We start from the raw sequence: 72,089 nt of genomic DNA, 5'->3' as shown, positions 1-72,089 counted from the left end.
TTTCCCTCATTTTACAGAGGAGGAAAACTGAGGCTCAGAAATGCTAAATAATTTGAGCAAAGTCAAGTATGTAGGTTGGTGTCATGACTTTAGATCCCAACATAAGTTCTCATCTGCTCCACACCCCTACCCCCTGACTATCTTCAGGGAAGTTCAAGAAAACAGAGGAAAAGTCTATTGTGTTACCTACTGGCATCAAAGTGATTTCCAAAGTGAACTTGACTCTTAAAAAAATAGCACACTTTCTAATTATAATAATAAGACATATGGTTGTAGAACACACATAGAAATCCCAAAATAAAGTAGAGAGGGTTTTCGTTCACTAAACCCCTCATAGCTGTTTGGGGCAGGATCTCTGTGCATTTGCTGGCCCAGGATAAAGTCTTGTCCGGCTCGAGCTTGGCAGGGCCTGGGATGGGAGAGTGGACCCAGTACTCATGGTCCCGTTGGTTCTACAGGAGCTCCTGGACTGCTCCATGGCCCATCAGTGGTGCCAAGGGGCAGTTTGGGGCAGATCTGGTCACCCCCATAAGCTCCATCACCAGCCCCTCACCTCCTCACACAAAACCAACCCAAATAAGCATGTTGTCTATGTTAAACCATGTGGCTAGGACTTCCTTGGTGGCTCAGTGGCAGAGAATCCATCTGCCAGTGCAGGAGACACTGGTTTGACCCCCGATCCAGGAAGATCCCACATGCTGCAGACCAGCTAAGCCCGTGCGCCACAACTCTTGAGCCTGTTCTCTAGCGCCCAGGAGCCACGACTACTGACGCCCGCGCACTCTAGAGCTTGGGCTCTGCAACAAAAGAAGTCAGTGCAATAAGAAGCCCGCGCACAACTAGAGAGAAAGAGTAGCTCCTCTCACTGCAACTAGAGAAAAACCCGAGCAAAGCAACAAAGACCCAGCACAGCCAAAAGAATAAATAAAAATTATATAGAAAAACCCATCTGGCCTTGAGACAGCTGCTTCCCACCCCAGCTCCCCCATGTTGTCACCTCAAGCCATTTCGGAGCTGTTGCTACCACTCCAGCGAGTCGATGGGACAGCGAGTCGATGGGACAGCGAGTCGATGGGAGGGTGAGGAGTCAGATCACTGTCAGAGATCCTAAAGTACCCCCTCTCCAGCACCCTACCCCCATTCTAGGGGGGAAGACAAGGAGGCCAGTCAGTCCATCAGGGGATACTCACAAGGCTCAATCTAGTAGTATGTGTGACATGACACCCCGGGGGGTGAGGGGCAGTCATGATAAGTTGAAAAGACCCAGCTCCTCTGTGTGCTGTGAGGGGAAGCCTGTTGGCCTGGCAAGGGGGCTGAGCAGAGCCAAACAACAGTTCCTGACTGTGTGACCTTGGGCAAGTCATGGAACCTCTCTGTGCTTTGGTTCCCCCTCGGCAGAATGGGGTTTATCATGCCCCCTCCCAGGACTGCTGTGGACCCAGCTGTGTGCTGTGTGTGAAGCACTGGGCTGGGGGCCTGGCAAAAAGCAGGTGCTGAGTAAAGCCTGGCTCTTCATTTCTTTGACACTGAACAGAGGATACAGGACACTAGTAAGACAGGGCATCAGGGAGCTGCACAGGATGGGAACATAGCATATCCCCAAGGGGGCCACACAGAGATAAAGAACCCTGGGCAAGGAAGGTCGGGGCAAGAGGAGACCCCGCACCTAAGCTGCAAAGAATCAATGTATCCCTTTATCTCCAAGCTGGGAATCAATGACTCAGCTTTCTTCTTTAAACATTTCCCAGGCTTCAGTTCTAAAAAGATACGAAATCATTGTCATTAAAAGCTCAAATTGCGTCCACTTTCTCCATCCACATGAAACCTGCAAAATCTAATACAGTCAATTCCAAGTTCGAAGCCACTTTGGTCTTGCTATTGGGCAAGACCCAGTTCTGAGCTGACGTCCAGCTTGAGCCTTGGCGGTCAGGTGAACAGGAAGGCAGAGTGCCATCTTAGAAAGTGGGCAGCTGAAACCCCCTGCCAGATGGTAGAGACCGCCCCCCCGCCCCAGCCGGCCCTTCTCCTTGGTGACAACAGGGTCCTTACTTTTCCTCCTTCTTCAGTGCTTCTCAGAGGAGGGCCCCCCTCTCTTACTCTCAACCCTGCGCATGGAGTGTCCCAGGATGCCATCAGGGTCCTGCTCTCAGTCTCCACTCATTTCCTCCATGATCTCATCCAGCGTCTTGACTTTGAAGCCATCAATATGCCAACCGCTCTCCAGTTTTTCTTTCCAGCCCAGACGGCTCTCCTGAGCCTGACTCGCAGATCGGACGGCCTGCTGCCCTTCCCACTTGCAAGTCTAATAGGTACCCACACTTACAGTTACCTGAGCTCAACTTGCACTCTTAAAAATTTTTTTTAATTATGATCGTGGTAAAATACATAACCTGTAATTTACCATCTCATCTATTTGTAAGAGTGCGTTCTCTGGCATTAAGGACTTCCACATCATTGCGCAAGTATCACCATCATCGATCCCCAGAACTTTCACATCTTCCCAAACTGAAGCCCTGAACCCACTAACCACCTCCCGCGCCCCACCCCCAGTCCCCAGCATCCGCCATTCCACTTTTTGTCCCTCTGGTTTTAATCACTCTGTGTGGGCTTCCCTGGGGGTCCAGAGGGTAAAGAATCTGCCTGCAATGTGGGAGACCCAGGTTCGATCCCTGGGTTGGGAAGATCCCCTGGAGAAGGAAATGGCAACCCACTCCATTATCCTTGCCTGAGAAATCCCATGGACAGAGGAGCCTGGTGGGCCACAGTCCATGGGGTCCCAAAGAGTCTGACACGACTGAGCGACTAACAACAATATCCTCAAGGTTCATCATGCCCATGTGTCAGAATTTCCTTCCTTTTTTAAAAAACATTTATTTCCCTTTTTTTTCAACTTTTTTTTGTTTTTGTGTTTTGGCTGAGCCACACAGCTTGTGGGATATTAGTTCCCTGACCAGGGACTGAACTCTTTGCATTGTGAGCACAATCTTGACCACTGGACCACCAGAGAAGTCCCTTCCTTATTCAGGCTGCCTAATAGTCCACTGTATGTATAGACCAATTGTTAATGGTCTATACATTTGTTAATGGACGCTTGGGTCATTTCCACCTTTTGCCTATTGTGAACACTATAGCTGGGTGTGCAAATGGGTGTGTAAATGTCTACTTGAGTCCCTGCTTTCTGTTCTTGTGGGTGCATACCCAGAAGAGGAGTTACTGAATCATACGGTATTTTCTATTTTTAATTTTTGGAGGAACTGCTATACTGTTTTCCACAGCGGCCGCCCCCTTTCACACCCCGACCAACACGGCACAAGTTCAGGCTTGCTCCGCAGTCTTCCCCATCCCGGTTCACAGCAACGCCATCCTCTCAGTAACCCTGCCCGAACCTCGGAGCAATCTCGACTCCAGTCTCACCCCTGCCTCCAACCCACCTAGAAATCACAAGTCTACCTTCAAAACACAGAGACCAATGAGACTACTTCTCACCACCTCCACCCACACCGTTCGTCTCTCTGGGGTCCCCTGAAGCCAGAGTCTGAGACAAAGACATGGGTGCAGGTGGTTTATTTGAGAGAGCCCAGGAGGGAGCAGGGACCATGAGGGCAGGAAGGAGGAAAAGCCTACAGGAGGGTTCATGCCTTTTCAAGCTCACTGCTCCAGGCAATGGGGTCTCAGTTCCCGTCTCCAAAAGTCAGGGAGGCGAGTCATTAGCACCCACCCTGCACAGGTTGAGGGGGCCCTGGAGGCATTAGCCCCCATACTTCCTGGCTGGGTGAATCCCCCAAGGGCACAGGCCTGGTCAGGTCTGTGTGACTCAGAGCTTCCAGAGCAGCTGTGGCTGAAATCACCAGGGAACAGAAGGCCTGGCCACAGGGCACCACTGTCATCTCCCGCCTGCAATAACCCGGCCCATCCCCTGTCCCTCCCCTTGGCCCTGCTGCCACCGGGGATCCTTTAGAACCTAAGCTGGCACCACCCTCCTCCACTCTGTGGCTCCCAGAGCAGCCCAGCTATTTACAGCGGCCCTCAAGTCCCTCCCGCATCTGACCCTGTGACCTCTGCCCTCCATCCACTCCTCTCCTCCTCTTCCACTCCAGGCCAGTCGTCTGCCTGCTGTCTTGTCTTAAGCCTGCCAGGCCTCTACTCCCCCCGACGGCCACTCTCACACCCAGGGACGCTCTTCCTGCAGCCAGCCCAGGCCTCGCTCCTGCATCCGCTTCAAGGATGCACCCTCTCCAGGAGGTCTTCCTGGACCCTCTTGCTTAAGACAGCAGCCCACCCCCCAGTCCCACCCCCTGGCCCATTGATCCCCATTCTCCTGATCCTGGTCCACATCCCCCTGCAGTGTCTCAACTTTCAACACACTATGTATGTACTGTATTCTTTTCCTATGCTGAAGCCTTCATGGAGTATATATTCTAATGGAGACCATAAAGCATACAGCACAGTCTGGTTCAGCCATGGGTCTCAAGAGCCTTAAATAGTGCCTGGCACATAGTAGGTACTCAATACACACTTGTTGTATGAAATGGACTCTGTACGACCAGACACAGCCTTTTTGCAGCTTCTAATGTAGCAGGTAAAAGGAGACCAAACCAGTCAATCCTAAAGGAAATCAGTCCTGAATACTCATTGGAAAGACTGTTGCTGAAGCTGAAGCTCCAATACTTCGGCTACATGATGCAAAGAGCTGACTCATTAGAAAAGACCCTGATGTGAGAAAGATTGAAGGCAGGAGGAGAAGGGGACAACAGAGGATGAGATGGTTGGATGGAATCACTGACTTAATGGACATGAGTTTGAGCAAACTCTGGGAGATGGTGAAGGACAGGGAAGCCTGGTGTGCCACAGTCCATGTGGTTGCAAAGAGTCGGATATGACTGAGCGACTGAACAAAAACAACAACAATGAATGTAGCAGGTGCTTCAGGATGTGCCTAACAGGTGGGAGTCCTTTTTAGAGGCTAAGTCTGAAGGATGCGTTTTGAATGGACACAGAGAGACAGGCAGTGGGAAGCAGGTTGAAGTCACCAGGCCCCCAGCTGCTGCCCAAGTGTCACTGCAGAACAAAGAGTGATGAGGGGCAGCTGTCCACCCTGCAGCCAAGGTGGTCCCAGCACACAGACGCCAGCATTCCAGCCTCACATGGGCGGTACTCTCGGCCCAGATGCCCACCTGGGTGCTCCAGGAACCTGGGCAGCTTGGGGCAACCCACCTATTTGGGCCTTGTGGCCCTGGCTGTCTCAGCCTTTCGACTCCTCTATTCTTGACTACTCTACCACCTAACTTGAGGGCCTAGAGTTGTCCCGGGTTGCTGAGTGTCCTCTGCAGGTCACCCCTGCCTCTCATAGGGCGGCACATGCACAAGTGGGATCACAGAGCCTGGTGGACCCGGGTTCAAATTCCAGCTCATCATCCCCACCTGGGTAAATCACCTGGACCTCTCAGAGTCTCAGTCTCTTCATCTGTAAAATGGGGATGAAAGTGAAGTGAAAGTCGCTTCACTCGTGTCTGACTCTCAATGACCTCATGGACTGTAGCCCGCCAGGCTCCTCTGTCCATGGGATTCTCCAGGCAAAAACACTGCAGTAGGTTGCCATGCCCTCCTCCAGGGGCTCTTCCCGACCCAGGGATCGAACCCGGGTCTCTTATGTCTCCTGCATTGGCAGGCGGGTTCTTTACCAGTAGTGCCACGTGGGAAGCCCCAAATGGGATAATACAGCTTATATCAAACAGGTGTTCTGAGTGTTAAGGAAAACACTCCATGTCAAGTGCATAGCACTGTGCCTGGTGCCGGGCGGAAGTTCCACAAACGCTGATTCCCTCCACCTCCACCCACAAAGGCTTGTCTGTGTAGAGGGACCCCGTTCTTTCACTTCACCTGCTCGGTAGCCTCATCAACAAGCTTCCTGTGCACACTCGTCTCTCTGGTCGACAACCACGGAGGCCCCTTTCTCCAAAGCCTGTAGGAAGGCGGCCAGGGCCACGGCTCCTGGCAAGCGGTCTGGAGCCTGGTAGTTGAAATACATGGGGAAGCCGGTGGTGAGGAGCATAGAGCGGGCATGGGACCATGCCAGGGAGGCCTGCAGCAGCTCACTGAGACAGCTCACCCATCTCCCCGCTGCCTGAAATTACACAAAAACGAAATACAGTATGTCCCCTACAATTGAACATTATAGTTGCAAACTTTCAAAGACACAGATGCATATTCCATCTATGTTAGGCGTGAGTGACATTGCAGCTTGCCCTCCGTCTCCTACTGTTGACGATCCTTCAGCTCTACCATCTCCCGCCTCCTCTTCCTCCTCAGTCAGTACCTCTTCTTGCCTGTTCACTCGATGCCAATCCCTGTATGCCAGCTGTTGTACAGGACTAGTGTACAGTAAGATTAAAAATGTTTATTTTTATTTTTTTAATGTATTACTTGTGTGAAAAGTATTAGAAACCTATTACAGTACAGTACTGAGTAGCTGGTCATGTTAACTGGGTACCTAGGCTAACACTGTTGGACTTACAAATTGGACTTGTGAACACACTCTTGGAACAGAACTTGTTCGTATGTAGGAGACTTCCTGTAAAATCACTAAGTCACGCAACTGTGTTTCAAGTAGAATTTTATGTGAACACTCATTCGGGTTTTTTCTTTGTTTGTGAAGTGGATTTGGGGGTGTGGCATACCCCTCCTGGTCCAGTCGAGATTGATTACTGGGTAAGGGGCCCACCGGCCTCTCTTTTAGTTAAGTGTGGCCTCGAGACTGGGATTCCCAGGTAGCGCTGGTGGTAAAGACCCTGCCTGCCTAATGCAGGAGACCTAAGAGAGGTGGTTTTGCTCCCTGGGTTGGGAAGATGCCCTGGAGGAGGGCATGGCAATCCACTCCATTATTCTTGCCTGGAGAATCCCCATGGACAGAGGAGCCTGGTGGGCTACAGTGCACAGGGTGGAAAAAAGTCAGACACCACTGAAGAGACTTAGCATGTATGCACAGCTTCAAGACCAGGTTCTCTCCTGGAGACACTCAAGAGAGCTGTGGGAAGAGGGCATGGATAGAGTCATGTGGCCTCCTCCCTGCCTGGCCACGCACACAGTTCCAGGCACTCCTCCAAGCTCCCGCCACTTCCAGCGGCTGGGATGTTGACAACTAGCGCCCCCTGGGGGTTTCAGGACGAGATGCAGAGCTGCTGGGTCCCCGCGTGACCGGGAATCAGATCCCCTTTCTGCCGAGCTAGAACACTCACCCTGGAGGACTCACCCCGGAGGACCCGCCCTGGACTCTTGTGTGAGAGGCACACATTTCTGCTGTGTTTTCACAAAGCCTCTTGGGATCATTTGTTAGAGCAGTTTAGCAAACTGTGACCCATACCGGTGGCTTCCCAGGTGGCTCAGTGGAAAAGCATCCGCCCGCAATGGACGAGATGCAGGTTCACTCCTTGGGTCAGGAAGATCCTCTGGGGGAGGAAACGGCAACCCACTCCAGTATTCTTGCCTGGGAAAGTCCATGGACAGAGGAGCCTGGTGTGCTACAGTCCACGGGGTTACAAAGACGTCGGACACGACTGAATGACTAACCAACAACAACACAGAAGAAGGAAGGGAACCAGGGCTGTCTCAGCTGGGGAGTCCCCCAAAGCAGACCCTAAGACAAGGGCTTGAGGGCATGAATTTTGGTGGAGAGTGAGCCCAGGAAAGAAGTCAGAAGGTGGAAGAAGGTGAAAAGCCACCGAAGGATGTGTGAGTGAGTTAACTCTGAAGGCAACTGGGGCTTGATCCTGCTTGGGATCTTCTAAGAAACTGTGAGGTGCCTTAGCCGGTCCTTGGGGATGGTCCTGCCGGCCAACAGGGAGACTGGGCTGTATGCACGGCCTCCATCGCTGCTGGGTGAAGGCTGCCTGTCGGGGTGTGGATGCCCGGCTCTTTCGGCTGCGCCTGCCCTGCTGGAGGAGCAGAGAGACCTGAGGCCCAGGTGGGAAGCCCACATGCTGGGAGCGCCCGCTGCAGTGCAGTGAACCTGGGGGTTCGGGCGGGGCACCAGCTGCATCTTACAGATGTCACCGCAGCTCCCAAGCCAGTCCCAGAAGGCAGCACAGCCTCCAGAGGCTCATCACACACCACGGAGCCTTTGTCTATGCTCAGGGCACCTCGGGGCATATCTGTGCCGTGGAAGGGGCAATGTGATTTAGAACTCCCACCCACCCCAGCAGCGGCTGATAGAAAGGCCCCTGCCTGAGGAACCCAGTGGGCTTGCATTCGAGGTGCCTGGACAATGTGGAGGCGCACAGGGTGTGGATCCTGGCTATAGAGCCGCAGCTCCAAGTTCAGCATCTGGAAACTCACACATTCAAGTCCAGGCGCTGACGCATCGCAGCTCTGTGACCCTGGCCTCCTCCCTGGGCAGCTGTGGGACCCTGGCCTCCTCCCTTGACTGCTCTGAACGTTAGTTTTCCTACATGGAGCTAGAGAGTGCTCCAGGTGAAGGAAGGCTGAGAGGCCAGGGTCCCTCACATACTGCCCGAGGGAGTGGAAACAGGAACATTTTCCTGGAGGGTGATTTGTACCTTAGAGTGTACATTCCACTGGAGCCAGCAATTCACTTCCAGGAATTTATCCTACTAAAGTGCTCATGGGTATTTATTCTAATAAAGTGCTCATGGGTCTGCAAATGTGGTCATAAAGTTGTTCTCGGCAGCACTGTTTGTGGTGTCAAACAATCTGCTATTAATCAAATGGTAGAACATTCATGAAATAGATTTCTATGCCAACATTATGAACGATGTTGTGGAGACTACTTAATGATACAGAAGGATGTTTGAAATATATTTAAAAGGGATAGAAGCAAGTTCTAAAATAGGATCACAGTATGATTCCACTATGGGAGAAGGAAATGGCAGCTCACTCCAGTGTTCTTGCCTGGGAAATCCCATGGACAGAGGAGCCTAGTGGGCTGCAGTCCATGGGGTCCCAAAGAGTTAGACACGACCTAGTGACTAAACAATAACAACAATGATTCATACATATATACACAGACACACAAACATATACTGCTTCCCTGGTGGCTCAGACAGTAAAGAATTTGCCTGCAATACAGGAGACCTGGGTTCAATTCCTGGGTCAGGAAGATCCCCTGGGGAAGGAAATGGCTATCCACTCCAGTATTCTTGCCTGGGAAATCCCCTGGACAGAGGAGCCTGGCAGGCTGCATTCCATGGGGTCGCAAAGACTCAGACATGACTGAGTGCCTAACACACAACACATATACATACTCAGTCTTGTAGGATCAAGACTGAAGATAAGATTTTAAGGACAAACATGAAATAATGGTTATTTAATGGTTACTATTAACAAATAATAATGCTAATAATGATTAATTGTGATGGGATCCTAGTAATCTTTGTTGCCTCGTTTCTTTCATGGTTCTGATATTTCTACAATAAACATGGATTAAAGTTTCTCTCCACTGTTGATAAGTGGGGAGAAGAATATAACATTTTAAGGGGAAAAAATGGGAACATAACCCATTTCATAGGATGTGGTGAGCGCCAACAGAGAGAATAGGGAACTTGAAACTTGTCAGCTTGAAAGCAGTCCCTCCACCTATGATGATGTTATTATTAATAAAAACATCACGATGATCAACCCGGCACTTCATCTTCTCCAGACACCTCAAATGCCAGCCAATGTCCTCTCAAAAATGACTGAGTGGCTCTATTATTATGCCGAGTGACTAGTGTTCAGTACACGGCCATCAATCTTATGTCTGCGTATTTAATACAGTGCGAATCAGGAGGCTCTGTTGTTCTTGAGGATTAAAGATGTTCCTTAAAAGTCAATATTGGCATATCCGGACAGTCATTAATCTGCCTCTCCCCCGAGCCTCCCTCAGGCCTTGACACACCGTCTGCACAAGCACTGAGGGCTTGCTGTGGACGACCTCCTGGATCATTCGTATTAAGCAGCCGGAGCACTGGGTCTGCAGTGAATTTACTTCCCAGTTACTTTTCTTTCTTTCTTTTTTTTTTTTTAATAATCTGAGCCAATGGCAGAATTTGGAATACATCTTCCCTCATGACACTTGTACTAGCGGGAGGGCTGTCAGCTTGGATGAGAATGCTGGCGAGAGAGCAAGTGTTGCAGGTTTTCTACATGTATTCACCCAGAAGGCCAACTATGTCAGATATTCTGTGTCTGCGCAGACAGGAGCAGTCACCTCTCTGTATGCGTGAGTCCTGAAAGGTGTGTTTTTGTTGGGCACGTATCCCAAATTTACTGTGCTTTTGCATGTAAAGGAAACTGTGTTCTCTGCGGAATGAATGAATGAACCACCTAACCAATGGACAAGAAAAAAAGCTATGCCCTGTGACTTCACAGGAAGCTTTGTTACTGCAGACCCCTTGTAACTGGGAGGTGGGGGGCAACCTTCGCTTCCAGGCCCAGAGAAGAGAGCAGACATCTTATTTTTTTGGTCTTACTTTTTAAAATTTAAATTTTATTTATTTTTAATTGGAGGGTAATTGCTTTACAATATTGGGTTGCTTTCTGCCATATATCGACATGAATCAGCCGGAGGTATACACGTGTCCCCTCGCTCTTGAGCCTCCCTCCCACCTCCCACCCCATCCCACACCTCTAGGTTGTCATACAGCCCAGGACTTGAGCTCCTGCGTCATACAGCAAATTTCCCCTGGCTGGCTAATTTCACATACGGTAACGAACATGTTTCAGTGCTATTCTCTCAATCTATCCTACCGTCTCTTTCCCCCACTGTGTCCACAAGGCACAGACATTTTTAAGGCTGACCTGCACCGTTGGATTCTGGGCAAGTGCTGGCCAACAGCAAAGGGCACCCAGGCTGACGGCTCCACAAGCCGGCATAGTCATGGTCTCTCCAAGTGGCTGCCACCCTAACATCACCATGGTTGGCTCTGCCTGGGTCCTGGGAGCCTGGCCCGGATGATCAAATTCCCCAGCTGGCTTCACCTCTCTGCTCTCCACAGGGCCCTCGCCACCATCAAGCATGTATCTGCTTGGGAAACAGGTGTCAGGTGGGCCAGCAGGGAGGTCCCCAGTGCTTTCTCCAAACATTCAAAGTGCAAAGACCTCGCAGTTCTGGAACCACAGCCCACAAGAAGGTGCAGAAGAGGAAATGAGGTGTGAGCCAAGAGGATTCTTTTCACTGTCCAGGCGAGACTGTGACACAGTGTTTAGACTTGGATTCCAATGTTGCTGTTCTTCAGTCACTAAGTTGGGTCCAACTCTTTGAGACCCCATGGACTGCAGCATGCCAGGCTTCCCTGTCCTTCACCATCTCCCAGAGTTTGCTCAAACTCATGCCCATTGAGTCGGTGATGCTGTTGAAGCATCTCATCCTCTGCCGCCCTTTTTCCCTTTTGCTTTCAATCTTTCCCAGCATCAGGGTCTTTTCCAATGTGTCAGCTCTTTGTATCAGGTGGCCAAAGTACTGGAGCTTCAGCTTCAGGATCAGTCCTTCCAACGAACGTTCAGGACTGATTTCCTTTAGGATTGACTGGTTTGATCTCCTTGCTGTCCAAGAAAGGGACTCTCAAGAGTCTTCTCCAACACCACAATTCAAAAGCATCAATTCTTTGGTGCTCAGCTTTACGGTTCAACTCTCACATTTGTACATGACTACTGGAAAAACCATAGCTTTGACTAGATGGGCCTTTGTCGGCAAAGGGATGTCTTTGCTTTTTAATATGCAATATCCGATACCTACTGATCATGGGCCTTGGAGTCAGAGGGCGTGGGTTCAAGTTCTGCCTCAACCATCTAGGTATGTGGACTTGGGTAAATTTCTTAGCCTTATATGCCTTAGTTTCCTCATCTGTTAAAGGAGGTTAATAATAGCTGCCTCATCAAGTCACTGAGACAGTCTAATAAGTTGAAACATGTAAATATTTTAAGCATATGCCTGGCCTAGAGTGAAACTGATTAGATGATACCTATTATTCCTATTGCCTATTACAACCTCAAGAAGGAGGAACAATTTTCATTACCCTTGTTACACTGATGAGGAAACAGGTGGGGAGTGGCCCTGAGATCCACACCTTCCTTCTTTTCTGAGCCTTTGCCAGCAGGCAGATTGAATTTTTCTATGCACAATGGCGCCCTCTGCTGGCCATCTGGGATTAGCAATTCAGCTCTTAAATGATGCTGCTGGGAGTTCAAAGCCCCTCAACCAGCTCTAAGCAAACCTCCTCCTAACTGGAACCAGCAGACCCCTACTGGACTCCACCAATGCTATATCATGTCTAGAAAGTCAGAAGTTTTCAACGGACTGTCCTCCGAGGCACCACAAACAGTATACATGTTGGCTGCAAACTGTTGTGATGCTGTCTCTGCAGGGTCCCGCCCCACCAGGATCCCCCAAGGAGAAGAAACTCAACCCTCCAGTCCTGTCTCAGCTGCTTGGTACACAAAATCTGGTCTACACCAACCCTGGACAAAGACAAAATAGAAAAACTAGGGACAATATTATATAACTGATGCCACTGGGTAAACGGTGGCAGTTGACTATGTAGGAAACATTTCTCCCCTTTTCCTCCCTATTCAACCCCAGTTTAGTTCTGGATGGGAATGTGCCCATCTCTCAAACTCTATGTTTGGTGTTGAAAATTTGGGAGAAAAACATTAGAAGAAAACAAAAATCATCCACAATCACAATCACCATCATTAGTATTTTGGTGCATTTAACCTCTTTTCAGGATCCATACATAATATTAGCATTAAACAATCATACTGTAGATAGAGTTTGCATGCTGCTTTTCCCCCTGAACATTACATCATTGATGAATTTCTCTAGGTCTCTAAGGTATGACTGCTTGGTTTCTGTTGTTTTTTTTTTTTAATTTATTTACTTTTAATTGGAGGATAATTGCTTTAAAATATTATGCTGGTTTCTGCCATACAACATGAATCAGCCATAGGAATACATATGTCCCCTACCTCTTGAGCCTCCCTCCCACCTTTCACCCCATCCCACCCCTCTAGGTTGTCACAGAGCACCGGATTTGAGCTCCCTGTGTCCTACAGCAAAGTTCCCCTGGCTGTCTAATTTTACATATGGTCATATATGTGTTTCAATGCTACTCTCTCAATTTCGTCCCATCCTCTCCTTCCCTGTCTGTGTCTACAAGTCTGTTCTCTGTGTCTGCTGTTCTCTGTTCTGTGACTGGCTTGTTACCTGGGTCGATGGCAAGTATCATCTTCCGTTCGCTGATTCTCTGAATGGCTGCAGCTGATGCCATGCTGTAGTGCAAAGGATCCCGGGAAATGTGATGGATCTCTGGAACTCCCTCAGGGGTGAGATGTCTGGTTGGGGTTGCTGTATCCTTCAGGTTGGTCGTAACTGTGCAACCTTGGTGTGCTGGTGAAAGCCAGCGGGGTCTCTAAGGCACACAACAGGAGTGACTGAGCCCAGAACATTTCATCAAACCTGTCCGTTCCATCAAGGTGATGGGAAAAGATGGCGCCCATGCCTGGACTCACCCATTAGCACTCCTTACACCGTTACTGGCACCAGGGCAGAACAAGTTGGCTTATGGCTGAATCAAGTTCCATTTTAACAGGGGACCCCAAGTTTCAGGAAAGTGATGACATGTTAAATGTGCGGAAAGAAATGAGGTACCCACCGCCACAGCTGGGGCTCTAGTTTCTTTCAATGCAATCCCATGAAAGAAAGGACCTGCTGAACCTTTAGTTACCCTTACCCTTACAATTGCTGAACCCTTCAAGCAATCTAACTTTACTTTGCAGCAGATGTTAGATTTGCTAACAAGGAGCTTTCTCTGTGGAGAAGGCAATGGCACCCCACTCCAGTACTCTTGCCTGGAAAATCCCATGGACGGAGAAGCCTGGAAGGCTGCAGTCCATGGGGTTGCTGAGGGTCGGTCACGACTGAGCAACTTCACTTTCACTTTTCACTTTCATTCATTGGAGAAGGAGACGGCAACCCACTCCAGTGTTCTTGCCTGGAGAATCCCAGGGACGGGGGTGGGGGGGCCCTGGTGGGCTGCCATCTATGCGGTCGCACAGAGTCGGACATGACTGAAGTGACTTAGCAGCAGCAGCAGCAGCTTTCCCTGAGGGGCTTCCCCTCAAAGTAGTAAAGAATCCACCTGTAACGCAGGAGCCACAGGAAATGTGGGTTCGATCCTTGGGTCGGGAAGATCCCCTGGAAAAGGGAATGGTCACCCACTCCAGTATTCTTGCCTGGAGAATTCCATGGACAGAGAAGCCTGGTGGGCTACAGTCCACAGGGTCACAAAGAGTTGGACATGACTGAAATGACTTAGCACACACACACGCAACTCTCTTTGAACACAGCTTCTATTTTTCTCATATCCCATATATTTTGCTTTGGTTTATGCTAATTTTGTCCTTTTGAAAACTCTGCCCTACTAGATCCCAGGCAGTGTGATACACTGTAGTGTAGTTATTAAGAACATGGCTTTAGCGTGGCGAACACACTTGAGCTTGAGATGTGACTTTGTCCTCTCTAAACCTGCCTCCTTAACTATAAAATGATAATCCCTCATATGGTTGTTGTAAGAACTGAGCTGGAGAAGGCACGTGAAATGTTTAACAAAGTGCCTGGTCCAGTGTAAGCCCTCGGGAAGTGATGGTTTGTATCACTGAACCACGAGCTGTATCTTATTCATTCTCATGTCCTTGACCCTGGCCTGTTAGGTGCTTAATCCTCACTATGCTTCATTTAGACCTTCTGCTTTCTTCAGTATCATTATTATCCTTGAGTACTCCATCTCCACTGCTCTGTATGTTTCCAGGGAAGAGGGACCATTGCCTTTTCGTCTCACAAGTGTACACCACAACTGCTCAGTGAATGCAGATATGAACTGAGCAAGTAACAGCATCTTGGATCTCACAGAAAACAGTAAAATTTCTCAGACCTAACAGAAAGCCAAAGTCAGGCAACTTCAGAAGGAAAACCTATTGACAGATCCATCAAGCGTTCTAACTTAATTTTTAGCCTTGATGTAAAGGATAAGGACTAAGGATTTTGATGAATCCAATTATTGGTTTTATGTGTTTTGGACAGAACCTAAAATTGGTCACTCTAAAGCCATCACACATTAGAACAATCAGTTCAGAGTATGACACTGGGTTTTGATCCATCAGTTGTGAGATGTGTAGCACTTAATCTATTGCTGATAAAAGTTTAAATACTGAAGTCTGAGCAGGATTTTTCTTGAAAGTCCCTTGGACAGCAAGGATATCAAACTAGCCAGTTCTAAAGGAAATCGACCCTGAATATTCATTGGAAGGACTGATGATGAAACTCCAATACTTTGACCACTTGATGTGAAGAACTGACTCCTTGGAAAAGACCCTGATGCTGGGAAAGGTTGAAGACAGAAGGAGAAGGGGGCGATAGAGGACGAGATGGATGGCATCACTGACTCAGCAGACATGAGTCTGAGCAAATTCCGGGAGATAGTGGAGGACAGGGAAGCCTGGCATGCTGCAGTCCAGGGGGTCACAAAGAGTTGCACACGACTTAGCGCCTGAACAACAACAGCAGGAAGATTCAAGGTGACCCCTGACCAGTGATGTCATATGTGCTCATTTACAATCAAATATGCTATTCAAAGCCGGAACTGAAGGGTTACCATGTGCTGGGATAGTGGCTGCAGTGAGAGCCCTTCTGCAGGGCGTTGCCCTGGCAGGGGAAAGGAGAGGGCTGAGACCAACATGTGGGAGGATATTTACTGCCACTGGGTGGATGTGTGTATACATGTGAGTACACACTCGGAAACGACCACAAGCTCCCTGAGGACTACATCGTGTCTCCAGCATCTCATTCCCAAGATCCGGGCACACAGTAGGTTTCCAATATGTTTACATGAAATAAACAAATGAATAGAATCCTGTGGATCTTGGTGTTTATGCCTCGTCACCATTTTAGAGATAATCTTCCCCTCCCATGAGGCCATTCCGATAGCCAAGCTTCCATGAACGCTTGAAAAATAAATTGAAAGTAGCACAAAGTTCTGTTATTTGTAATGCAAGCCAGGCTGACCTGGCTAGAATTTTCGTCTGTCTACGACAATGGGCTGCAACAGTTATTTTTAATGTTTCTGTCACTTCCCTACCTGTGGGCTAGCTAGGGCGCCCTCGTGTGTCACTTTATTGTAATATCACCCTCAGCCTTCGAACAAACGGACTGACCAGTATCTGACAAACACCATGTGAAATGCTTCATTTAGTTGCTTGTCTTCACTTTGGCTTTCAAAGCTCCACCAACATCCAAAAATGTCTCCAAAGGTCAAGCAACACTTTGCTCCTTCTGTTAGAATGGGCTGTTAGCCTTTGCTGATAGAAATATACCAGAAACTAACACGATATTGTATGGGGCTGGCCAAGAACTTTGCATTCGGTTCTGAAAGATGGTATGAAAAACCCAAACAAACTTTTTGGCCAACCCAATAAATCAACTATATTTCAGTTTAAAAAAAAAGAAAAAGGAAAAAAACAACCCCATATTTGAGCTGAAAGTCAAGCTTCTACGGTGGGGCCCAGCACTGGGATGAAAAGAATGAAAACAGATCTTCACTGTGGGCTGCACTCCTGTGTTTTATGACTTTATTTCTTAAGTCATTGCTGTGCTTAGCCACTCCATCATGTCCAACCCTTTGTGACCCCATGGACTGCAGCCCACCAAGTTCCTCTGTCCATAGGATTCTCCAGGCAAGAATACTGGAGTGGGTTGCCATTCCCCTCTCCAGGGGATCATCCCTACCCAGGGATCGAACTTGTCTCCTGCATTTCAGGCAGATTCTGTACCATCTGAGCCACCAGGGAAGCCCCTTAAGTCATTGCACCATAAGCCTTATTCACTCAGGAACTGGGGACCCACCCAATTCTCTCCTAGGTCAGAGTAACAGCCCGCTTAAGCCCAGACATAATGCAGCTGCCGACAGCTTTGAGACTGGTCCAGTGTTCTGGAACATGCCCAGGCTGACACACCACAACCTCCCTGTAGTCAGGCTTGGAAAGATCTCTGATGCCCAACAGGTCTTCTGATGGAAAAAGAAAGTGAATCCCACAGGGTTTGGTATTGGCTGGTACAATTTGGACCCATTGAGTAGTTTATGGTTCTCCAGGCAAGAATACTCGAGTGGGTTACCATTCCCTTCTCCAGGGGATCTTCCTGACCCAGGGATTGAACCCCGGTGTCCTGCAATGCAGGCAGATTCTTTACTGTCCGAGCCACCAGGGAAGCCCCAGTTTCAGAGCATGGAATCTTAAATGCCTAGTATGATTTCTGGGGCAGACGTGGGGGCAATTTTTGCTCAGCATTGCTATCATACAGATTGCTAACAAAGCCAGAGATTTTGAGTTTATCTTGCTACAGACTGTCACATGACCCAGACAGAAACTCTGTGGCTTGACCACCAACAATGTCCCTACCAATGGCTGGCCATCAGTACTCAAAACGGACAGCAAAGATGGGTGTGTTGGGTACCATCCATCCACCAATGATAAAACAACTCAGCAGACCCTTTGCTTTGGGTGGTCCTGAAACCATCTTTCTGTGAGCAAGTTGGCAAATGCCAACTGCATTTTTATAGAATGCAGGCTTTGTCTGATTTTGTTTGTTATGCAACTGAGCAAGTTCAATTATGCTGAATTCTGACTCTCACCCAAGGCCCAAATCCAGAGCTCTCATCAGGCCTCTGAGAGCCTCCAAGAGGCCTGGGAAGATTCCACACTTGGATCTGTTGTTCACTTGCTGTCAGATTGAGTTAATACACTGGGGATCAATGGCTTTCACTTCAAGTTAACATTTGGAAGGAGCCGTCCTCTGCTCAAATACGCCACCAAACAATAGCCTAGATTAGTGGTTACTATGATTTCAAATCTCAAGACAAACAACTCAGCTGACATTCCCTACCACCTGCTTCCCCTACCCCAGCTTCATTTGACATTCACAGGGACTAATGGATGAGGCTGGCTCTACAACCAAGGGCATCGCCTTCAAACCTGAAGGGCATCTGTAAGCCCAGCCCTAGTACCGCTGCCGGAATCTGGGTCTTGTCCATGACCTTAGCTCCTGGGACCTCTGGGAAAGATGAGGACAAATCAGGGGAATTCAGGAACACAGAAAATTCCTGTATTCTTGGGCTAAAGTCCAAGTGCAGCTGTCAGAACCATGAACGAGAGTGGACACTGACCTGGGTCACCACTGTGAACTGGGTTTGTTCTTGCTCACCCTGGCATGGACCAAGTGGCCTGCACCAGTCTTCCCAGCTTGTCTTTAGGACCAGGCATCATTGTGACCACAAGAGGGCACCAAAAGCCAGCGATGCTGGGGCAAGACACAGCTGTCTGCCAAGAAATCAAGTGAAATAAATTCAGCACAGAACAAAGCCCTGAGCACTGAGTTCAAGGCAGCAGGATGAAGGAAGAAGACCAAGAAGTTATCAATGAGAACACAGTTTCTACTTTATGTGATGTCGAGATGAGGAAGATTGCTGGTAATTATCTGTCTAAAACAGAATCTTAACATTGTATGTGCCCTGGACCCCTTTGGTAGTCTAATGCAGCTATGGAAGTCATATTTTTAACTGCATAAAAGGAAATGCATAGGATTACAAAGGAAATCAACTATGTTGCAAATGCAGTTATCAGTTCAGTTCAGTTCAGTCGCTCAGTCGTGTCCAACTCTTTGCAACCTCATGAATCGCAGCATGCCAGGCCTCCCTGTCCATCACCAACTCCCGGAGTTCACTCAGACTCACGTCCATTGAGTCAGTGATGCCATCCAACCATCTCATCCTCTGTCGTTCCCTTCTCCTCCTGCCCCCAGTCCCTCCTAGCATCAGAGTCTTTTCCAATGAGTCAACTCTTCGCATGAGGTGGCCAAAGTACTGGAGCTTCAGCTTTAGCATCAGTCCTTCCAAAGAAATCCCAGGGCTGATCTCCTTCAGAATGGACTGGTTGGATCTCCTTGCAGTCCAAGGGACTCTCAAGAGTCTTCTCCAACACCACAGTTCAAAAGCATCAATTCTTCGGCGCTCAGCCTTCTTCACAGTCCAACTCTCACATCCATACATGACTACTGGAAAAACTATAGCCTTGACTAGATAGACCTTTGTTGGCAAAGTAATGTCTCTGCTTTTGAATATACTATCTAGGTTGGTCATAACTTTCCTTCCAAGGAGTAAGCGTCTTTTAATTTCATGGCTGCAATCACCATCTGCAGTGATTTTGAAGCCCCCCAAAATTAAGTCTGACACTGTTTCTACTGTTTCCCCATCTATTTCCCATGAAGTGATGGGACCAGATGCCATGATCTTTGTTTTCTGAATGTTGAGCTTTAAGCCAACTTTTTCACTTTCCTCTTTCACTTTCATCAAGAGGCTTTTAGTTCCTCTTCACTTTCTGCCATAAGGGTGGTGTCATCTGCATATCTGAGGTGATTGATATTTCTGCCGGCAATCTTGATTCCAGCTTGTGCTTCTTCCAGCCCAGCGTTTCTCATGATGTACTCTGCATATAAGTTAAATAAGCAGGGTGATAATGCAGTTATCAAATTATGAAAAAAGTGTGATATGGCAATTCATATGTGTCTTCATTAGCAACTCAAGGAACAAAATGGCAGACCTCTGCCTGGGATTTTGAAGTAGTGATCTGTGTATAAGATATTTCTGAGATATCAGAAAGGAACTTCAGTGTGACATGAAAATGCCTGATTTCTCTGGACGGCCAAAAAATCACCGGGTTTGCTGACATGGTGCAGCATTTTCACTGCATTCATAATGAAAGGGAAAGTTCAATTTTAGTTTGAAGCTATGAAAATTAAAAAGCAAAATTTTTTCCCACTCAGTTTCATGGATCCTCTGAATTTTCTCCATAGACCTCAAGGGTCCCATGAAGGCCTCTGGAGAATCAGAGGCAGAGAGTCCACAGGGAGTGGGAACCTCCAAAGGGGACCCAGGGTCTCCTCTGCCCTCCTGCGTCCACAGACCCCTGCTCACTCCTCTTGCCTCAGCAGAAGCTGCCCAGGGTGACCTGTGTGACTTTCACTGATGAGGTTGTTTTTTCTCCCTGAATGGTTTCTGGTCCCTGTAGTGGGGCTTATGAAAGATTTAGTACATGGCCAGGAGGCTAAACCACTGGGACAGTCCTGGCAGGACTGAAGGGCTTGCTGTGAGCACCCTGTCAGCAGCAGGATGAAACCTTGGTGTGCTTTCCAGGCTCGGGTCTGACTAACAGCTTTTGGGAAGGGCACATGCCAGGGAAGCTCGCAGGAGACAGGCAGCGCTCCCTGAGGCCAAGGAACATCCTTGCGGGGGGGTGCTCACTGCATCCCCTCAAGGCCATCAACTGAATCCACATGGCAGCCTGGCCATTCCTCCCAGCAGAGGAGTCAGTGTTAAACAGAAAGCTACCTGGTAAGTGCTGAACTGAGCCATGCTCTACGAAGCACTTCCTGTGGGTAGCGACGGACACCTCCGTGCAAAGCATCTTGGTAATCATCACACCTCCACTCTGGGCATTCTGCAGATGGGAGCCAGGAGTCCTGGGTTCCAGCCTGACTTTGGGATTTGGGCAGGTTCCTTTCTCTCTCGAGCCTCCGTTTCTGCATCTAAAATGAAAGGCCAGTGTGAGTTTGATGTGTGAAGCAGGGCACCCAAAGCCGATGCTCTGTGACACCTGGAGGGATAGGGTGGGGAGGGACGTGGGAGGGGGTTCAGGATGGGGCGGGACACATGTACCCCTACAGCTGGTTCATATTGATGTACGGCAAAAAATCTCAATATTGTAAAGTTATCCTCCAATTAAAATAAAATATAAATTTATTTATTTATTAAATAAATAAATAAATAATAAAATGAAAGGCCACCCACAATGCACCTTGAGCCCCTTTCAGCTCCTACCTGCTACAAACAGTGGTATGTTCCCGGGCCCAGCCAGCAGCTGCGGTTCTGCCCCCATCCTTCCCAACCTTCAAGAAAACCGCTCAGACACAGTTTCCACACGTGAAAAGCAGCGCACACAGTGGGCAGACTTGTTCTTCATTAAAGGCAGCTGGGGCCCTTCCGGCAGGAGCCCAAACCCGGCGAGTTTCATTTTCATTTCTTTATTTTTGATCTCAATAGGTTTTGTTTTTGTTTCATTTTGTTTATTTGTTGGCCACGGTACGCAGCTTGTGGGATCCTAGTCAGGGAATTCTCCAGGCAAGTTTTAATAAATGTCTTGGACCCAAGATGAAATCTCCAATCTGAGACCTCCATGAAGAAACCTGGGTGCCTCCTGGTTGCCCCCGTGGTTAAGACTCTGCTCTTCCAATGCAAGGAGTGTCGGTTTGATTCCCTGGTCAGTGAAATAAGATCCCACGCGCCACGAGGTGTGGCCAAGATGTCAAAAAAGGAAGAAAGAAACCTGGGGCCGGCTGTTGACCCTGGCTGCCTATCCATTCAGAAGCAGAGTGAATTCCCAGACTTCACACGAGTGTCCGGAAGGGGTTAGCGGAGTGAGGGACCTGGTTCTCTCCCCACCATGACAGGCAGTGGCTGGGAATGAAACCTCAGGGACACAGCAGGGAGGTGGCCCCACGACAGGCAAGGCCTGGAGACATGGCCACACTGTGCTTGTGACCACCAGCAGCTGCCTCCGCCAACGACATGCCCAGCTTCCTTGACAAACATCACCCAGCAGTGAGCAGCCTGCCCAAGGCTCCACCACAAATCCCTGGGCTTTTACCCAGCCAGGCACATCTTCCTGACGCCAGGGAGCTTTTTCAGAAATCTCACTGCGATGCCCGAAGTCAGAGGAGCCGGACAAATTCCCAGCAGGCTTGGTTTACACAGCACAGTGATCTGTCCAGAAGGGCTGGACCCCCACGCTTAGGGGCAGGCTGGGTGCTCATAACAGACCCAGCGGTGGGCAGGGGAGAGGCTGGTGGTCCCATTTTGCAGAGGAGGAAACAAGCTCAGAGAGGCTCACTGCTTGTCCTGGGTTGCACAGCTGGGAAGGGGCCAGAGCTCAGGTCTCCTTGCTCCTGTGACAGTGTTCTCCCCGCCGCAGGAAAATATAAGATAATCCACATTTTCAAGTCAGTTTGCTCCCATGGACCAGTCCCTACCTTGTATGCGGGGAGGCCCGCATCCTCCCAGACCCCTCCCAGGGAGAAGCTGCCCCCCAGGAGGAAGGTCACCGTGTCCTTCAGCTGCTCCGAGGACTCCTCCAGCGAGGGCAGGCTACCCCTGTACACGCTGAACTCACACTCCCCGAACTGGGGACAGCCCGTCCTGGGGACACAAAGGAAAGCTCGTAGGTCCCCAGACTCTGAAAATGAATTTTTTTAAATTTATCAGATGAAAGCTTTTTAAAAAAAAAATTGTGGCAATATGTGTATATATATATATATATATCATGAAATTCACCATTTTAACCATTTTATACAATTCTGTAGCATTAATTACATTCACAAAATTGTGCAACTGTCATCACCATTCATTTCCAAAACTGTTTCATCATCCCAGACAGAAACTCTGTGCTTAAACAAGAACTCTCCAATTGCGCCACCCTCCCTGGCTCCTGGTAACCTCAGTTCTACTTCCTGTCTATGAATTTGCCTCTTCCTGGAACCTCATGGAAGCGGAATCACACAATACTGGATAATGCGTTTTTAAAAAGAGCTGGGCAAAGAGAAGAGGACGTCCAGGTCTGAAATTTCAGGTACCAGCATCAAGGCGGGGAGCAGAGGGTTGAGCAGAGGGCCTTGTTAGTATCTTTCAAATCTTGCCAGATTGGAAACTATTAAATGAGCGTGAAAATAACGTTGCTCCTGTCTCCACTGTATTATATTTCCTGGAACCTGGACCAGAAATCAGCCAAACCAGCAAGAAAAAAACCATGGTGCCCTCTCTGCCATGGAGGCAGGACCCACAGACCAAAGGGATGAGGAAGCTCTCAGTGTCAGCAGTGGAAAGACCTTCTCTTTCTCAGAAAAAACTCTGCAGGGTTGAAAGTCTTTGGTTACAAGCCTATTCTTCATTCACTCCAAAACCATTTTGCTGAGTCATCCCACCTTGCCCGACACAGGTCAGATGACGACTATAGGGACGGACAGGACACTGGCCAGCCTTTCAGAAGCTTGAAATCCTACATCGACAGTTGAGACACCATTGAAATCAGATGCTTGCAATATAGAGCAGTGAGTGCCAACTGCCTAGATAGAGGAATGACTCAAAGAAGGGAGAAATCCATTCTCTCCCACAAATGGATGGGGTTCTGAAGGATGAATAGGAGTTCACCAGTTGGAGGAGAAAGAAAGCACATCCTAGGCAAAGGAAGCAGTGTGTAAACAGCATGGAGGCATTGAGACCCGAGGAGGCCCTGAGATGGCAGTGTGGGAGGGACGAGTCAAGGAGCTGACGTTGGGCTTATGTGGGGGCTCTGACGGACCCTCCGACTCCTGGAATCCACAAATGATAACAGAAGAATGCTCCTGGGGCTTCTCTATGGGGAGAGTGTTAGGTGTGACTGGAGTGTCTGGGTAGGGTAAGCATTGGGCCAGGGCGTGGTCACTACTGGCCTGATACCGGGTAAAGGATGAGAAGGCGCCGAAGAACTTTAAATGAGGAAGTCACGTGATCAGATGTGGACAAAGTCACTCCAGTGGGAGAGAAGCAGATGGGAATGGGGGGTGCGGGGGGAGAGGAGGAGGGAGTAAGTGTCTCCAGGAGAACAGTTAAGATGTCCTAGGAGTTTAGGGAGAGGGATGTGAGCCAGGAGGCCTGGAGAAATGGCTCCCCGGAGCACTACCGTGGAAGCAGGGTCAGTGGGGCCGTTTATTCCAGAGGCTGTATTTTAAAAGGCTGGGAGAGGACTTTCCTGGTGGCTCTGAGGTAAAGAATCTGCCTGCCAATGCAGGAGACAGGGGTTCCATCCCTGGTCTGGGAAGATCCTACGTACCACGGAGCACTAAGCCCCTGTATCACAACTGTTCAGCCTGTGCCCTAGAGCCTGGGAGCCACACACCCTGGAGCCAGTGCTCCACAAACAAGAAAAGCCACTGCGATGAGAAGCCCTCCCCATGCTCCACAACTGGAGGAAATGCCCCCGCAGCACAGCCAAAAATAAACAAACATAGCTATTTTGTTAAAAAAGGCTTGGAGAGCATTCATGACAATATCAACAATGCTTATCTCTGGGTGTTGACAGTATGCTTAGTCTCTCAGTCCTGGAAACACCAATAAAGCCTTGCCTGAATTTCTTGACCTGGCAGAGGACAGGGGTCGGAGTGGGAACATGGGGAGGGCAGCTCCTTCCTGCACAAGTCATGAGTGAGGCTCCGTGCCGGGCACCACGCGGTCCCCAAGGCAGGACAGAGCGATCCCTCGTGACAGACGCACCTGGCTGCAGCATCTGGCCACTCCCAAGCTTTAACCCCAAAACTCAGGTGTTTTATCTGGTGCCTGGAACAGTGGCCAGGGTGGGCGATGTCCATTTGTCTCGCTCACTTTGGCCCAGCAGCGGCAGAGGGCCGCTGTTGGCCTGGCATGCGTGCCAAGTCATGTCTGACTCTTTGCGATCCCATGGACTGTAGCTGGCCAGGCTCCTGTGTCCATGGGATTCTCCAGGCAAGAATACTGAAGTGGGTTGCCATGCCCTCCTCCAGGGAACCTTCCCAACCCAGGGATCGAACCTGCATCTCTTATGTCTCCTGCATTGGCAGGTGGGTTCTTTACCACTAGTACCACCTGGAAAGCCTAGCAGAACTTTTCAGAGGCCAGAGCAAGGGGCCTGGGCGGGACCACCAAACTGGGTGGCTAGAGTCCTGGGTTTGCTGAGAAAAGGGAAGAATGTGGTCTATTCCTTCTTGTAGAGCCTTTATAATTCAACTTTTTATTGAAGCATAACACAGAGAAAAATGCACCTACATGTACAGCTTAATGAACTTTCATGAGATGAACAGACCTGTGGAACCAGCATCCTGGTCAAAACACAGAGTGTTACCAGCATCCCAGGATTCTGCCCCCCATGCCCCTTCGTCAGCCCCCTGCACACCCCTCATAAGGGTGACCACTACCCTGACTTCTAACACTACAGATCACGTTTGCCTGTTCTTCATATGTGTTCTTCCTGTGAATCATACAGTATGTGTCTTTTGAGGCTATCTTTCTTTGCTCACCAATACTGGGTTCATTCTTGCTGATGTGTGGTACCTCCTTGTTGTTCAGTTGCTCAGTCGTGTCCAACTCTTTGTGACCCCACGGACCGCAGCACACCAGGCTTCCCTGTCCTTCACTGTCTCCCGGAGTTTGCTCAAACTCATGTCCATGGAGTCAATGATGTCATCCAACCATCTCATCCTCTGTGGTCCCCTTCTCTTGTTACCTTCAATCTTTCCCATCATGACGGTCTTTTCCAATGAGTCAGCTCTTTGCATCAGGTGGCCAAAGTATTGAAGCTTCAGCTTCAGCATCAGCATCAGTTCTTCCAGTGAGTATTCAGGGTTGATTTTCTTTAGGTACACTCATTACCATACTGCTTTTATCCCAAACTATTGCTGATGGACATTGGAATCCTTCCCAACGTAGGGCTGTTACCAGTGGTGCCACCAGGAACACTTTAGTACATTCGTTTTGGGCACACACATGCCCAGTGCTGTTTGGCACACAGCTACAATTGTAAGAAATACACTTGCTCAGCTTTAGTGAAAGTGAAGTCACTCATTCATGTCCGACTCTTTGCGACCCCGTGAACTGTAGCATTCCAGGCTCCTTTGTCCATGGGATTTTCCAGGCAAGAGTACTGGAGTGGGTTGCCATTTCCTTCTCCAGGGGATCTTCCTGACCCAGAGATCAAACCCAGGTCTCCTGCATTGCAGGCAGACACTTTACCGTCTGAGCCAATACTGCTAAGCAGGTTCCAAAGTGGTTGTGATATTGACCAGTGTTCTTGGCCTTCCCCAGTCAACAGAAATTAATAAGAGGCCAGGCCAAGACACTCAGGCAAGGCTTCATTGGTGTTCTGTGGTTGCAGGAGGGAGCAAAACCAAGTAACAGGTCCCTTGGCTCACTCCCTGAGGCTGGGTGAGCTGGTTCCTTATATGGGGTGAGAGTAGAGGTGTGTTCAGGGGTCGGGCAGGACAGTGGCTTCAGTGTTTTGCCCACCTCTTTATGGTGTTGAGTGCAGGGGGTGTGTGCAGTACCCTGCTTTTGATCTCAACACACAATTTTTGCTCCCAGCTCTTTAGAAGTGGCAGTTGGGTGTTTTGGTCTTTTTTGTATTTTTTGCCCAGAGTTTACCCCAGTTGCGCATGCACGCAGCTGTTTTTAGTCCCATGTAGTTTCTTTGCGTATTGTTGCTTGAGGAGATGTTTGTCCAGGTGCAAGCAGTCCAGCGCTACAGCACAGGGGCCCAGGCCCCACTCTGTCTGTTTCACGGATTGACATACCCAACAGGGGCGTGTGAGCTCTTGGTTGCTCCATATCCTCTTCAACACTTGGTATTGCCTGCCTTTTTCATTCCAGCCTTTCCAGTGGCATCAAATGGGGATTTTAATTTGCATTGCCCCAATGAGTAATGCAAATGAGTGCCTTTTTGTATGTTTTATTGCCCATTTGGGTATCCTTTTTGGGAAAGAGACGGTTCACATTTTTTGTATGAGCAGGTTCTTAACTGAGCAGGCTCAAGGAATCCTTGACTCCCTCCAAAGAGATAGTTTTAGAGGAAGATCACCCTGCCATGCCTACAACTTGCAGGCCACATTCTCCTCTGGGGGCAACCAGCCCGTCTCTGGAATGGGAAGTCCTTTGGTTCTAGAGGCAAACAAACCAGGTTGGAATGCCAGTTCTGCCTCTGACCAGTGCTATGACCCCGGGCTTGCTTTTGCCATGGATTAGATGATAGAAATCATACATACCTCAAAGAGAACTCTGTGAGTCCTTTCCTATATGTGAATTACCCAACACATGGGTGCTCAGGAAGTAGGGGTTGGAGTTACATTCATCCAGTGAATCTTGTGAGGACATTTAAAATTATTGTACAAGGATTTCCCTGGGGATCCAGTGGTTCCAATAAAAGGGGTGCAGGTTTGATCCCCACTCAGGGAACTAAGATCCCACATGCCACAGGACATGGCCAACAAGATAAAATAAGATTATGGTAAAGAAGAAATATTTAATGATATTAAAAGATGTTTGGGATGTATCATTAAAGGAACATTACTAGGTAAGAAAACAGTATTCTCAGCATATTCTCCTTTTTAAAGAAGATAAGAGAAAGAACTGGAAGGATATGCATTTTACTGCCATATAGTTGTTCACAATAGTCTCTTATAACCTTTGTATTTCTGTATTGTCTGTTGTAACCTCTCCTTTTTCATTTCTAATTTTGTTGATTTGATTCTTCTTTTTTTCTTGATGAGTCTGGCTAAAGGTTTGTCAATTTTGCTTATCTTCTCAAAGAACCAGCACTTAGTTTTATTAATCTTACTATTGTTTCTTTCATTTCTTTTTCATCTATTTCAGCTCAGATCTTTATGATTTCTTTCCTTCTACTAATTTTGGTTGTTTTTTTTTTTGTTCTTCTTCTTCTTTTTCCAGCTGTTTTAAGTGTAAAATTAGGTTGTCTATTGAATGCTTTTCTTGTTTCTTGAGACAGGATTGTACTGCTATAAACTTCCCTCTTAGAACCGCTTTTGCTGAATCCCATAGGTTTTGAGTTGTCATGTTTTCGTTGTCATTTGCTTCTAGAAACTTTTTCATTTCCCTTTTGATTTCTTCAGTGACCTGTCAGTTACTTAGAAACATACTGCTTAATCTCCATGTGCTTCTGTTTCTCACACTTTCTTTTTTCCCTTGTAATTGATATCTAGTCTCAAAGCATTGTGGTTGGAGAAGATGCTTGATATGATTCCAATTTTCTTAAATTTACTGAGGTTTGATTTGTGACCCAAGATGTGATTTATCCTGGAGAATGTTCCATGTGCACTTGAGAAGAAGGTGTATTTTTCTGCATTTGGATGGAATGTCCTGAAGATATCAATGAGATCTGTCTTGTCTAATGTATCATTTAAGACATTCCTTATTAATTTTCTGTTTTGATGATCTGTCCATTGGGGTGAGTGGGGCGTTAAAGACTCCTACTATTATTGTGTTACTGTCAATTTCTGCTTTTATGTCTGTTAGTGTTTGTCTTATGTATTGAGGTGCTCCTATGTTGGGTGCATAGATATATACAATTGTTATATCTTCCTCTTGGATTGATCCCTTGATCATTATGTAATGTCCTTCCTGATCTCTTGTCATCTTCTTTATTTTAAGGTCTATTTTGTCTGATATGAGGATTGCTACTCCAGCTTTCTTTTGCTTCCCATTTGAATGGAATATATTTTTCCATCCTCTCACTTTCAGTCTATTTGTGTCTTTAGGTCTGAAGTGGGTTTCTTGTAGACAGCATATATATGGGTCTTGTTTTTGTATCCATTCAGCTAGCCTGTGTCTTTTGGTTGGAGCATTTAATCCATTTACATTTAAAGTAATTATTGATATATATGTTCCTATTGCCATTTTCTTAATTGTTTGGGGTTGGTTTTATAGATCTTTCTTCTTCTCTTATATTTCTTGACTATCTCTTAAATGTTTCATTTAACATTTGTTGTAAAGCTGGTTTGGTGGTACTGAATTCCCTTAACTTTTACATGTCTGAAAAGCTTTTTTTTCTCCATCAATTTTGCATGAGATCCTTACTGGGTACAGTAATCTTGGTTGTCAATGTTTCCCTTTCAGTACTTTAAATATATCTACCATTCCCTTCTGGCCAAAGTTTCTACTGAAAAATCAGCTGTTAAACTGGAAATAAAATGGATAAGCTGGAAAAATAGACAGATTCTTAGAAAAGTTCAATCTTCCAAGACTGAACCAGGAAGAAATAGAAATTATGAATAAACCAATTAAAAGCACTGAATTTAAGCAGTGATCAAAAATCTCCCAAAAGACAAAAGCCCAGGACCAGATGGCTTCACAGGAGAAATCTATCAAACATTTAGAGAAGAGCTAATGTCTATCCTTCTAAAACTCTTTCAGACAATTGCAGAGGAAGGAACACTTCCAAACTCATTCTACAAGGCCACCATCACCCCGATAACAAAACCAGACAAAGACAACACAAAAAAAGGAAACTAAGGCCAATATCACTGATGAAATAGATGCAAAAATCCTCAACTAAATTTTAGCAAACAGAATTTAGCAACACATCAAAAAGCTCATACACCATGATTAAGTTGGGTTTACTCCAGGGATGCAAGGATTCTCCAGTATAGACAAATCCATCAATGTGATACACTATATTAACAAATTGAAAGATAAAAACCATATGAAATCTCAACACATGCAGAAAAAGCCTTTGACAAAATTCAACACCCATTTATGATTAAAAAATGGGCATAGAAGGAACCTACCTCAACATAGTAAAGGCCATATATGATAAACCGACAGCAAACATTTTTCTCAATGGTGAAAAAACTGAAAGCATTCCCCCTAAGATCAGGAACAAGACAAGCGTGTCCACTTTCACCACTATTATTCAACATAGTTCTGGAAGTCCTAGCTATAGCAACCAGAGAAGAAAATGAAATAAAAGGAATCCAGATTGGAAAAGAAGAAGCAAAGATCTCACTGTCTGCAGATGACATACTGTACATAGAAAACCCTAAAGATAGTGTCAGAAAATCACTAGAGCTAGTCAGTGAGTTTAGCAAAGTTGCAGGATACAAAATCAATACACAGAAATCACTTGCATTTCTATATACTAACAATGAAAAATCAGAAAAAGAAATTAAGGAATCAATCCCATTCACCATTGCAACAAAAAGAATTAAATATCTAGGAATAAACTTACCTAAGGAGACAAAAGAACTGTACACAGAAAATTATAAGATACTAATGAAAGAAATCAAAGATGACATAAACAGATGGGAAGATACTCCATGCTCATGGGTAGGAAGAATCAATATTGTGAAAATGACTATACTACCAAACACAATCTACAGATTCAATGTGATCCCTATCAAATTAGCAGACATTTTTCACAGAACTAGAACAAAAAACTTCACAATTCATATGGAAACACAAAAGACTCTGAACAGCCAAAGCAGTCTTGAGAAAGAAAGGAGGAATCAACCTTCCTGACTTTAGATTATACTACAAAGCTACAGTCATCAAGACAGTAGGTACTGGCACAAAAACAGAAATATAGACCAATGGAACAATAGAAAGCGCAGAAATGAACCCATGCACCTATGGGTACCTTATTTTTGACAAAGGAGGCAAGAATATACAATGGGGCAAAGACAGACTCTTCAATAATGGCACTGGGAAAACTGGACAGCTACATGTAAAAGAATGAAATGAGAACACTTCTTAACACCATACCCAAAGATAAACTCAAAATGGATTAAAGACCTAAATGTAAGACCAGAAACTATAGAACTCTTAGAGGAAAACATAGGCAGAACACTTGATGACATAAATCAAGGCAAGATCCTCTATGGCCCACCTCCTAGAGTAATGGAAATACAAACAAAAGTAAACAAGTGGGACCTGATTAAACTTAAAAGCTTTTGCAAAGCAAAGGAAACTATAAGCAAGGTGAAAAGACAACCCTCAGAATGGGAGAAAATAATAGCAAATGAAACTGACAAAGGACTAATTTCTAAAATATACAAGCAGCTCATACAACTCAATACCAGAAAAACAAACAACCCAATCAAAACGTGGGGAAAAGACCTAAACAGATATTTCTCCAAAGAAGACATACAGATGGCTAACAAACACATGAAAAGATGCTCAACATCACTCATTATTAGTGAAATGCAAATCAAAACTACAATGAGATTATCACCTCACACCGGTCAGAATGGCCATCATCAAAAAGTCTACAAACAATAAATGCTGGAGAGGGTGTGGAGAAAAGGGACCCTCTTGCACTGTTGGTGGGAATGGAAACTGGTAAAGCCACTATGAAAGATGGTATGGAGATTCCTTAAAAACTAGGAATAAAACCACCATATGACCCAGCAATCCCACTCCTAGGCATATACCCTGAGGAAACCAAAATTGAAAAAGACACATGTATCCCTTGTTCATTGCAGCACTATTTACAATAGTTAGAACATGGAAGCAACCTAGATGTCCATCGACAGATGAATGGATAAAGAAGTACATATACACAATAGAATATTACTCAGCCATAAAAAGGAATGCATTTGAGTCAGTCCTAATGAGGTAGATGAATCTAGAACCTATTATACAGAGTGAAGTAAGTCAGAAAGAGAAAGATAAATATTGTGTTCTAACGCATATATACAGCCACTCCAGTACTCTTGCCTGGAAAATCCCATGGACAGAGGAGCCTGGTGGGCTGCAGTCCATGGGGTCACTAAGAGTCAGGCACGACTGAGCGACTTCACTTTCACTTTTCACTTTCATGCACTGGAGAAGCAAATGGCAACCCACTCCAGTCTTCTTGCCTGGAGAATCCCAGGGACAGAGGAGCCTAGTGGGCTGCCGTCTACGGGGTCACACAAAGTCGGACACGACTGAAGTGACTTAGCAGCGGCAGCAGCAATGCATATATATGGAATCTAGAAGAATGGTACTAATCTACAGGGCAGCAGTGGAGAAACAGACATAGAGAATAGACTTATGGACATGGGGAGAGGGGAAGAGAGGGTGAGCTGTATGGAAAGAGTAACACGTACACTTACATTACCATATGTAAAATACATGGCCAACGGGAATTTGCTGTATGGCTCAGGAAATCAAACAGGGGCTCTGTATCCACCTAGGGTGGGATGGTGTGGGATATGGGAGGGAGGTTCAAAACGGAGGGGATATATGCATACCTATGGCTGATTCATGTTGAGGTTTGACAGAAAACAACAAAATTCTATTAAGCCATTATCTTTCAATGAAAAATAAATTAGTTTTTAAAAAAGAACCAGAAGGAAGTATATCTTCATGTTCAACATGGTTATCTCTACTGACAAGATTATGGGTGATTTTAATTTTCTTTTTTATGGTTTCCTTAATATGCTAAAAATTATGCAATAAACAGGTATCAGTCTGTAACTGAAGGACAAACAAACAAGTTATGTTTCCAAAAAAAAAAAAAAAAAGGCGATTTCCTTTAAAAAGATCATCCCAAAGAAAAACATAATTGTACTCTTTTGGAGAAATAATCTTGGTGACAAATCTCCTAAATGCCAGACTTGCTCTACCAACATGTGGACATTTCTTTTTTGTAGTAATATTTATCAGTTAATATTTTTCTGAATGCTTATTATATGCCAGACTCTCTGTGCTCAGAAATCTATGTGTGGAATCATCTGTTCTTTATACAAGAGGCAAGTAGAATGAGGCTCAGAGAGACGGAGTGACTTTCCCAGGGTTACACAGCTGGTATGTGGCACAGTCAAGAGTCAAGCCTCAGACAGGTGACCCCTGAGGTCCTCTCAGGTCACCACTGGGCTGCAGGAATGGCCCTCCCCCCGAACCAGGATGGGTCCATTATGACCTCCAGCACCTTCCTCCTCGGGAATAGAGCAATGAGGCAGACACAGTCCTCTGCAGGGGAAGTCTGGGACTGGTCCCCACTCAAACTGCCTGGAATTCATTATTTCAAAGCCTATAGTGCCTGCCAACACTACAGATTTTCCCAAGGAGGACAAACTGGACACCCCCTGCTGCCGAAAGCCCAAGGAAGCTGGGCATGGCTCGAGCAAGCCCAGCATGTTTCAAAAATAATTTAGAGTGAGTGGAAGGGAATTCAGCCAGCCTGGAGGCCTCCCAGCCCCTAGCCACCCCTCTCTTACCTCTGAGGCCTGTTTCCAGAGCAAACTGGATGACTACTATAAATCACGAGGTATTATGCACACCAAGCTTCTCTGTTTCCTTTTTAATTAAGTGCACTTCTGAAGGCTTTGTGTTTTGGTATTGTTCACCTCTACCGCCAGTCACAGAAAATCTCCACAGCATCCTCATCAGTAACGGGACATGGAATAGAGGCCCCGTGGTGCCCTTTTGGAAGGGGCTGTGGACACATAAGGCAGGGGTACTTTACGGTACTCATTATGAAATGAGTCCTCTGAGTCCTTTTACCCAAAGAGCAATGTTTTCCCTTTTTTTTTTAAACTTAATAACGAGAGAAAGAGAGAAAAGGAAGATGCAAAAGCCTTTTAACAGTCCTAATTTGATTTAAAGCCCTGGAAGACAGCTCTCCAAGCTGGAGAGCTCCAGCTGGCCCACAGAAACAGCCGCTTTCCTTGTGGAGAACCTACCATCAGTTCAGTTCAGTTCAGTTCAGTCGCTCAATCGTGTCCGACTCTTTGCAACCCCATGAACCACAGCATGCCAGGCCTCCCTGTCCATCACCAACTCCCAGAGTTTACCCAAACTCATGTCCATCGAGTTGGTGATGCCATCCAGCCATCTCATCCTGTCGTCCCCTTCTCCTCCTGCCCCCAGTCCCTCCCAGCATCGGGGTCTTTTCCAATGAGTCAACTCTTCGCATGAGGTGGCCAAAGTATTGGAGTTTCAGCTTCAACATCAGTCCTTCTAAAGAACACCCAGGACTGATCTCCCTTAGAATGGACTGGCTGGATATCCTTGCAGTCCAAGGGACTCTCAAGAGTCTTCTCCAACACCACAGTTCAAAGGCATCAATTCTTCGGCACTCAGCTTTCTTCACAGTCCAACTCTCACATCCATACATGACCACTGGAAAAACCATAGCCTTGACTAGATGGACCTTTGTTGGCAAAGTAATGTCTTTGCTTTTTAATATGCTATCTAGGTTGGTCATAACTTTTCTTCCAAGGAGTAAGCATCTTTTAATTTCATGCAGATGGCTGCAATCACCATCTGCAGTGATTTTGGAGCCCCAGAAATAAAGTTTGACACTGTTTCCACTGTTTCCCCTCTATTTCTCATGAAGTGATGGGACCAGATGCCATGTTAGTTTTCTGAATGTTGAGCTTTAAGCCAACTTTTTCACTCTCCTCTTTCATCAAGAGGCTTTTTCGTTCCTTTTCACTTTCTGCCATAAGGGTGGTATCATCTGCATATCTGAGGTTATTGGTGGCAGCTAATGTGGGTCCAGCACCTCACCTATGTCAGCTCCTTGGGCAAGATTCTGTGGTTGCTTTCTAACAGGTGAGGCTTACAGAGATCACACAGTCTGCCCCCAGAGATGGCCAGTAAGGAGCCACACTATTCCCTTGGTCCCTCTCCCCCAGGTTCTAGTGAGTGGAGGTCGATCTGGTGAAGCTGGTGCTTGTTGATCCATCATGTAAATGAAGGGCTGTGGTCCACTGTTCTGTGCTGACTATAAAACATCCTTCCCAGTATTCACAACTGGGAGTCCTCTCCACCTTGACACTGGCCTGGGCCACATGACTTGCTTTACTAACAGGACTTTAGGAAGTATGAAGCAAGCAGAGGCTGGATATGTGCATTAGGGCTTGTTCTCCTAGAATATCTCCCACGGAGGCCTGAGCTACTCTGTAAAGAATTCTGGCCGCCACTGATGGAGCGGCTTCCTAGAGAGAGAAATGTGAGCCTGGTCCCAGTGTTTCCAGCCATGTCAGTGGACACTCCAGACATGTGAGGAAGATACCAGCTTGGTGGGCTAGCCCAGGAGACACCACGTGGAGCGGGAGAACCACCCTGCTGAGCCTGGCCTCAGTGTAGATTATAAGAATTATGGTTTAAGCCACCAAGTTTAGGGGTGCTTTGATGGGCAACAATAGATAACTGTTGGCCCACAAATGGCAACAGAGGACAGATATGTCCAAAAACAATGAAAATTGTCCTGCTTTAGTGCTCTAGTCTATGTTGCTGGTGATTCCACCATAACCAGAAATGTCTTTGTTATTGTGAAATTTTGCCGGGATTTACGTTGGCGACAACATGGATACCTGCTTCCTCTTTCAGGACCTTTTGGAGCCTTGGGTGTCACTCCTGGGAGATAGTGTAGGGATGGGTGCCACCCAGAAAAGACCAGCCCACGCGGGGAAACCTGGTCTCAATCAAAACTAAACTAAAATGTAGCATAATCTGGGGAAACTTCTCCCAGGAGGGAAAACCTTTTCATCATCAGAGGTCACTGGGGGTTCTCCCTGTGGATCTGTGGGTACCAAGCAGAGCTGGGTCGTACTAGGTTTCACACCTGAGTCTGGTCCTCCTTCTAGAAAATTAAGCAATGACCAAGGAGAATCTCCTTCTGCTCTGACTTTCTGTCTCCCAGTTAGAAGCTGGGAGTCTTGAGAGTTTCTGGGAATGGACATGACTGGTATTTTCAGGGAATTTTTTTTAACACCAAGCACCACTCAACCCTACTCATGCTGGACATGTTTCTGGTGTTTGGTTTCTTTTGTAGAATCAAACTCCTTAAGGCAGAGGGAAGGCAGACTTCGGTGGAATGTGAAGAACATTATGCCATCCCTGAGTGGGCCACAGAGGACCTGAGGAATGGACAGAGAGGAATAGATGAGAACTCACAGCTCCCCGTAAGGGGGCAGATTCAGCATCAGGACCGCCTCCCAACCCGCCCAGGACTGCTCCTGGCACTGCTCTGGGATGGGCTACTGTTTGGAACAAGTTTCCCCCCTACCCTATCCCCTCAGGTCTCCGTTTCTAAAGAGAAATTCCTGACATTTCAAGAGCTCTGCTTTTGCCCTTGCCCTGCCCTGGAATGTCCTCCCTGCCTCTCTCCTGAAGGCCTTTCCATTCCTCAGAACTGGTTCAGAATCTTCTGCCCCCACAAAGCATCCAACAGGCTCACACTGGCTGGTGCTGGGCTGCCTTGCCACCAAAGCATTTTTTGAGCCACTGATCTTGGTCTGCAGGTACAATTGGCCGGATGTTCTACCTGAATCTGAATCTCATTTCTCTCTCCTGGGGAGAGACCAGAGTGCCTAGAGGGCAAGACTACATTTTAGAACTCTTCCATGGGCCCTTATCACAGCTTCAGCACACAGCACACACCAAATATACTTATGAGAAAATGAAGAAATGAGTCAATGCCACATGCAGTCGCAAAGGAATTAACAGGCTGGATTTTCTGCCTACGTATTACTTCTGTTATTTAGATTTGGGTCCTAGAAAGTAGAGATTTTAAGTTTTCTTCTGTATATCCTCCTCTCACCACGACTATAGACACAGTGTCTTACATAGATTTTTGGTGAATGAATACATACTGTAAATTTAAAAATAGATAGTCTCAAAGCTCCAGGAAATTATGCTCCGAAAGTAATTCTATAAATTGACTTCTTGTACTCTGGGAAGAGGTGTTAATGTGTTAGCAAAATTTAGGGCCAGATAGCCACAGTGTTGGCTGCCAAGGCGCAGCCCATGTCTTTCTCATATAATTATACCATATGCCTAGCATAGTGTCTGGCACAGAAGTGAGAGTTGATAGGTGTTTGTTGAATGACTGACTGACTGCAGAATGGATGAAAGTGGGATTCAAGAGCAGTGTTCATAGTGAAGGTTCATAATGAAGCTGTACAAGCTTAATTTCCCACAATTCTTTTTATCTACAGAGAAGAGCCCAATGGAATTCCAGTTCCACCAATGTGTTGTTTTCAGCTCTAACCTCCCAGATAGAAGATCATGGCCATTTTCATGAAGAAGTCAAGATTTTATAAAATCTCTAACAAACGAAATATTAAAAATATTGGAAGGTGTTGTTGGCCAAAGGTGGAAGGTGCTAATATGCTATCTAGGTTGTTCATAACTTTCCTTCCAAGGAGTAAGCATCTTTTAATTTCATGGCTGCAATCACCATCTGCAGTGATTTTAGAGCCCAAAAATAAAGTCTGTCACTGTTTCCATTGTTTCCCTATCTATTTGCTATGGGGCCAGATGCCAAGATCTTAGTTCTCTGAATGCTGAGTTTTAAGCCAACTTTTTCACTCTCCTCTTTCACTGCCTTGGAAGGTGGTGTTGTTCAGTCGCTCAGTCATGTCTGACTCTTCAAGACCCCATGGACCACAGCACACCAGGCTTCCCTGTCCTTCATCATCTCTCAGAGTCTGCTCAAACTCGTGTTCATTGAATTGATGATGCCATTCAACCATCTCATTCTGTCATCCCCTTCTCCTCTTCCTTCAGTCTTTCCCAGCATCAGGGTCTTTTCCAATGAGTTAGCTCTTCGCATCAGGTGGTCAAAATATTGGAGCTTCAGGGTCAGCACTGGTCCTTCCAAAGAATTTTCAGGGCGGATTTCCTTTAGGATTGACTGATTTGACCTCCTTGCTGTCCAAGGGACTCTCAAGAGTCTTCTCCAACACCACAGTTCAAAAGCATCAATTCTTCAGCACTCAGCCTTCTTCACAGTCCAACTCTCACATCCATACATAACTACTGGAAAAACCATAGCTTTCACTTTACGGACCTTTGTCGGCAAAGTGATGTAGAGATGTATTTAAAACTTACAGCAGGTGTTTTAATAGCTGCAGGAACAACATGCTGTGAGGGCCTAGAGGAGAGAACAGTAGGTCCCCATGGGCTGGGGAAGGGGTACTGGGAGGGTCAGGTGAAGTTGGTTTCCATAACCTAGTTATGATACAGGGGCTTAAAGCAGCTTCTTTGGCAGGCCAAGCCTGTGTTTACCTGCTGGACTGAGAGAGCCCACCTGGGCCTGGCAGGCCTGGCAAACCTGACCTTTACCCAAACAGCCAAGGCACCAGCTAAGGCCCTGATGTCTGTGGTTCCCTGAGGTCCCTGTGGCGGGGGGTTAGCACCTCAAGTCAGACACTCAGCAAAGTGACTTCTTACAAGAGAGAACCATTCAATAGACATGTGGGAACAGTGGCTGGACCCCAGTGATAACCGACCTTACTTCACATCTGGAGAGTGAATGGAGTTTACCCAAACCCAATGGAAGGAGACACCCCACAAGTATCTGTTAGCCGTCACCCCCCATCATTGTTCTATAAGGCAGCAGGTGCAAGCTTAATGTTGTTTTGCAAATAAATTGTAGCCAGGAGACCCAAATCTAAGGGTAACTGCCTTTCCTTTATTTATTTATCATTTTAACATAAATTTCAGAGAATCTGGGTAATTCTTATAATAGCATTACTTTCCTAGCCTGGAGATGGTTGAGTGTAGTTAGAAATCCTGCCCTGTACAATGCATGCTGGGAGAGTGCCAGGCACTTGAATGTCACAGGCCAAGCATGCTAAGACGGAAAGAAGGCCAAGAACCACACCCTACAGGTTCATTCCTTTGAAGGCAGGGGCCAAACAGAGCATGAAGTACGTGCTCATTGACTCCTGCCAAAGAGATGCCCTCAATATACCATCCAGAGACTGTCCAGTCATAAAATACATTATAGCAACTACAACCACATAGAGGAGACCACTGTGGGCCAGGCACTGTGCTAGGCCATTTATCCTCATTGGCGCTGCTTCACGAAGAAGACAATCCCACTATAAACAAGGAAATTGGAGCTCAGAGAAATCAAAGAAGTTACTGAAAGTCACATAAAGAGGAAATTACAGAGCACAAATTCAAGACAAGTCTAAGTTCATGCTTACTTGATCGATATCTACTTATCTATATCTATGCATCTGTGTGTCCATCCCACCTCCCATCCACCCATTCATCCACCTATCCATCATCTATCCTGTGGTGTTAATAGGAATCACATCCTCAGAGTCTCAGGAACAGCAATGACCTTCTCCCTCTTCCCTACAAGGTGACTCTGGGGCCAGAGTTCAAACATGTTTCTTTGTGGAACGATCCCTGAACTCAGGCTTCTCAGGACCTCCGGTGAACTCACTGCTCAGTGGCACAGGTGCTGTGTTGTCTAGCAAGGTCTTTCTCTGGAAGTGAGGTAGGATGGGATCCAACAGTGAGCCTTGGTCAGACTCCAAGAAGCCACCTTTCTGTGGCTTTCTGTGAGATCTCTCTTTTTTCTTTAATGGATAACAAACCATCAAATCCACAAATATCATTCCCCAGCGTGGAATATATGGAATCAGGGGGATGGACAATCAATTCCTAGCAGAATCTGACATACTCAAAGCCCCAATGTAAATATATCTCATCCATGCCTGTCACAGATGACTGAAATTCTACTGTTAGAAAGTCATTCCTCTGCTTTACCCAAGCAATCCAATTCTGCAAATATAACCTTCAGATGTGTTCAAAAAGTGGATGGGATAATAACAGCAAGTGGCAGCACTATTTGTAGTAAAAACAATTTAGAAACAACAAATAGAGGACGATTAAATACATGGAGGACTGGTTAAAGAGAGGAATAACTAAATTCTGTTACATCCATGCTATCCGTCCATACCATACATAGATAATATGTAAGTTAATAATTTAAAGAATGAGCCTACTCTATATACCTCAAATGAAACAATCTCCCAAAGGTGTAAAGTGAACAAGGCAAGATGAAGAAGTCAGTGTTGAATAACATCCACACAATTGATCAATTCAAATGCACGGAGACCAGCTCTGGAAGGGTGGAGAAGTTTGGTATCAGTGGTGGCTGCGGGGAGGGAAATTGGGTGGATGGGGGCCTGAGCAGGAGTAGTGGCTGCCACACTGTTTTTTTGTGAATGGCACCCTCTAGAGTTGTGCCATGAGACAGTTCTGGTGGAAAAAGGACTCTGCAACCTTGACTAGCACAACACATAATATTACCTAATAAAAAATGAAATTTAAATTTAAACTTGTGCTCGGAAGGTACTCGGGTCATAATGATAAAATAAGTTATTCCTTATACTTCTGAGGATTCACTTATTTTTTTCATTCATTCAAGAAATACTGATTTAGCCCCGACCATGTAGGGTATGTTGAGTACACAGAGGTGAGTAAAAGGGCATGTATGCCTGGGAGTGTGAATATCAGCAGCCATCACTCACTGAGCGCCTGCTGGGAGCCCAGGGTCCATGCAACAGGTATTGTGGTCCAGAGCACAGTTTCAGGGCTAACTAGATGCTAAGCCTGCCTCTCCACTTAAGAGAGGATCTTTAACCCTCTGTGCCTATTTTCTCATCTATAAACAGGGACTAACAACAGTTTGTTCCTCACTGACTTGTTATAAAGGATGAAATTAGCTGACACTTGTGAGGTTCTTAGAACAATTCCTGGCTGGGCTCACCGTGCAAGTATCATGTGTGTTTATTACTCCTCGCCCAGCCCAGCATGCTACAGATACAGCAGGAATGAGGCAGCCACAGCCCACACGCACAGAGGGTTTACCATCCCTGGAGGCAGACATTAAACACATCATTACCATTGTGTCTGTCTCCATAGGAGAGACAGAAAAATAAATAGGTAACTATCACCGTTGAGCACTCCTGGGTCATAAGGACTGCAGGTGGAGGAGGAAAAATGGCTGAGCCTAAAGGAAGAGTCGGGGTTTGACTAGCAGAAGGGTGGGGAGGAAGGGTGTTCTAGACCAGGGCACAGCTGGAGCCAAGGCAGGGAAGCACGTGGAGGGAACTAGCTTCTGGTGCTGTTGGAGTGTACGATGCAAGGGAGGAGGTTCTGGGAGCAGGGGCTGGAAGGGTAAGCAGAGGCCAGCTTGTGAAGGAATTTGGATTTATCCCCAGAGCAATGGGAACTCACAAAGGTTTTCAGCAACAGAGTGACTTGGTAAGACTTGCCTTTTATGAAGATGGTTCTGACTGCAGGTAGCAGATTGACTGCAGGGCGGGCAAAGTTGGAAGCATGCAGATGAGAGAGGGCGCCAGGTCAGAGAGATGAGCATCTAGAAAGTCTCCCTCCTAGAAAAGAACCTTGCAGGACAGAGGCTGCCTTAACCCCTTTGTGTGCCCTGCTGGACCGGCCCATGTTCAGCAGAGGTTACTCCTGTGAAGTGGGGAGGAGGGATCGTACACACACAAGGGAGAAGGCTTTCTGTTTCCCTTCAGTTCTGCCAGGACAGGCCTTTTGGTCTGTTTTATTCCTTGCTGTATCTCCAGTGCCAGCAACAGAGCCTGGCACATTGAAGACACCCGATAAACGCTCACCGTCGGGGAGGTGGGGATGGCCAGAGTAAATAGGATGTACAAGGGCAATCAGGAGGATGCATCCAGGGAGGCAGGAGATAAACCATATGGCTCAGCAGCCAAACAAGCAAGTACTTCAAGGAGTGATTTGTGGTCATGAATTTCAAGGAAGACTGGCAGTCCAGTCACTAAGAATCTGCGTTCCAATGCAGGGAACAATAGTTCGATCCCTGGTCAGGGAACTAAGATCCCACAAGGCAACTAAGCCCGAACGTTGTAATTACTGAGCCTGCGCTCTAGAGCCCATGCACCCCAACTAGAGAAGCCTCTTGCTGAAACTAAACAGGCCTGCTTGCCATAACAAAGTCCCAGCACAGCCAAATAGAAAAGAGGGAGGATAAAGTCCAATAGGCGTCCATCAGGTTCTGTAACTCTACTACCACGACAATGTTGTCACAGCTCCGTCAGCCAACAAGACAGGGAGCATCACATACATATGTGTACAGATCCTATTTCAGACCTGACCTTGAGGGGTACAAAAATAGTAGAAGACACAGCCCATTTCCTTGATGTTCACCATCTAGTCGGGAAGATCTTGTTATTCACAACATAGTTCACAGTACTGAAAGAAAAAGAAGAAAGTGAAGTTGCTCAGTCGTGTCCGACTCTTTGCGACCCCATGGACTGTAGCCTACCAGGCTTTTCTGTCCATAGAATTTTCCAGGCAAGAGTAGTGGAGTGGGTTGCCATTTCCTTCCTCCAGGGGATCTTCCAAATCCAGGGATCGAACCCGGGTCTTCCACTTGCGGGGTAAAGCAGACGCTTTACTGTCTGAGCCATCAGGGAAGCCCTATCATAGTATTACAAAACTCTATTTCTGATTTCTGTAGCTGTCCCCTGGATCACTTCACCAGAGTCCTATAATGTGATAATGAATGCATGGAATAAATAGGTTTACAGACCTTGTCTTCACTCATTAATTCTTGAGGTAGGACTTGCTCAGTGTTTGCCGGGAGTTGCCTAAATACAACAGTGAATTTGCAAAATAGATGTTGCTGTAAGGAAGACAGCATCCTAGCTGTATAAATACTTCATAAAATTTTTTTCAGTACAATAGCAGAGACAAAGGATTGGGGAAATGCTGCCAGTCATGATTAGTATTGTCTAATTAATAGGTCAGATGCAAGTACACCCAATATGCAAACGACTGTTAACAATAACAAGTATCAATACTTTGAACCAAAGTCAGTAGTGGTCCCTTTGACTTCTTTCTCCTAAACAATTCAGTGCTAAAGTCACTAGGTGGAGCAGAGAGGTAGCAGTTCATGGTGGAGATGGAGGGCAGGAAGTCATGAAGGCCCAAAGCGGGGGTCAGAGCCCAAGTGACAAGGGGGACTTACGCAGGGAGGGTGGCCTGGCCTGTGGTATCACCAGCTGACCAGGGTAAGGGGGGGATTCTTCAGAAGGCTGAGGAATGGTAGTTTGGAATGTGATATCAGAGGGTAAGGCGTGTATCTGTGTATATAAGTGTACACAGGGTAATGTATATTCCTTAGCTTTGCCTGGGAGCAGTAACATCTCAATAGGAATGAGCACATCTACTGTCCAGATTTTGGATTCTAAATACCATTTTCCATTAAAACATGGAACTTCCTTTGTGGCTCAGTAGATAACAATCTGCCTGTCAACCCTGGGGGCACAGGTTCAATCTCCCATCCGGGAAGATTCCACAAGCTATGGAGCAACTAAGCCCAGGCACGACAACTGCTGAAGCCCGCGTACCCTAGAGCCAGCCAAGTTGCAGTTACTGAAGCCCATGGGCCAAGAGCCTGTGCTCTGCAACAAGAGAAGCCACTGCAATGAGAAGCCCCTGCCCTGCAACTAGAGAGTGACCCCCACTGTCTGCAACTAGAGAGTAACCCCCACCATCTGCAACTACAGAGTGACCCCCACTGTCTGCAACTAGAGAGTAACCCCCACTGTCTGCAACTAGAGAGTGACCCCCACCATCTGCGACTGGAGAGTGACCCCCACTGTCTGCAACTAGAGAAAGACCACATGCAGCCAAAAAAATTTTTTAATAAATATAGCAATGCGTACATGTCAGGAATTTTTTTAAGTGAATTAAGTCTCTTTGGAGAAATGGCTGATTCCAGAACTGGGACAAAGACGAAAGATGAGCCTATAACATCTTGTCATGCCAGAAAGTACGTATGCACTCAATGAATGATGGGGTCCATGTAGGAAGGGCGCAGATCAAAGGTTCTCTCACTAGTCAAATTGGGAACAAAGTGAGCTTTAAAATAAATAATGATGGGAATGGAGTATAACTCACTAATATAGGAATCCATAAGTCCATATGGATATAAAAAATAAAGTTGATGAGGCATGGGATGTGTACCTAGGTTCCAAGTATCTCCCCATGAAATACCTATTAATTATGAAGAGGTAAAGACTAACTTTATAATGGAGAACCCTGGTAGACACCACCTTAAATCATGGGATCAAAGTGCTCATCATTAGTATAGGGACAAATCAAACCACTGAACCTCTTAGCAGGGTGTCAGAAGAAGAATGCAGTGCCACTGCTGTGACATTTCTGCCAGAGATGCGTCACCTGAATCTGACCAAGAGGAAACCTTAGAAAGACATTCTACTAAGTCTGTGATCTTCGAAATGTCAAGGTCATGAAAGTCAAGGAGAGACTGGGGGGCTGTTCTTCCAGCCCGCAGGAGACCAAAAGATATCACTTCACGCAAGAGTGGTTCTGAGTTGGATCCTTTTGTGATAAAAGACACCATTGCAATAACTGGCAAACCCTGGATGGAGTCTGAGGCTTCCATGGTGGCTATGAATCTGTGTGAGCTTCCTGGTGTTGGTGGTTGTTTGATGAGGCGGGAGAGTATTTTTGTTTATAGAAAAACACAAGAAAGTATGAAAAGATGATGAGGATCAAGGTTTCTTATTCTCAAACTGTCCTTGCAATTTTTCTGTCACTTGGTGACTGTTTCAAAATTTTTAAATGATAAGAGATAAATACAGGGGACTTCCCTGGTGGTCTAGTGGCTGAGATTCTGTGCTCCCAGTTCAAGGGGCCAGGGTTCAATCCCTGGTCAGGGAACTAGGTCCCACATACCGCAGCTAAGACTCGAGGCCGTCAAATGAATAAACAAATAAATAAATATTGTTTTTTTAAAAAGAAGGAAATACAGAAAATTTAAATGGTAGGTAAACAAAATGTGGTATATACATACAATGGAATATTATTTAGCCTTTAAAAGGAAGGCAACCCTGTCACATGAGACAACATGAGTGAATTTGGAGGACATTATGCTAAGTGAAATAGCAGGTGAGCAGGTGAAAGTCATTTAGTCGTGTCTGACTCTTTGTGACCCCATGGACTATACAGTTCATGGAATTCTCCAGGCCAGAATCCTGGAGTGGGCAGCCTTTCCCTTCTCCAGGGGATCTTCCCACCCCAGGGATTGAACCCACACGTCTCCCACATTGCAGGCAGATTCTGTACCAGCTGAGCCACAAGGGAAGCCCTAGTGAAATAAGTGAAATAAGTCAGTCACAAAAGGACAAGCACCATGTGCTTCTATTTATATGGGGTACGAGAACAGCCAAACTCACAGAGACAGAAAACTGAAGAGTGGCTGCCAAGGGGAGACAGGCTTGGGACATGGGCCTCTCGGCAGCAGTGCGGCAATGCTTGCCCCTGGACACACCTGTTCTAGAGCAACAAAATACAAAACAATTATTAGACTAAAAGTAACTTCATGCATGTGCAGTTTGGGCAAATTCTGGACCCAAAAAGATACAAAGAGACAAAGAACAAAAAACCCCACCTGCTACTTCTGAAGAGCTTCCGACAAAAACAGGATGTTGGGAGCTAAAACAGGGTACTGTGCATGCCCCCTGCACTCAACACCACCCAAGGGGCGGGCAAAATGCCTAAGCTGCCCCTCCTCCTGGACTCCTGGACACGCCCCTGCCCTCATTCCATATAAAGAACCAGCTCACCCACCCCTCACGGAGGAAGCAATCAAGGGATCCTGTTGTTTGTTCCCACTTCCCCCTGCTGCAGCAGGGGCCCCCATAAAGCCTTTCTTGGCCTCTAGTCAATTTCTTGTCTGGCCTCTGTTGTTCAATCACTAAGTCCTGTCCAACTCTGTGACCTCATAGACTGCAACATGCCAGGCTTCCCTGTCCTTCACTACCTCCCACAGTTCACTCAAACTCATGTCCATTGAGTCAGTGACGCCATCCAACCATCTCATCCTCTGTCGTCCCATTCTCCTCCTGCCTTCAATCTTTCCCAGCATCAGGGTCTTTTCCAGTGAGTCAGTTCTTTGCATCAGGTGGCCAAGGTACTGGAGTTTCAGCTTTAGGATCAGTCCTTCCAATAAATATTTAGGACTGATTTCCTTTAGGATTGACTGGTTGGATCTCCTTGCAGTCCAAGGAACTCTCAAGAGTCTTCTCCAACACCACAGTTCAAAAGCATCAGTTCTTTGGCACTCAGCCTTCTTTATGGTCCAACTCTCACATCTGTCCATGACTTTTGGAAAAACCATAGCTTTGACTTTACAGACTTTTGTTGGCAAAGTGATATCTCTGCTTTTTAATATGCCATCTAGACTTATCATAGCTTTTCTTCCAAGGAGCACGTGTCTTTTAATTTCATGACTGTAGTCACCATCAGCAGTGATTTTGCAGTCCAAGAAAATAAAATGTTATTGTTTCCACTTTTTCCCCATAGTCAATTTCTACTGACTGAGGAAGGCCAAGAGCTCTGGTTGGTAACATAGAGCTGGGGGGACAGGAGAATGGGGAATTAGTGCTTAATGGGGATGGATTTTAAGACAGGGATGTAGAAAAAGATCTGGAGGTGGATGGTGGGGATGGTTGTACAATGTGTGTGTACTCAATGTCACTGAACTGTACATGTAAAACTGGTTAAGATGCTAAGTTTTGTGTTATATATATATATATTTCCCCGCAATAAAAATTAAAAAGGGAAACCAATCACTAAGTTACATTCACATTAAATGTTTAGTTTCAAATTGTTGGTGGGAAAAGTGACACCTGAGTTTATGTGTGTCTTGAATTAAATATCAAATAGTCTCTAACTCAGGCTTCCTGTTCCAACATCATAGAAAGAATCTTATCTTGGAAAGGAAGGTTTCTGTGTTTATGTTTCACATGGCCAAACATTAACTTTATCACTCCGAAAATCTGGGAAAACACTTTCTGCCAAACCTGACTGTGAATGTCCATTCTTAGAGAGTTACAGAAGATTTGAGAGCCTTGTTCTTCAAAGCAAATCTGATTGTAGTTACTAAGCCAGAAAAAAAAGCAATCCCACCCGGTGGCAGAACTCCAAGGTATGTCAGTGCTATGGGCGAGAAAGGCAAGCCTGTCTGTTTCACAGTTTGCTTGGCCTGAAAAGCCACAGCACGCATGTTTGCTTATTTAGTTCAGAGATTCTGCAGTGCTTGGTCACACCAGATTCCTGTAACCACGAAACAGGACACAGGGGACCCAGAGGCAGTTTACATGTATGATGCTACTAACAGTGAGTGTGGAGTCACGTGGTTTCACGGATGAGTCCTAGGGATAAACCAGGAAATTGCTTTAATGTCTGACTACTCTTCCAATGCACAGCTCCACCAATGGCATGACCTACAAGCCTCCTTCAAGGTCATCACTGGCTAGTTGGAGGAGTGGAAGCCTCCGTGCATGTCCACTGCTTGGGAAGGGACTGGCCGAGTGAAAATGACCAGACACACTGCCTGCATCCACAGAAGATATGCTGAGCTAAACAGCCAAGCACTTCAAGTCACTGGGCTCAGCCTCTTCATGTCAAGTCCCAGATACGCCAGGATAGACACTGCTTTAGAGCCTTCCAATGCTATGATTTTCTCTTTGTTTGCTTGGCATGTGGGATCTTAGTTCCCTGACCAGGGATTGAACCTGTGCTCCCTGCTTTGGGAGTGGAGGTCTTAACTGCTGAGCCACCAGGGAAGTCCCCCAGTGCTATGATTTTCATAATCTGTAACTACCAAGGCAGTGAGTTGATGGTGCTACGATTATCAATTTAAAAAATTGATTTGTTAAGAGTATGTGTGTGTTTCTTTAATTGAGAGTAAGATTATCTTGAATTGGTCATTACTTAGAATGACTAGTCTCAGAAGTATACTTTAATCCAAAATTATAGTCATGCTGCCCTGAAGGATGTATGCCATCTGACAGTGTAAATGTATGGAAACAAACATATATAATAGAGCCCTATTGCAGAAGAATATATGATAGGACAAATATAACATATGTCTTTTAAACTTAATCCTCTTATACCAGGTCTAATATAAGACAGTTTGATTTAAAGGGCATGTGTACATATGGGTTATATTTCAGAATTTGTATAATTGCCCTAAATCCAAACAAAAACAAGCTGAGTTCCAAAAGGATCATTTACACACATCTATAGACAGCGATGGGCTTCCCCAACAGCTCAGGAGCCACAGGAGAAGGGGGTTAGATCCCTGGGATGGGAGGATCCCCTGGAGAAGGGAATGGCAACCCACTCCAGTGTTCTTGCCTGGAGAATCCAATGGAAAGAGGAGCCTGGCAGGCTACAGTCCACGGGGTTTCAAAGAGTTGGATACAACTGAAGCAACTCAGTGTGTACCTCACAGACAGGGATGCCGAGATGGTTATATAGATTCTACAGGATGGCTCAATCAGTTCTTTCAAAGGGTGTTTCAGTGCCTCCAGAAACAGCTGAGACCTGGCCTGAGTCTGTATTGCCCGAGGGAGGGTTCACAAACTGAAAGCACAACCTGAGACTGTTATGCACCGAGCTGGTATCTCCGAACCAACCAAGAGAGCAAGTCCACCACAGTAATGCAAAGGCAAGAAGGGAGTTTATTTCTAGCGCGCTAGGGCCCAAGTCTCTTCCAGCACAGTGGAATCCGACAAGAGCCCCGAACAAAGGAGTATGGCGGCTTATATACAGGCAGTTCTTTGTCTCAGTTACAGGAGTAGCTGGCGTTACATGATTGGCCAGGCAGGATGAGCGCATGATCTGTCTTTTTCTGGTAAACATGACTCAGGTCCTAGAGCCCGTCGTTTGGTCCCTAACATTCCCCCCATCCTTAGATCATATAGAGGAATCTTCCTCTCGATCCTGAGACACAGTTTGATATTGTTGCCGAAGCACAAACAGCTGTACTGTATTTATGCGTTCCTTTACAAAGGCTACAAGTCTATTGATAATACATGGGCCAAAGGTAAGCATCAGTAGAAGTACTAGCAGGGGTCCCAGCAAGGTGGAGATTAGGGTGGTCAACCAAGGGGATTGTTGAAACCAAGACTCAAACCATCTTTGTTGAGCCTCACGTTTTTGTTTACGTTGGGCTAGTCTCTCTCTTACTTTGGCCATAGATTTTTTAACTATTTCTGTGTGATCAGCATAGAAACAACACTCTTTTCCTAGGGCAGCACAGAGTCCCCCCTGTATCCCCCCACAGATCTTCCAGTTATGCCTGGGCGCACCTGGACATGCCCAGAATGCATGATTTCGGAGCTTGCCCCTCTTCCAGGGTACATTTACCACTGGCTTAAGGTCAAAGTATAAGTCTGGCCACCAAGTATTTGGTGGATGTACTGCGGTGGTGGAGTTAAGCATCTCACGTGTTAGTCCATTTTGCAGTTTCCAGGTGATTCTGATGGGTTGGTGCGGGTTTACGCTGGCAGCTTCAGAGCAGAGTAACATGGTCATCCATAAGATGGTCCAGACGAGTTGTCTTGGTCCTGTTGACGGCGCCGGAGCTTCAGCCTCAGGGGGTTGGACGGGTGCAGAGACGCTTCCCATTCTTTTTTAGCGTCTTCTTGATCTGCTGAAGTAGCTGGGTGTACGTGGTTGCAATGCACCCAAGGCCCGATACCATTGACCTTTAGGGCAGTTGAGGTGGTAAGAAGAACAACATAAGGACCCTTCCACTTGGGTTCTAGTGCCTTGGTTTGGTGCCTTTTGACCCATACCCAATCTCCTGGGCCAATGTCATGTGAGGGAATAGTTCCCTTATTTTGACCCACATGTATTTCCCGGAGCAGTTTCCAGACACGAGAGTGCACCTTGCTTAAGGCCATCAAGGCCTCTTGGAATTGTCCCAACGTGGGAGGCGGTAGTTTCTTTTCTTTAAATATTGGACATACAGGGGGAGGTCTCCCATACAGAATTTCAAATGGGGTCAGATTAAATTGATAAGGAGTATTATGCGCACGGAAGAGGGTGAAGGGAAGGAGGGTCACCCAGTCCCCGCCAGTCTCTATAGCCAATTTAGTTAGTTTTTTAGGGTCCGATTTATTCTTTTTACTTGCCCTGAGCTCTGTGGACTGTATTTACAATGTAACTTCCATTTAGTCCCCAGGGCTAGGGCAAGGCTCTGAACTATTTGACTCACAAAAGCAGGTCCATTATCAGAGCCGATGGTCACTGGCAGGCCAAACCTGGGAACTATTTCTTCTAAAATCTTTTTCGCCACTATCATCTCAGTCTCTCCCTTTGTAGGAAAAGCCTCTACCCACCCTGAGAAGGTATCCACCAACACTAACAAGTACCGGTAACCATACTTGCCTGGGCTTACCTCGGTGAAATCTATTTCCCAGTGTTGCCCTGGTCTTTCTCCCCAATACCTCAGTCCTGCATGTTGTCCTTTTCCTGGCCTCATCTGTTGACACGCCTTACAAGCATGCACCATGTTCTTTACAGTTGTCTGGTGCTGGGGAAATCGCAGGCACGCAGTTTGAAAGAGCATCAGAGTCTTCTTTTCTCCCAGATGAGTAGACAAGTGCAAATGCTCACATAGTTGCCGTCCCAACTGAGCAGGGAGTATCAAGTAGCTGTCTGAGTCTCGGTACCATCCATCTTCACCTTTTTGAAGGTTGGTGTGTTTTTGGATCCAAGCAAGGTCTGTGGATGAATACTCAGGGGTTGGGGGCAGAGTTCCCATACCTGGAGGTGGAAGTCCGATCGCCAACACAGGGGTGATGAAATCTTCATCAGCTACTTTTCGAGCTGCCAGGTCTGCGGCACAATTCCCTCATGCCGTGGGGCTGTCACCCTTCTGATGTCCAGGTACGTGTACTATTGACACAGCCCGAGGCATCTGTACAGCCTCTAAAAGTCTACGGATTTCAGGAAAATTTTTAATTTCTTTTTCTTCAGCTGTCAAAAACCCCCGTTCCCGATATATCGGGCCCTGGATGTGTACCATGCCAAAAGCATAGCGACTGTCAGTGAGAATAGTTATTCTTTTTTCTTTGGCTCTCTCTAGTGCTTGAATCAGGGCAATTAACTCTGCCTTTTGTGCTGAGGTATCCGGAGGAAGGGCCTCTGCCCATATCGTCTGTCCAGAGTCATCTACTACTGCGGCTCCCGCCCGTCTCTGTCCATCTTTCACATAACTGCTGCCATCTGTGAACCATTTTAGCTCACTGTTATCCAGTGGAGTATCGGTTAAGTCCTTTCGTATTGCTGTTACCCTGGCCAGTATCTCATCACAATCATGGAGGGGGCTATTTTCCTCCGGATTGGGCAAAAGAGTGGCCGGATTTAGAGTGCAGGGCGTTTGGAAATGAATCCGTGGGGTGTCAAGTAGCAAGGCCTGGTAGTGCGTCAAGCGGGCATTAGAAATCCATTTACCTGGGGGTTGCTTTAAAACTCTCTCTATGGGATGAGGAGTGTAGACCAAGAGTCTCTGTCCATAAGTCAGTTTATCAGCATTGTGGACTAAGAGCACGGTGGCCGCGATGATACGGAGGCAAGGTGGCCATCCGGCTGCCACTGGGTCCAGTCTCTTGGAAAGGTAAGCTACAGGTCGCTTCCATGGTCCCCATCTCTGTGTTAGTACCCCTTTTCCTATCCCCCGCTTTTCATCTACAAATAATTGGAAAGGCTTAGATGGATCAGGGAGGGCAAGGGCAGGAGCTTCTAGCAAGGCTCGCCTGAGCTTTTGGAAGGCCTCTTTCATTGGCTCAGTCCATTTCCAGTCCTTGTTTTTTTTGGTCCCTTCATATAGGGGCCTGGCCTTTTTCGCAAACCCCAAGATCCATAACCGGCAATATCCCACAGTTCCCAGAAATTTTTTCACTTGTCTAGGGTTAGCCGGCTCAGGGATCTGGAGGATGGTTTCTTTCATAGCCTGTGTTAGCCACCTCTGGCCCTGTTTTATCTTATAACCGAGGTATGTAACCTCTTGTTTGGCAATCTGGGCCTTTTTGGCACTGGCCCTGTAACCTAAAGTCCCCAAGGTTTGGAGAAGGTCACCTGTTGCCTCTTGGCACTCTTCCTCTGTAGCCGCTGCCAGCATAAGGTCATCAACATATTGTAATAAAACAATGGTAGGGTGTTCAACCCGATACTCATGGAGGTCTTCGTCCAGGGCCTCATTAAATAACGTGGGCGAGTTTTTGAAACCCTGTGGTAAGCGAGTCCATGTCAGCTGCACAGGGGTCTGACCACCATCTTCCTGCCATTCGAAGGCAAAGATCTCTTGGCTTGCGGGGGCAAGAGGCAAACTGAAAAAGGCATTTTTTAAATCTAAAACAGTATACCAAATGTAGTTTGGAGGCAAGTTGCTTAGCAATGTATAAGTGTTAGGAACCATAGGATGAATATCACTCACCCGTTTGTTGACTTCTCGTAGATCTTGAACCGGTCTAAAATCAGTTCCCCCAGGCTTTTTCACAGGCAGCAGGGGAGTGTTCTATGGGGACCGGCACCTTTTTAGGACCCCAGCGTCTATGAGGCATTGTATATGAGGAGTAATTCCTTGTCGAGCCTCTTGACTCATGGGATACTGCCGTACCCTCACCGGGGAAGCACTGGCTTTCAGTTCCACAATGATAGGGGGCCTCTGTTTGGCCAATCCCATTCCTGCTGTTTTAGCCCAGGCCTGAGGGTATCTTTGAACCCATGGTTGTACTTCGGGGCTTATTGTCACTGGGGCCTCTGGCAAGTAGAGTCTGTATTCATCTTTTAATGCCAGAGACAGGACCTGAAGAGGATGCCCGGTCCCATCTAAAACCGACACTTGTCCGTGGTCGAAATGAATTTGGGCATTCACTTTAGACAGTAAATCCCTTTCCAACAAGGGTGCTGGACACTCAGGTATCACCAGAAAAGAATGGGTTACCTGGTGGGCCCCCAAGTTTACATGCCGTTTTGTAGTCCATCCATATCGTTTAGTCCCGGTTGCTCCCTGCACCCAGCTACTTTTCTTAGACATGGGTCCATCTTTTTGGTTTAAGACTGAGTATTGGGCTCCCGTGTCCACCATGAAGCCAACCGGTTTCCCCTCCACATTTATGGTTACCCAGGACTCGGGGAGGGGCTTTGAGCCCTGACCCCCCTAGTCGCTATCTTCACCCGCATAGAGGATATGACTGTCTGGAGAAGGAGTCTCGTTCTTGGGGTTCTTGGGCCCCTCTTTTAGATTTTTCTTGGGGCATTTATTTTTTCAATGTCCAAACTCTTTACAAAACGCACATTGGTTTTTTTCAAGCTTACGCCTTGTCGTTTTTTCTTCAGTTTTTGAGTCCAATTTTTTCCCTTTTTGGAACCTGTTTTTGTTTTCAACCCCAGCAAAAAATATCTGGGCCAGCTCTTTTTGATTTTTACGGTTTTCTTTAGCTCTAATTTTTTTTTTTTTTAATGCAGTCCTCTCTCTCTTCTGGGGTCTCTCTATGATTAAAAACTCTCTCGGCTGCCCTCACTAGATCTTGCAAGGATTGTTCATTTAACCTCTCTATTTTTGTACCTTTTTTTTAATATTGGGGGCTGCTTGATTTACAAATGCTAACATAACTGCTGCTTGTGACTCATCTGCCTGTGGGTCCATAGGGGTATACTGTCTAAAAGCTTTTATTATCCTTTCAAGGAAGGCTGCTGGGCTCTCATTTGGCTCTTGCCTCACTGAATTTATTTTGGCCAAATTAGTTGGCTTCTTGGCGGCCGCTCTAAGGCCAGCCATAAGAGTCTGGCGGTACACTCGGAGACGCTCCCTACCTTCAGTGCATTCAAAGTCCCAGCAGGGCCGCGTCAGGGGAAATCCCTCATCAATCAGGTTAGGCTGTGTAGTGGGTCTCCCATCTACCCCCGGCACATTCTTTTGTGCTTTTGACAAGATCTGTTCGCGTTTCTCTGTAGTAAAGAGCACTTGTAACAACTGTTGACAGTCATCCCAGGTGGGGTTATGGGTGAAAAGGATCTTCTGAGGGCGGGGAAGAGGGAAGGGAAGTGAGGGGCTGAAAAACAAAAGGTTTTAGCCAGGCCAGGGGGTTTTCCACCAGGTCCTGCCAGACCAAAATGTATGGAGTTTGGTCTGGCTGGGTGCCCCAAAGGGTAGGGGGCGAGCACCTTCTCTCTGACCACTCGAATAGTAGGCAGGCTGAAGGTGCCTTTTTGTGGCCAGCCGACATCAAAAGCAGGCCACTCGGCAGAACAAAAAGTTACTAACTTGCTTTTCTTTACCAGCAATGATAGATTCTGTGCTCTAGACTTAAAATCAGAGAAGTGGTTAATCATAAGAGATAAAGGAGTAGAAGTTGTTTGTCCCATGATCACAGAAAAGTACACTGGGAGCCAACAGAGCACACAAAGAGCAACGCAGACACCACAAATAGACAAACAGATAACAAACACAAGGTGGCCACCGTCAATGCACTCAATCTTACCTGCAGGATGTTTACAGAGCCAGCTGCCTCCCCGGCATGATACCGGGCCTCGGCCTTACGCTGGACTTAATCCAGTAACCAGAGCCAGCTGCCTCCCCGGCACACTACCGGGCCTCGGCCTTACACCGGACTTGCCTCTGCACTTTACACCCAGATGCCTCCCCAGTATGATACTGGGCCCCGGACTTAATCTGGGCTTCTGCAACGTTAGCACCGGTGTTCAGAGCTCTTATCGCCTAACGAGGTTACTCCCTTCTACCAGGAGAGTTGTCCTCCCCGATGGGACGGAGATCCCGGACGAGCCCCCAAATGTTATGCACCGAGCCCGTATCTCCGAACCGACCAAGAGAGCAAGTCCACCACCATAATGCAAAGGCAAGAAGGGAGTTTATTTCTAGTGCGCTAGGGCCCAAGTCTCTTCCAGCACAGTGGAATCCGACAAGAGCCCCGAACAAAGGAGTATGGCAGCTTATATACAGGCAGTTCTTTGTCTCAGTTACAGGAGTAGCTGGCGTTACATGATTGGCCAGGCAGGATGAGCGCATGTCCTGTCTTTTTCTGGTAAACATGACTCAGGTCCTAGAGCCCATCGTTTGGTCCCTAACAGAGATGTTACCCCTCTCCGCTCTGGGTGAGATCCTCTGAGATTTCATTTTATGAGTATTCCTGGCCACCAAATGTCTTGGATTCGATCCCAGTTGTAAAAGCTCTTTATTACCATTGCATAAAACGAGGCACTGTCCCCCATCCAGTCAGGATGGGAACAGGGCGCTGCCATCAGTGGGGATGAGAACCTTGGCAGGGTTAGTTTACAGGTCACTATTGGCCCAGATTGCTTTGCAGTGGCTCAGTGGTAAAGAATTCGCCTACCAATGGCAGCAGACTCAGAGGATATGGGTTTGATCCATGGGTCAGGAAGATCTCCTGGAGGATGAAATGGCAATCCACTCCAGTATTCTTGCCTGAAGAATCCCATGGACAGAGGAGCCTGGTGGGCTACAGTCCATGGGGTCGCAAAGAGTTGGACACGACTGAGCAACTGGGCACTGCACAATTGGCCCAGATGAAAGCCAGAGCTACATAAGCAGTCTCTGGGTCAATTCAGAGAGAGGCCCCTCAGGTGCCCTTGGAGGGAGGTGTGCAGTCAGGGAGCTCAGACAATCATGAGGAGAATGTTGGAAGCCTCAAGGAGCCACACTAAAGCAGCATCTTCTCCCCTGGCTACAAGGGTGACAGGTCAGGAGTCGGTCCTTCGGGGGGCCTGCCCTGCACTGTAGCCAGAACACAGCTGAGTCCTGGGTTCTCCCCACTGGTGATGCGTTTCCATGGGAACAGCCAGCTCCACCACCCTGCACTGGGTGCTGTGCTCCATCTATTTCTATGGTACCTATCACCATGGCACCTACTCGCTCTGAAAAACATGGGCTAAAAACAGGACATAAAGGAAAGCGGGGAGTCCATGTCCCTGCAGTCACCTTCTCCCGAAGCTGCTGTGGTACCTTAAGATTACTCACATGGACCTTTTGCATTGCCAGTTTCCATGTTGGAGATGGCCTTTAAAAAAATAAAAGGCTTGCTATCGGCATCTGCATCATCTTGGGGGGAATGTGTCCCGAGGTTCCAGGAAGTTTACTCTCTACTCACTGCAGATATTAAATTCCTGTGGGTGGAGGGGAGCTCACACAGGAAATGACTCCTCTGGGGCTTGTTCAGGTATTGGGGGAGGGGGAAAGAGGTGGGCAAGAGGGGAGAGGGGTGGTGCCATTGGTCTACACACGTGACCCAAGAAAGGATCTGTGTTCATTCCAACAACAGCGATCAGGCAGTCTCCCAGGAGCACTGGACATTCTCTTTGGGAAGGGATCCACAAGCCCAAAGAGCTCCGCGGAAGGTTTCCCCTAATTCAAGGTCACCCTCTGTGCTAAGTCACTTCAGTCTTGTCCAATTTTTTATGACCCCATGGACTATAGCCTGCCAGCCTCCTCTGTCCTTGGGATTCTCCAGGCCAGAATAGTGGAGTGGGTTGCCTCCAGTATGGAGTGAGTGCCTCCTCCAGGGGATCTTCCCCAACCAGGGATCGAACCCTTGTCTATTATGTCTCTTGCATTGGCCGCCAGTTCTTTACCACTAGCGCCACCTGAGAAGCCCCTTCATAACTGAGCATTTATTCCGGTCTCTGGAGTCAGAAAGAACTTGAGTTCAAATTCCAACTCAGTCACCTGCCAGCCATGTGAGATCCATGGGCAACCTCCCAGAGGTTAATGTACTCCTACTACAAAGATCTTAGACATATGTATCCACTTTTCTGTCTTCCTTTCTCCTTTCCTTATTTCTCTGCTTCTTCTTGCTCCCATGATAAGGTCAGAGTAATCTCAGGAAGTTCCATGAAGATCGTAAAACTGATTCTTGAAAAATGTTGGCTACAATTTAAACAGAAAAACCTAAAAGAACATTCAAGGAGATTCCTTCCACCCATTCCACAGAAGAAAAGAAGCAATTCATATAGTGTGGTGATGTGGTATATGTCCTCTGATGCAATAGGGAATACTTGAACTGTAACTTCATCAAGCAAGGAACTATTTTTTCTGAATGAAGACCAAAGGTTTCCGCATTTTGGCTGCTTCTTTGTAAGAGAATTAATGTTCCCTTTGACTAAAGTTTGTGTTCCTCTTGGCACAGGCAAGGCATGCAGTAATTTTAATTTCTTACGATGCTTTAAGTTTCTCTTAAAGTGTTTTCCGTTTTCTGTTCAGCTTCAGTGATTTCCACTATTCTGCCTTCCAGCTCACTGATTCATTCATCTAATCTACTATATCATCTAATCTACGGTTGATTCCTTCTAGTGTATTTTTCATTTCAGTTATTGTATTCTTCATCTGTTCGGTTCTTTTTTTATATATTTTCTCATTCTTTGTTAAAAACTAACATCACTCTGCTCATTCAATCTTCTCCCGAGTTCTTTGAACATCTTTATGCTCATTACCGTGAACTATCTCCAGAGATGGGCAGATTGCCCATCTCCACTTCACTGAGCTCTTTTGGGGTTTTATCTTGCTCCTTCATTTGGAAGATACTCTTCTGTTGCCTCATTTTGCCTAATTTACTCTTTTTATTTCTAAGTATCTGGTAGGTTGATTTCATTTCCCATCCTTGGGAACGTGGGCTTTTGTAGGTGTCCTATGCATCCCAACAGCACACTCCCCTTTGGTCATCAGAGCTACATGCTCTAGGGGAGCCTCCTACCTGGGCCGTGTTGTTGGTGGTCTACTGTGGGCAGTCTGATAGGTACAGCTGGCCCCCTGTTCCATTGGTTACCAGGCCTTTCCTTGTGTGGAGGCTGCTGGCCCCTGGTTGGTGAGGCTGGATCATAGGCTACTGGCTGAGGGGCCTGGGATCTGAGGGCTAGTGTTGGTCCACTGCTGGGTGGGACCAACTCCTGACACAGCAGGTTGCAGGGTCTAGGGTGTCTCAAAGCTGGTGCTGGGCCACTAGTGAGTGGGGCTGGATACTAGGGTAGCTAGCTAAGGGGTTGAAGGTGGTATTGGCCTGCTGGTAGGTGAGTTTGGGGCCCAAGAGGTCCCAGGGGCTAGTGATAACATGCTGGTAGGCTGAGCAGGGCTCCTGGGTCTCTGATTGTACGGCCCTGGGGTCTTAGAGCTGGTGGTGGCCTGATGTTCAGTAGGGCCGGGGCCAAGAGGGGTATTAGGGCTGGTGCTGGCCTGTTGGTAGGTGGGCTGGGTCCTGGTACAGGGGGCTGCACTGATACAATTCTCCTATCTGATAGATGTATTCTGAATATGTCTTTCAACCCATGACTTGCTTTTTCTTTCTTTTTTTTCAAGTAGTGCCTTTTGAGGAGCAAAGGTTTTAATTTTGATAGCCAAATTTATCTATTTTTCTCTTTATGGTTCAAGCTTTTTGTGTCCTCAAAAACCCATGCCAATCTAAAGTCACAAATATTTTCTCCTGTTTTGTCTTCTAGAAGATTCATAGCTTTACCTTTTATATTTAGGTTCGTGATCCAAGTCAATTTTATGTTGTGAAATAGCACAAGTTATATAACAGCACCACCCACCCCACCACCATAAAAATATCCAGTTGTTGCTTTAGTGTCTTTTGTTGAAAAGACTTCCCTTTCCCCATTAAACTGCCTTGGCACTTTTCACCAAAAGTTAATTGACCACATATCTGTGGGTCTATTTGTGCACTCCATTCCATCCCAGTGATTTATATGCCTCTTGTCTTCAGTAACTCCACAGTTTTGTTACTGTGTCTATATAGTATTATATTACTACATAATAAGTCTTGAAATCAGGGAGTATTAAGTTCTCCTACTTCGTTCTTTTTAAAATTGTTATGGCTATTCTAGGTTATTTGCACTGCCATATATTCTAGAATCAGCTTGTCAATTTCTACAAAAATAAAATAACTTTCAAAAGTCTGCCAGAGTTTTTACTGAATCTTATATTAGTTTCCTAGAGCCATTATAGCAAAGTACCAGGATTCCTGCCTGGGAAAACCAGTGGACAGAGGAGCCTGGGGGGCTACAGTCCTATAGTTCATAGTCGTGGGGTCAAAAAAGAGTTGGACACTACTTAGCAACTAAACAACGACAAAACAAACCACAAGTCCAGCGACTAAAACAACCAAAAATATTTTCTCATAGTTCTGGAGTCTAGAAGTCTAAAATTAAGTTGTCTATAGGACCATGCTCTCTATTTGAAGGCCCTAAAGGAGGATTCTTCTTTGCCTTTTTCTTAGCTTCTAGTGGTTGCTAACAATCCTTGGCATTCCTTGGCCTATAAATGCATCTCTCCAGTCAAGGCCTCTATCTCCATGTGGCCTTCTTCCCCATGTCTCTTTATGTATCCAAATTTCCTCTTCTTATAAGGACACAGACTGGATTAGGGTCCACTCTAATCCTGTAACCCGTAACACTTGGTATTGGCACTAAGAATGATCAAGAACTCACTGGAAAAAATTTTAAATATGGTCCTTCCTCAAGGAATTTAAAATTTTGTTGAGAAGACAAAGTTAACATCTAAGAAGCTATCAGTGAAAAATGAAAAATAAAATAATTTAGTGTGGTTCAAACAATAAATGTTAACTGTATATTAAAAAATGCACATACCAGGTCAGAAGTCAGAGGGATTCATGGTCGATGCACTGAAAGGCTGGTATAACAGAAAAGAGGCAAGAAGCTATGAGTCAAATGATAGCAACAGAAGTGCAGAAACAGGAACTGACATGACGCAGAAAGGCAGGCGAGGAGACAAAGGTTAGCAAAGCAGCACATCCGGAACAGTTTGCGTCAGGAGACAGTGGGCGACAAAAGCAGACGGAGGGCCTCCATGGGAGACCCTAAAGGCTAGACAGCAGAATTCTGACTTGACACGGTGAGTGATACAACTCTGAAAGTAAGGTTGGAGCGAGATCTGGTTTGCTTAAGGGGGTAGGACTAACTGAAAGAAATAGAGCTCAGGGCAAGGAGACTAGTTAGGAAACTCCTGCTTCCTTTCCAATCAATTCTCTATTCTGCAACCAGAGTGAATTTTTTTTTAAAAACTCAGTCTGATCAAGTAACTCCTCTGTATGTTGATCACTGAGTCTGAGATGCTCAAGTAATCAAAGATGCTACCAAAATGTCTAACCTCAGCCTCAATACATTACATTAGAAGGACCAAGGAGGTAGGAAAGGGATGCAGTCTAGAAAGGAGTCATGAGCTCTGTATGGTTTATGAGTAATCTGAAGCAGCAATTAAATGACAGCTGGACTTTGGCCAGGTGATGACCGAGGCGACAAAGGCAGGAGTTTCCATGTGCAGAGTGTTAGAGGAACTGCGGACGGCTGATCTTCAAATCACAGAGGCAGGCATCAGTGGAGGAGGAAACAGCAACCCACTCCAGTATTCTTGTCTGGGAAATCCCATGGAGAGTGGAGCCTGGTGGACCACAGTCCATGGGGTCACAAAGAGTTGGACACTTTGTGACTGAACAACAATAAAAAGGCAGGTGTTGGGGAGTCAGCTGAAACAAGAATGACAGGAGTCAACTATGCCTATTTAGAAATGGACCAGGAAAGGTGGCAAGAGGAGAGTCAGACAACTAGGAGCAAAGGGAAAGGCAGGCTGGCTAGAACTGGGACCAGATCTTAAGCAGGAACACAGATAGAATTCCATCCTGGGAAGAAGGCAGGTCAGAAATAAGGAAGTAGTTGTGGAATAATAGCTAACATAACACTTACTAAACATTTCTTTCTTTTTTTTTATTTAACAATGTGGTACTCACTGTTCAAAGCATTTAAATGAATTCATTCATTTAAACTTCACAAGAATGAGAGAGGTAACTGTTATTGTCCTCATTTTACAGATGTGGATCCAAGGCACAGAGAAGTTAAGTGACTTGCCCGAGGTTCTACACATACTAAATGGCATAGTCAGGACTTGAGATCATGGTAATGAACACTCATTCCATGCCATGGTTTTTACATATATGTATTTGTTATGTACATGAGCATTGTGTACATATACACACAATGAGGGTATTAAAAAACAAACAAAAAAGCAATATGCTTCCCACCCTCCTTTCTGGCACATGACCTTTTCCCTGTTCAAGCAAATGCATGTACTGCCTCAAGAAGGATTATGGTTGTTAGAGGGAAAAGAGGTCATTTACTGTTCAGCTTCAAACCTCAAAACTGATTTTCTTTTTTTCCATCTGTAACAAAACAACAGTTTTGGGAAGGACTTTTTCTATATTCGAACAGCTTTGATTTATCAAGAGCTTGCCTTGGCCCACCATAACTGTGGTACAAGATATAGGCAGGAAGAATTCAAGTTAGGATAGGAGAAATAGCCCACACCTAGGAATTAGAAGAAAGGGTCTTTCTCACAGAAAGAGGAAAGAAAAAGCAGCATGTGTATCATAGATTCCCTCTTGTCATGGGCTGAACTGTGTTCCCGCAAACCCACACAATGAAGTCTCAACATCCAGTACCTCGGAAGGTGACCTATTTGGAAATAAGGTCTTTAAAGAGGTAATTAAGTTAAAATGAGGCCATTAGGGTGGGACCCTAATCCAATATGCCTAGTACCCTTATAAGAAGAGGAGTTCTTCCTCTTCTGTGCAGGAGCGCAGAAGCATAGCCACACGATGGCAAAGCAGCAAGAAGGAGGCCATCCGCAAGCCAAGGAGAGAGGCTCCAGAAGAAACCGACCTGCCAGTACATCAGCCTTGGGTTCTAGACTCCAGGACCATCAGAACACAAATTTCTGCTGTTTTTAGCCAACCAATCTGTAGTGTTTTGTATGGTAGCTGTTGACAACTAACACACTCCTCTAGACTGAAACCCTTTAGGGAGGAAGTTTAAACAGAAACAAACAAGGTAAATATGGGGGGATCCCAGAGAAGTGGACCTTGTTTCTCACTTTCAAGGACAATTTCAGGCTTCCTTAAAGAATTTCTGTGTTCTTATGATTGCTAGAGGGAAGGGAGAGTTAGAGAGTTTGGGATCGTCATGTACATGCTGCTGTATTTAAAATGGATAACCAACAAGGACCTACTATATAGCCCAGGAAACTCTGCTCAATGTTATGTGGCAGCCTGGATTGAGGGGAGGATGGAGGAAGAATGGATACACGTATGTGTATGGCTGAGTCCCTTCACTGTTCACCTGAAACTATTACAACACTGTTAATCGGCTATACCTCAACACAAAATAAAAAGTTCAAAGTGTAGGAAAAAAAAGAGAACTTCTGTGTTCTGACAGCCCAGGTAACAAACTGAAAATGGCAAGACAGAATAATAAATTGGAAGATATCCAGTGTCACCTTCCTGGTATCTATGGAGCAGGAATTTCAAGATTTCCACAGATAGTCTGATAGTAGCAATCAGTACACCTAGCACCTAGACTTTGGTTTCTAATACTGTTTTCCAAAAAAGGATCTAGAGCTCTGTGGAGAAGGATTCTAGGACTGGGGCAGGAAGTATACAAGATAAGCCAGAGCATCTTGTAGTGACAGAAACTAAGGAAGGGGTTTGTGACAATGATGGGGTACTCTGTCTGGAGGCAAACGAAAGAGCTCCCAGGGGCCAAAGCTGGAACAATTTGAGCAACAAAATAAAGTAGCAGTTGATTCTAAACTAAAGTATAAAATAAATATCCATGAGTTGATACTGATATAAATAAAGAACTGAGTAATAAATAAGGGAGAAGAGACAAAGGTCCATGCAGAAAAATTGCAAGTAATTTACATACATCCTCTGCCCTTAAGGAGACAGAATATAACTCCCAACTCATTAAGCGTTGGCTGCACATAGCAATCTCCTTTCAAAGAGTACAGCACGAAAAGGGAGGAGAAAAGAGTAACTTTACAGTGAAGAAACCTGACAAACACTACCTCAAGTCAGGTGATCAAGGTCAACATTGAGACATAAGTCATTTTGAGAGATGTTCTCTTGATATGATGAGAATTGTACCTTACTCTGCCATCTTCCTCCCCCAAACCATAACCTGAGTCTAATCCTGAGAAAAGCATCAAACAAATCCCAATACAGTGGCATTCTACAAAACACCTAACCCGTAATCGTCAAAACTGTCAAGATCATAGCTTCCCTAGTGGCTCAGTAGGAAAGAATCCGCCTGCCGAAGCAGGAGATGTAGGTTTGATCCCTGATCCGGGAAGATCCCACACGCCACGGAGCGACTAAGCCTGAGCTCCAGAGTCTGGCAGCCACAGTTACTAAGCCCACGTGCTGCAACTAATGAAGCCCACACACCCTAGAGCCCGCGGTCCACAATAAGAGGAGCCACTGCAATGAGCAGTCCCAGCACTGCAATGAGACAGTAGCCCCACTCGCTGCAACTAGAGAAAAGCTCTTGCAGCAACAAAGACCCAGCACAGCCAAAAACAACTAACTAAATACACAAAGATTATGAAAAACAAAACTGTCAAGATCATAAAAAATAAAGTCTGAAAAACACTAAAAGAAGCCTAAAGAGACATGACAACTAAATGTAATGTGGAATCTTAGATGGGATCCTGGAACAGAAAAAGGGCATTAGGGAAAAACTGAGAAAATCTAAATAAAGTATAGACTTCAATTATTAATAATGTATCAATTGTGGTGTTCAGTCACTCAGTCATGTCTGACTATTTGCCACCCCATGAAATGCAGCACACCAGGCTCCTCTGTCCTTCACTATCTCCCAGAGTTTGCTTAAATTCATGTCCATTGAATGGGTGATACCATCCAACCATCTCACCCTCCATTGTCCCCTTTTCCTCCTGCCTTCAATCTTTCCCAGCATTATGGTCTTTTCCAACGAGTCAGCTGTTCGCATGAGGCGGCCAAAGCATTGGAGCTTCAGCTTCAGCATTAGTCCTTCCAATGAGTATTCAGGGTTGATTTCCTTTTGGATTGACTGGTTTGATCTCCTTGCAGTCCAAGGGACTCTCAAGAGTCTTCTCCAACACCACAGTTCGAAAGCATCAATTCTTCAGTGCTCAGCCTTCTTTATGGTCCAACTTTCACATCTGTACATGAATGCTGGAAAAACCATAGCTTTGACTATTTGGACCTTTGTTGGCAAAGTGATGCCTCTGCTTTTTAATATGCTGTCTAGGTTGCTCACAGCTTTTCTTCCAAGGAGCAAGCGTCTTTTAATTTCATGGCTGCAGTCACCATCTGCAGTGATCTTGGAACCCAAGAAAATAAAATCTGTCACTGTTTCCATTGTTTCCCCATCTATTTGCCATGAAGTGAAGGGACCCGATGCCATGATCTTAGTTTTTTGAATGCATCAATAGGGGTTGATTAATTATGACAAATGTGCCATGTTAACGTGAAAACAGGAAAAACTAGGTGTGGGGTATGAGGAAACTGTCTGTACTATCTTTGCAATAATCCCATAGATCTTGAACGTTCTAAAATAACTTTTTTTTAAAAGTAACTTAAACAAGGGCGGCCTTGCCAAAACTCCCTACACACACATCATACCTAAGGCAGCTATCTCATCAGGGCAAAGGGAGTTTTTGCTTGGAACATCCATGGAGTAGGGAAGGGTATATAGGGAGGTGATGCCACCTAAGGATCCTGATCTCCAAAAGACTGTGAAGCAAGTACCGAGTCAGGCATCCAAACACCACTATTGATCTTAAGATAAAGTCCATTGAGGAACACTCAAACCACATGTAGATTTGAGGCCGCTGCCCATACTGCCTGGGGATATAGAAGATTTAACCTACATCTCAGACACCACTGTGACAATGAGAATCTTAATAGTCAGGATACCTTAGTTAGGCTGTAACTAAGGAACTCTCAACATGACTGGCTTACACAACAGGAATTTTTTTTTTAAATTTTGTTTATTTTTGGCTGTGCTGGGTCTTCAGTGCTGCTCCCTGGCTTTTCTCTAGTTGCGGCAAGCAGGGCTACTTTCTCCTTGCAGTGCTCGGGTTTCTCACTGTGGCGGCTTCTCCTACTGCAGAACTCAGGGTCCAGGATGCGCCAGCTTCAGTCGCTGCAGCATGTGGGCTCAGCAGTTGCAACTCCTGGGCTTTAGAAGACAGGCTCAGCAGTTGTGGCTGCACAGGCTTAGTTGCTCCAAAGCATGTGGGATGTTTCCAGGTCATGCATTGAACCCATGTCTCCTGCATTGGCAGGCAGATTGTGTACCACTGGGCCACCAGGGAAGGCCCCGGGAATTTCTCTTTATTTGTGCCAGTACGCTATTATAACCCTCCACTCTGCCATCTTCATCTTCAGTGCCTCAGCCATTCCTTAGCTCACTTTTCTGGCACTCTGGTTACCCTAATATCAGGTGTCACGTGGTGAAGCAACAACCTCTGGCAGAAGAGACTGCCTCTTCAAGTGTGACTCTTTGAAGAGTACGTCTCAGGTACTTTGTAGAATGTCCCTGAATGTGAGTTTGTTTGATGCTTTCTTATGATTAGACTGGAGATTTTTGATTTGGGGGAAGAATATCACAGAGGTGCAAGTACGACTCTTTTAAGGAGCAAGGAAGCTTCCCCTCACAACTCACTAGCCAGCCCCTTCCTAAACTAACCACTGGGAATTATGAAATTACTGTTATCAGCAATGGCACCCCACTCCAGTATTCTTGCCTGGAAAATCCCATGGATGGAGGAGCCTTGTAGGCTGCAGTCCATGGGGTCGCTAGAAGTCAGACACGACTGAGCGACGTCACTTTGACTTTTCACTTTCATGCATTGGAGAAGGAAATGGCAACCCACTCCAGTGTTGTTGCCTGGAGAATCCCAGGGACGGGGGAGCCTGGTGGGCTGCCATCTATGGGGGTCGCACAGAGTCGGACACGACTGAAGCGACTTAGCAGCAGTAGCAGCAGCAGCAGTTTAGACCAATCAGGACACAGCCCTGAGTCATCAGGAAGGATACATACAAAACCAAAGGGGTACAAATGACTACTGAAGGGGTCAACACCAGTGCGTGCTATATGTAAAAACCCTGAAAGGCAGAGAGAGCCTTTACTTTAAAGAGACTACATTAACATGATTAAACATTAAAACAAGTCTAGTTTAAAAAGAAAGACATTTTTAATTGTCAAATTTACTTCTTTCTCCAACATTATCACCATCCAGAAGGATTTTAGATCATTTACACATGATAAATCTCTCTTTTCAGCTCTTGAGGGAGCAGCAGGAATAAAGGAAACACCTCTAAAAGACAAAGTTCGTCTACGCATCATCCAGATACCTAGGGCAACATTTCTCAGGCTAGTGTGCTTTGCTACATTCTTCTGTACCATGGTAACAAGCAGGCCATGAAAATCATCGTCGGTGATCAAATTAACTGATGGAGACTTAGTTAAACAAAATCCAGTAGGCTTCTTTACTAACATATCTCTCAGAGCCTTTACATGCTAGCAGGATTATAAATTCCAAGAGGAGGATATACTACTTACACTGTTCAACATTTTCCTCCAAAAAGAAAGTTTTCCTTTTTCGTCGTGAGCATCTATGAACAATTTCTAGGACAGTATTCTGCTTAACACCACCTTGAGAAATACTGGTGTAAGGGGAAAACAAAGACCCAATCATTATTAGACAGTTGCAGGGTAGGGGGATATCCAGAAAAGAATAAGTGTAGTGAAAAAGGTAAGAAGCAAATCCAGAGAAGTCAATGATAAAGAAGCAAGAAAGGAGATAGTTTCCAAAATGCTGCTGCTGCTGCTGCTAAGTTGCTTCAGTCGTGTCCGACTCTGTGCAGCCCCATAGACGGCAGCCCATTAGGCTCCTCTGTCCCTGGGATTCTCTAGGCAAGAATACTGGAGTGGGTTGCCATTTCCTTCTCCAATGCATGAAAGTGAAAAGTCAAAGTGAAGTCGCTACAGACAATCAATGGAGAAAGTGAAAAAAAATAAGAATAAAAATGCTTTTTGATTTGACCAGGAAGACTGCCATTTGTGACCTTCAAGAAAATAGCTTCAGAAAAGAGGAGGAAAGAAGGACGGTATACAGAATGAAAAAAATTAGGGTGGGGAGGAAAAAAGAAATACCTGAAACATTTATAGACCACCAATCAATAACCAGAGTTTAGCAGTGAAAGTAAAAACAAAGACATTGGTTGACTGGGAGAATGGAGTATACAGAAGAATACAAAAAATTTTAGAACAGCAAACACCTACATCTGGTTGAAGGTAAAAGTGAAAACCTACTGAAAGAAACTGATAATCACAGTCCAGCAGATGGAAGAAATGGAATCCAGAGTATAAACAACTAGAAAAGACTTATCATTCTTTTCAGATTGTAGAGAATTTGAATAGAAATAGAGGAAAAGAACAGAATGGGACAGACTAGAGATCTCTTCAAGAAAATCAGAGCTACAAAGGGAACATTTCATGCAAAGATGGGGTCGATAAAGGACAGAAATGGTATGGACCTAACAGAAGCAGAAGATATTAAGAAGAGGTGGCAAGAATACATAGAAGAACTGTACAAAAAAGATCTTCACGAACCAGATAATCATGATGGTATGATCACTCACCTAGAGCCAGACATCTTGGAATGTGAAGTCAAGTGGGCCTTAGAAAGCATCACTATGAACAAAGCTAGTGGAGGTGATGGAATTCCAGTGGAGCTGTTTCAAATCCTGAAAGATGATGCTGTGAAAGTGCTGCACTCAATATGCCAGCAAATTTGGAAAACTCAGCAGTGGCCACAGAACTGGAAAAGGTCAGTTTTCATTCCAATTCCAAAGAAAGGCAATGCCAAAGAATGCTCAAACTACTGCACAACTGCACTCATCTCACACGCTAATAAAATAATGCTCAAAATTCTCCAAGCCAAGCTTCAGCAATACGTGAACCGTGAACTTCCAGATGTTCAAGCTGGTTTTAGAAAAGGCAGAGGAACCAGAGATCAAATTGCCAACATCTGCTGGATCATGGAAAAAGCAAGAGAGTTCCAGAAAAACATCTATGTCTGCTTTATTGACTATGCCAAAGCCGTTGACTGTGTGGATCACAATCAACTGTGGAAAATTCTGAGAGAGATGGGAATACCAGAACACCTGACCTGCCTCTTGAGAAATCTGTATGCAGGTCAGGAAGAAACAGTTAGAACTAGACATGGAACAACAGACTGGTTCCAAACAGGAAAAGGAGTACGTCAAGGCTGTATATTGTCACCCTGCTTATTTAACTTCTATGCAGAGTACATCATGAGAAACGCTGGACTGGAAGAAACACAAGCTGGAATCAAGATTGCCGGGAGAAATATCAATAACCTCAGATATGCAGATGAGACCACCCTTATGGCAGAAAGTGAAGAGGAACTAAAAAGCCTCTTGATGAAAGTGAAAGAGGAAAGTGAAAAAGTTGGCTTAAAGCTCAACATTCAGAAAACAAAGATCATGGCATCTGGTCCCATCACTTCATGGCAAATAGATGGGGAAACAGTGGAAACAGAGTCAGACTTTATTTTTGGGGGCTCCAAAATCACTGCAGATGGTGAGTGCAGCCATGAAATTAAAAGACGCTTACTCCTTGGAAGGAAAGTTATGACCCACCTAGATAGCATATTCAGAAGCAGAGACATTATTTTGCCAACAAAGGTCCATCTAGTCAAGGCTATGGTTTTTCCAGTGGTCATGTATGGATATGAAAGTTGGACTGTGAAGAAAGCTGAGCGCTGAAGAATTGATGCTTTTGAACTGTGGTGTTGAAGAAGACTCTTGAGAGTCCCTCGAACTTCAAGGAGATCCAACCAGTCCATTCTAAAAGAGATCAGTCCTGGGTGTTCTTTGGAAGGACTGATGCTGAAGCTGAAACTCCAATACTTTGGCCACTTCATGTGAAGAGTTGACTCATTGGTAAAGACTTTGATGCTGGGAGGGATTGGAGGCAGGAGGAGAAGGGGACAACAGAGGATGAGATGGCTGGATGGCATCACCAGCTCGATGGACATGAGTTTGGGTGAACTCCGGGAGTTGGTGATGGACAGGGAGGCCTGAAGTGCTGCATTTCATGGGGTCGCAAACAGTCGGACACGACTGATCGACTGAACTGAACTGGACTGAACTGAACTGAACTGAACGCCTAACCATCCAAGTCTGAATATCTCCTTTTAATACTCCAAAATTTCTTGGATTTCTGCTTATTCCACCCAAGATAATTTCAGTATGTAGTATAATTTGCCAATCTGTTGCTCCTTTCAGAAGCTATGTTATGGTGAAGGTGTAGCTATTGAAAAGCACTTACCTGAGGGCCTCAATCTTCATCAAATAAGAAACAAGGTGGAGGTTGGTGACAGTAAGGAAGTTGGGAGCTCAGGAGATTTTAATTTAAAATGATTAACTATGAATAATTGACATACAAAATAAAAACTTATAATGGGAACACACACAAAAACAATGTAAAGATTACCAAAAGAGGGTCCAGAAAGAAAGGTATCTATTATACTTAGCCCACCCAGAAATTTTCACAGGTCTGGTATATCAACAAAAATTGCATAGGTCATAAGCTAACAAAATATAGTTCCCAATATGCTGGTGAGAACAAAGACTACTCAGCATGGGTCTAGCTACAGTCTAGCCTTAACCTGTCACAATTTAAACCTAGTATGGCTTCCCAACACTAACCCTAAAAGTTAAGCATACAAAATTGCATTTTTATTTCCTTTTGAGATCAGTTAGGACAATGATATGAGATTCTGTTGCTTAGAATGCATTTTTAGATTCTTTTGGGCTAATTCAAACTGAGTACATAATTTTGAATTACCTATATCCAAGTCACGAGCGTGGCTCATATACGGCTCCACAGCCCACCTATAAAAATATTTTGATCACAAAAAAAGGCAGTAATTCTGATTCTTTAACTGCTTAATACATAGCCCTATAGAGATTTAAGAGCAGTTGGACTGCTTAAAAAATATGGTGATCGCCATAAGCAGAAGGGTTAGAGGAGGCCACATTCTTTAAATAAAGAAATTAACAACGCTCACTGTGCACGGAATAAAGTTTAAGGCAACAATACTCACACCACATCTGGCAGTCTCCAGATCTGTGTATCTGTAAAGGTAAGGCCACCGGCCACATAGGAGAGAAGATCAGCAGCTGAGCTTGGAGAAAAGGCGGAATCCACGTAGAGGCCACTCTTGAGAACCAAAAACCTGTAGTTTCACCTAGCAGGAAGCGGAAAATGGCAGTGGTAAACCAGTTGAAGTCTGACAGAAATAGGGTTGTTAGCAGTAAAGGGAGGCTCCAAGGCTGCAATTCTGGAAGGCATAGGCAGCCACGGCCAGGCAAACACCCCCACCATGGAGCTGAAAGAAACTATGGGGGTTGATAGAAAAGGGTTCGTCCTTACCCTGTCATCTTCACATCTTTTCTCCAGGCCCTCTCTGGTCTGCAGCCGGCTGCTGAGGCGGCGGTAATCGGCCTCTTTCTGGTCAATCTGTTTCTTGTGCAAGTCCACCAAGAGCAGGAGGTCCGAATTGGGATTTCCTGGCGCCCGGGGCCCACTTCGGTGCGCAGGACCCGGCCCTGCAGTTCTGCCACCTCCTCCTGAAGCAGGACGTAGCGGGAGGAGATGCTCCAGTAATTGAAGGCGAGGACCGCGATCACCACCAGCAGGACCACCAGAACGGAGGGCAAGGCGGCCGGCCCGCCGGTTCGCCCAGAAGCCCATCATGGGGCCGAACCAGGCTGTGCCCCGGTGCCCAGGCGACAACACCGGCGGGCAGAAACTTATGCCACGGATGATGAGTTGCCTGGGGGACGCGGATCCAGAGCCCACTGAAGCTGGAGGCCGGCGGATCCGCCCGCCGGCGAACCGGAGAAGGGGGCGGGGCCGCAAGCCGTAGGCCCCTCCCCGTCCCCTCCTTCAAATCCTGCCAAAGAGCGTTACCTAGGCTTTCAACTAGACTCTGCACCAGCTGGGCGGAACCAGGAGAACCCGGCAGCTGGTACCCAAGGCCCAACACCTCAGGGTTAGGAGGCGGGGAAAGAAGCCGGAAGGGGGTGGGCTTAATTCTGGCCCCGCCCATTGGCTGGGTCCGGGTCGCCAAGGGAGCCGTTTCCTAGGTTCCCCTGACTGTGGCTCACATCGTGAACTTCTTATTGTCAAATTAAGACTTAAATTGAAGAAAGTAAGGGAAACCACTAGACCATTCAGGTTATGACCTAAATAAAATCACTTACGATTATACAGTGGAAGTGACAAATGGATTCAAGGGATTAGATCTGATAGACAAAGTGCCTGAAGAACTATGGATGGAGGTTCGTTACATTGTACAAGAGGCAGTGATCAAGACCATCCCCAAGAAAAAGAAATACAAAACGGGAGAATGGTTGTCTGAGGAGGCCTTACAAATAGTTGAGAAAAGAAGAGAAGCTAAAGGCAGAGGAGAAAAAGAAAGATATACCCATCTGAATGCAGAGTTCCAAAGAATAGCAAGGAGAGATAAGAAAGCCTTCCTTGGGGATCAATGCAAAGAAATAGAAGAAAATGATAGAATAGGAAAGACGAGATATAGTCAAGAAAATTACAGATACCAAGGGAACATTCTATGCAAAGATGGGCTTAATAAAGGACAGAAATTGTAGGGACCTAACAGAAGCAGAAGATATTAACAAGAGGTGGCAAGAATACACAGAAGAACTGTATAAAAAAGATCTTCATGACTCAGATAATCAGGATAGTGTGATCACCCACCTAGAGCCAGACATCCTGGAAGGTGAGGTCAAGTGGGCCTTAGGAAGCCTCACTATGAACAGAGCTAGTGGAGGTGATGAAATTTCAGTTGAGCTACTTCAAATCCTAAAAGATGATGCTGTGAAAGTCCTGCGGTCAATATGCCAGCAAATTTGGAAAACTCAGCAGTGGCCACAGGACTGGAAAAGGTCAGTTTTCATTCCAATCCCAAAGAAAGGCAGTGCCAGAGAATGTTCAAACTACTGCACAATTACACTCATCTTACACACTAGCAAAGTAATGTTCAAAATTCTCCAAGCCAGGCTTCAACAGGACATGAACCATGAACTTCCAGATGTTCAAGCTGGATTTAGAAAAGGCAGAGGAAACAGAGATTCAATTGCCAACATATGTTGGATCATGGAAAAAGCAAGAGAGTTCCAGAAAAATATCTACCTCTGCTTTATTGATTATGCCAAAGCCTTTGACTGTGTGGATCACAACAAACTGGAAAATTCTTCAAGAGATGGAAATACCAGACCACCTTACCTGCCTCCTAAGAAAGCTGTATGTAGGTCAAGAGCAACAGTTAGAACTGGACACGGAAGAACAGACTGGTTCCAAATTGAGAAAGGAGTACGTCAAAGCTGTATATTGTCACCCTGCTTATTTAACTTCTCTGCAGAGTACATCATGCGAAATGCTGCGCTGGATGAAGCATAAGCTGGAATCAAGATCACTGGGAGAAATATAAATAACCTCAGATATGCAGATGACACCACATTTATGGCAGAAAGTGAAGAAGAACTAAAGAGCCTCTTGATGAAAATGAAAGAGGAGGGTGAAAAAGTTGGCTTAAAGCTCAACATTCAGAAAACGAAGATTATTGCATCCGGTCTCATCACTTCATGGCAAATAGATGGGGAAACAATGGAAACAGTGGTAGACTTTATTTTGGGGGGGGCTCCAAAATCACTGCAAAAATTACTCGGAGAAGGCAATGGCAACCCACTCCAGTACTCTTGCCTGGAAAATCCCATGGACGGATGAGCCTGGTAGGCTGCAGTCCATGGGGTCACTAAGAGTCCGGCACGACTGAGCGACTTCACTTTCACTCTTCACTTTCATGCATTGGAGAAGGAAATGACA

General features: G+C 46.0%; 1 pseudogene; it reads right to left on the bottom strand.

Annotated features, from left to right (window-relative positions):
* Window positions 1-15,637: 15,637 nt before the first annotated feature.
* Window positions 15,638-69,938, bottom strand: LOC128066500 (uncharacterized; annotated as a pseudogene).
* Between the last annotated feature and the right edge of the window lie 2,151 nt (window positions 69,939-72,089).

The sequence above is a fragment of the Budorcas taxicolor genome, chromosome 21 (assembly GCF_023091745.1).
Source record: "Budorcas taxicolor isolate Tak-1 chromosome 21, Takin1.1, whole genome shotgun sequence".
Taxonomy (NCBI): domain Eukaryota; kingdom Metazoa; phylum Chordata; class Mammalia; order Artiodactyla; family Bovidae; genus Budorcas; species Budorcas taxicolor.
This window is presented reverse-complemented; position numbering and strand designations above follow the sequence as displayed.